The 71,903-nt window shown below is 42.5% G+C and overlaps 3 protein-coding genes and 1 pseudogene across 3 annotated transcripts in view; 3 read left to right on the forward strand and 1 right to left on the reverse strand.

Annotated features, from left to right (window-relative positions):
- The window catches only part of LOC139041090 (actin-like protein 9), a 1,251-nt gene extending 775 nt beyond the window's left edge, over positions 1–476 (reverse strand). The window contains exon 1 of the mRNA XM_070490239.1: positions 1–476. This exon is cut by the window's left edge and continues 775 nt beyond it. Within this exon, the coding sequence (XP_070346340.1) occupies positions 1–476 (476 nt within the window).
- Positions 477–17,551: 17,075 nt separating this feature from the next.
- Positions 17,552–19,546, forward strand: LOC106831110 (olfactory receptor 2Z1-like; annotated as a pseudogene).
- Positions 19,547–27,767: 8,221 nt separating this feature from the next.
- On the forward strand, positions 27,768–28,706 carry LOC139041101 (olfactory receptor 7D4-like). The gene has a single exon (XM_070490331.1). The coding sequence runs from the start codon at positions 27,768–27,770 to the stop codon at positions 28,704–28,706; it is 939 nt and encodes a 312-aa protein (XP_070346432.1).
- A 36,223-nt stretch (positions 28,707–64,929) lies between these two features.
- On the forward strand, positions 64,930–67,910 carry LOC123281812 (palmitoyltransferase ZDHHC19-like). Its single transcript, XM_070491475.1, has 5 exons — positions 64,930–65,048; positions 65,384–65,505; positions 66,054–66,193; positions 67,017–67,187; positions 67,569–67,910. Exons 1-5 carry the CDS (start codon positions 64,930–64,932, stop codon positions 67,908–67,910), a joined length of 894 nt encoding a protein of 297 aa, XP_070347576.1.
- The last annotated feature ends 3,993 nt before the right edge of the window (positions 67,911–71,903 follow it).

Consider the following 71,903-nt stretch of genomic DNA (forward strand, 5'->3'; position numbering starts at 1 on the left):
CGGTTGGTGCTGGGGCTGAAGGGCGGGTCGGAGAACAGCAGCGGGTGGTCCTGGGTGGCCACGCGGAGGTCGTGCTCAAGTACGTGGCGCCAGATGAGCTCAGCCGCGTTCCAGTCCACCAAGATGCCGTTCCGAACGGGCTGCACCAGCGTCAGCTCCGGGCGCATGCGGGCGGCCTCGCCGATGAACGTCTCCAGCACTTGCTGCCCGGTGGTGGTCAGCTTCTGGGGCTGGCAGCCCACGATGGTGGCCACGGTGTAGATGGGCCGAGTCTGCCCTGCGAAACCCATCTTACAGGTGCCTGTGCCCATGTCGATGACCACTGCTCCAGTCTTTGGTGGCAACTTGTCTCCCACCATGTTGGGGGGGTCCTGCTGCAGGTTCTTGCTCCCTGGGATTGAGCCAGGGTTCAGGCCAGGCCTGGGGGCCTCTGGAGAAGACTGGGGCTCCAAGGGGTTGGAGTGATTTGCATCCATGGCTGCAAGTGGCTGGGTGGGTGGCTTGGCAAGGCTGACTACTTTCCTCTGGGGTGCAGCGTTGTGGGGAGAAAAGGTGAGACTGGGCCAGTGGCCGGCACAGGCAGAGAGGGAGAGGGGGCCGGCCAGTGACCTATGACATCACTTTTCCCCGCTGCCCCCTTTAGAAGACATCACAATGCAGGGATAGAGGTGGGGCCCCTCCCTGTCCACAAAGCCCCCAGGATACTCATCTATTCTTGATTTTCCCCAAAGCGCCTAATTTTGAGAAGGAGGAGGATGGAGTGTTCCTGAGCAGAGACCTCTGCCCCAGCTGCCTGGTCCAGAGCCCAGTAAGACCCAGGAACCCTTGCCTTGAAGTTATTTACAGTGTGGTATGGGAGAGCTGGCCACAGGCCTCCTTAGAATGTTAAAATATTAATCCTTAGAATATTCATCAGAAGGTCATCAGTTAGTGCAGCTTTAGAAATGTACTAAATAACAGCATCTTATCCATCATTTTCAAACTTGGTTTTCGATTCTACTTTTTAATTCTAGAAAGGCTGAAATATACATGAGGAAGTGAAGTCACCCATAATCTCACCTCTTAAAATTTACATAAAGCAAAGAAGAAAGGACTCTGCCTCTGACCTTCTGATGACCCCGCTCAGAGGAGACCTGATTGACGCTGTGGTGCACAGCCTTTGTGCTTTCAAATGCTTTTGCCTAAAGAACAAGAATAAGCATTTTGGCTGGAAGGGTTTCTGCCTCATGTTTATGAAAAGAGGCATAGTGATGATGTCATCAGAATTTTCTTCTTTATCTTTTAGAGGGTTTGTTGAAATAACACTTTTTAAAAAAAATTAATGGGAAGTTTAATCATGGTCAAATAAACATAACATAAAATTTACCATCTTGGCCATTTTTAAGTGTACAGTCCAGTGGCCTTGGTACGTTCACATTGCTGTGCACCCAATCTCTGAAAAGTTTCGTCTTGCAAAACTGAAAGTCCAGACCTATTAAACAACGACTCCTCCCAGCCCTGGCAATCAGCACCCTACTTTCTGTCTCTATGAATTTGACTCCTCTGGGCGCCTCACGTAAGTGGAATCACACAGAATTTGTCTTTTAGTGACTGGCTTATTTCACTGAGCATGACGTCCTCCAGGTTCATCCATGTTGTAGTGTGCATCAGAATTTCCTTCCTTTTTAAGGCTGATTAATATTCTGCTATAAGTTTATACCACATTTTGTCTATCCATTCATCCATCAATGGAAACTAGTGTTGTTTCCACCTCCTGGCTATTGTGAATAATGCTGCTGCGAACATGGGTGTAAAAATCTCTCTTTGGGACCCTGCTCTCAGTTCTCTCGGCTACATAACCAAAGGTGGGATTGCTGGATCATATGGTAGTTCTATTTCTACTTTTGGGGGGACCATCATAGTGCTTTCCATAGTGGCAACATCATTTTACATTCCCACTAGCCGTGTAGAGGGTTTCACTTACTCCACATCTTCATCAACCCTAGTTATTTTCTGGTTTTTGAAAAAGTTATAGCTGCCCTATGAGTGTGAGGTTGCGATAGAGCTTTGAGCCTCAGCATGTTAAAAGGACACGTTTAGCTCAGATGGGCTATTCCATCAAGGACTGAAGAGACTGTGTTCAGGGCCTGGCATCTGGTGCCGATAGTGATACAGCTGTGTGTGGATGGGGAGGTTCTCCCATCACTCCACCTTATTGAACACATCTGCAGGGTGGACCCTTGACCCTATGAAGGAATAATTTGATGAATTTAGATTAAGATAATAATAAGTTCTCTTTTTCCCTTTAAAGAATCCTCATTCCAAGTGAAAGGGGTGCTAGATGACAGCTTGGAATGGGTCATTTTTATGACTTAGAAATGGGACTGTGTCCATTTTTTCCAATGGGGAAATAGAGGCTCAGAGAAATGAAGTGCCTTATCCAAAGTCACACAGCTGGAATGGGGCAGGAGCAGGATTTGAACCCAGATCTCTGAGTACTTCAGTTATTGACTGTGTTTGGGAAACTGTGAGGTCTAAGATCCATCCCAAACAGTGGAAGTGGAGGCTGGGACTCTCTGAGCCTCACTTCCCTCGTGGGTATAAAGGGGACATTGTGTCTCACACATGAGAGATGCTAGATTCTGGGATACCACAGAGAACAGTGCAGAGACCATCATGATTAGAGGCAGAAATGCAAGCATGTCGTTAAGACCACAGAACTGGAGCCAGCTGCTGTGGCTTAAACCCCAGGTCCTCCACTTAATAGCCAAGACAAACTACCAGTCCCTCTGTGACTCAGCTTCCCTGTTAGCAAATTGTAAGTAGTCATAGTACTGACTTCAAAGGGTAGCTATGAGGATGGATGAGTTATTTGTGAAGCTTTTAAGTCTGTATATGGCACATAGTAAGTGCTGTGTGGGGTTTGTTGCACAAATTACAGGTTGTGCCGTCTGTGGGGGTATGCGTGTGTGCAAATGATAACTGGAAACATCCAAGCAACAGCTTTGAAATGGAATTGGGGATTTAAATAGGCATTTCTATTGAAAGGGCAATTCTTATGCACACATCAACCAGACTTCAGAGATGTGCAGTGAACTCATCCAAAGCCCACGTGGGCCAGCATCTCTTTCCACCGGCATCTGAGGTAGCTGGGAGATGAGATGTACAGGCTCCCGCCAGCAGGGGGCACCCAGGACCACCAGCTTCTTTTCCTTTCCTTCAGCGAAATCCTTTGTTCTCTTGGTCAGGAGTCCTCAACCTTTGTTGCAAATTAGAATCACCAGGGGAACTTAAAAAAATCCCCCATGTCCTGGCTGCACCCCAGACCAACTGAATCAGCCTCCCTGCGGATGGAGACTAAGCATCGATGACTTTTAAAAGCTCGAAGGTGAACTTAACATGCAGCAAGTGGAGATGTACTGAACTGGGTCTTCAAAATTCTTAAATTCTTAATCCCCTCTGATCATCAGAAAGATGCAGAGTTAGTCTGGGGTTGTGAGGCACTTGTCTCCGACCAGCAGGTTCTCGTGCTTAAAGCGTATGAGAATCTGCAGGAGAACTTGTTAAAACACAGAGTCCTCGTCCCACCCAGATCTTCTGATTCAGCAGGTCCAGGTGGGGCCTGAGAATCTGCATTTCCAACAAGCTTTTAGGTGAGGCTGATACTGATGCGTCTCCACTTTGAGAAGCTTTCTGGCCTTGCAGATCTCTGGGAGATGAAAGGAAAACTCACAACAAAGCTGGAACTACAGGGTTGAATCATTTTATTTCTAAATTAGTATTTTTTAATTTCAAAAGAGTTCAGGCTTACAAAAATCACACACACACAAACACACACGCAGCATCAAAAGTTCAGTATAAATTACAACAGCCAAGATATGAAAGCAACCTAAGTGTCTGTCAATGGATGAATGGATAAAGAAGATGTGATATACACAGACACACACACACACACACACACACACACACACACACACACACACAGAATGGAATATTACTCAGCCATGAAAAAGGAGATCCTGCCATTTGCAAGAACATGGATGAAACTTGAGGGCATTATGCCAGGTGAAATAAGTCAGAGAAGGACAAGTACTGTATGATATCACTTATATGTTGAATCTAAAAAAGGCAAACTTGTAGACACAGGGAGTAGAATGGTGGTTTCTAGGGGCTGGGGGGGGGGGGAGAAATGGGAAGATGTTGGTCGAAGGGTCAACAAACTTCCAGTTAGAAGATCAGTAAGTTCTGAGGATCTCAGGCACAGTGTGGTGATTATAGTTAATACTGTATTGTGTAATTGAAAGTTGCTAAGAGAGTAAATCTTAAATGTTCTCACCACAAAAAAGAAACGCGTGACGTGAAGGTGGTGTTAGCTGACACCACGCTGTTAATCATTTTGCAACATAAAAGTGTATCGAATCAACATGTTGTACACCTTAAATTTACATAATATGTTATGTCAATTATATCTTAATAAAGCTGGAAAAATACAAAATAAAAAGACATGATTAATACAGCATTTCTATTTGTTCTCCAGTGTTTAAGGCAAGAATGCTCAAGTAATCATGGTCGATTTTCTCTTTTTTTCTTTTTTTTGTGAGCAAGATTGGCCCTGAGCTGACATCTATGCCAGTCTTCCTGTGTTTTTTTTATGTGGGACGCCACAACAGTGAGGTTTGAAGAGCGGTGCTAGGTCCGTACCCAGGATCTGAACCTGTGAAATCAGGACCGCTTAAATTGACTGCGTGAACTTAACCAATATGCCACCGGGCCGGCCCCTCAATTTTCTTAGTTTACTGCAGTAGTTGTGTTCTATAAAGTCACCATGAGCACCGAACTATTGCTTCTAGGGGAAACACTGGCTTAGGTTCCTGCAAGCCTCTAGTTACAACATTTTTGTGAACCGATCAATAAGTAACTTTGTGTTATGTATGTTTCTGTTTAAGAACACCTCATTTAATATATACTACTGATCCATTAACCGTGAACTCAGAGCCTCCAGTGCTACAACTCATGCCTGAAGGAAACATCTTACACACACATTTTCTCCCTAAGTCACATCACAGCCTCCTTGAACTTAAGAGCATTAGAAAGCACTTCAGCACTTTGCCTGGGGGACAAGTTAAACAGGGAAATAACAGACAGCACAAAAAATGTGTGGATGTTAGTGCAGGTGCCAATCTTTAAAAAAAAAAAAAACAAAAAGAATGGATGGAGCTGCTCATTTCAGCAGAGCTAGAATGAGGTGCCGTGCCCAAGAAAAACTGGGATGTCCCTGTGTAAAAACACCCCAAATGCAGCATCATGATCCTCTCTGGGAAGGGATCCACAGAGGGTTTCCCACATGTCCATCATGTATTTGTGGCTTATGTTGTATGGTGGATACACACAAGCACTTGAGATTCTGTGTGTGTGTGTGTGTGTGTGTGTGTGTACAATCAATCCTCACTTACAGAGTCCATATTTGAGAATTCACCTGCTTGAAAAAATTTATTTGCAATCTCAACATCAATACTGGTGGGACTTTCTAGGTCATTCGCAGGCATGCACAAAGCAACAAGAAAATCTTAGTTACCTGCATGCTCCTTCCCAGCTGATGTCAAACAAGGCAATACTCTGCCTTCTCGTTTCAGCTCTGATACCATAAACATCTCATCTTCATGGTCTATTTAGTGCGATGTGTGGTGTGCCCCCTCCTCTTGGGAACTGTGAGAAACAAACTGTCTTTTCCATGGCAATCATCTCCTGACCTGTTGGCCTCACCATCCCTGAATAATAACAAACCTACATTTTAAAAAAGACTCGTCTCATTCTCCTCACTCTGAACTCTCTGTGCTTTTCAATGGCCTAGCTCTTTTCAGTCATCTGTGAAAATGCCCCCTCCTCCATTCCTGCAGTCAATTAAGAACTGACCATATTGTTTTGTCATGCTCTTCCAGTGCATAAGACAGGCTGTATTGCACCCAGTAGGAAAATACATGGCACCCTCTTGCCATAATCCCTCCCCCACCACAGCACCACACCATCAAGAGTAAGAACCCAGCTTCTGGCTTCTCCCTGAGGAAGGAAGGAGAGCACTGGACCCCACATCTAATATTCTAGCATTTTGAGGGGCTGCCTGACTGAATTGTTTCTGTTTTGCCCGAGTCTGAGCACTGATGAGAAGGTGGCCCAGGTGGGGAGCGATTGAGAACAAAGATGATGGTTTGGACTAGTGCACACTCTGTGGTCCATAGACCTTTCTCCATCTAAGCACAGAGCAAATGAGTAAAAAACCACAACTCGTGCCTTCTGCTTGAGGAGGGTAAGGATTGGAGCATCTGTCCAACATTCCAGCCTTTCAGCGGGTTACCCTTGGTACTGGCTTCTGGATGAGAGATTCTTCTCTGTGAATCAACCAGTCCGAAAAGAAAAAAAACGTACCACTAAGGAATCCTCAAGGAAAGAGCCCATCTAGGGCACCCTAGATAGAAAAAAAGTAAACAGGCTGACACATGTGCACAGAGCTTCCAATCAACTTTTTACTCAATTAACCAAAAACTGTCTCATACAAGGGGCAGAGACCAAAACTGTCATTTTGAAGATAATAGCACATTGGAGGAAGCAGACTCTGAGGGAAGAAGACGTTAAAGAGAATCCCATAGTAATATTAGAGATGCGACTGAGTAGAACTCAGAGATATAACTACAAAGATGGTATCCATGAAAGAAAAGATAAGACCTCCCAGGACTGTGTCCCTCCTTGGTTAGCCCACCAGCGCCTTCTTCACCCAAGCAGTGATGAGCTAATTGTCAAGGGATGGAGGTTCTGAAGAGAAAATTAATTGCAGTGGGAGTCAGGTGCCCTACATATAACTTTTCTGGTGCAAGCTCCTTATCTCTATGCAATCTGTCCCAACTACTATGAGGACTAGTCTAGAATCTGATTGGAAGGAAGATTTCATGATGCGTGTCAAATCCAATTTGTAAGGTCTGGCTGCACGGTGTGCTTTTGAGAAGCTCTGTCCAGGCTCAGAGGTAGAAAGCCGTGAGATCAATTACCAATGTCTGCTTTGGGCTTGGGAGTAGAGAGTGGTGGCACAAAGAGTACAAAGAACTTGCTGATGATTACTACTATATATCATATCCTTATAATATGTCACTTATTCCTTCTTCTGTCTGGGTTACACCTTGTTGCTGCCTGTCTGACTCAGCTTTGGTTTGAGCAGAGCTCTTCTGGTAATTCAGTCTGCCTTGGCCTTGCCTGTGATGCCCTGAAGTGGGCATCCCTGTTGAGGGTAATCTGGCTTTCTGGTCTCTGCCCTTTCCCCTGGCTCTGGTCTTGGGCACACAATAAGCTCATGGACCCTAGAATCATCTGTCTCTAGACCATTGCATATCCTGAGCCTCAGAGGCCACTCAAGAATGGAATTTAGAGGAATAAATATCTCAACCCAGGGAAGCTGCCTCCCAGGGGTTCCACCACAATCACTGCCTCATTATTTAACTCAGAAGAAGTCTCCTGGACCGTGGAATTGTTTTTGTTTTTGAGCTTGGTGTCCATTTGCAGTAAAGGATTCCCTCATCTCCTCTTCCTCATTAGGTCCAAACAAAAAGACATGGATTTCGTCACGTTTAATTACCCATATCAGTGCTTCCCATCCTTCCTGTGGTTGAAAGATGAGTAAATTTTATACCACAATCCTCCAGGGACAATGCAAATATCAAAGGCTCTAGGCTCCCATTGCAACCAATTTTTTCTCCAGCAGAAGGGGAGATGCAGAAGGGTTTCTGATGCAACTGCTCTCCTTGGAGCCTCCATTCCCACATGATGACATCTATCTGTGCATAGAGAGAGGCGACACTGGTTAAGCCCAGGGTGCTGGAATCCAGGGAGGTTTTATCTGAGACTGCCTTGGAATAAGGGGGTTTGATGTGCTCGTGAGGTGTTGAGAAAGGTCCCTCATTCCAAACACAGACCCTGGCAAGTAGGGGCAAGAACTTGGAACCCATCCTTGTGGGGATCTTGGGGGTCCAGGCGTGATTTAGAGACTAGGTGTTAGTGTCAGGAAGAACACTAGGAACTGCTGACATTGTTTTCCATGAGCACATTGGGTTGAGTCCATAGAGGTATTTAGATAGAAGGATGGATTCTTGTCTACCTCCTTGATATTTGCCAACCTGAAGGCAGATGTCTTGTTAGACTGAATGCTTATTCTTTCCCTCTGTCTTCATCACTATGAACCCAAGAAGGCCAGGCCTCTAGACAGCAGGAAGTCATCTATGTTGATACTCAATCCATAGTGAAGGTCAGTCCATGCTGACCTTCCATAAAAGCAGTTGAAGCAGCCAGGCATGGTTACCTGACCTTGGTCATGGGGCTGGTACGAGAACAACTTGTGTGGCATGGGTTGGGGGCACCTCCAGCTCACCCTCCGAGGACTGGCCATCCACAATAGTGATCCCCCAGAAGAGTTCTCCTTTCTGACCTCCTGGGAAGAAGAGCTGAGCATTAACTCCAAGAAAGAAGCATCATAAACAATTGAGAGTGCTTAGGATTTTGAATCAGACAGATGGGGGTTCAAATCCTAGCCCTCTTAGTAGCTGTCTGACTTTATGTAAGTCACCTTCTCTCAGCCCATTTGTCAATAACATTAGCTCCAACTAAAATATTGTTTTCCTCACAGAATTTATTCATTCAACAGCTATTTATTGAAAGAGCTCTGCAGTGGATCCTTGAGCTGTGCTAACTGGTTGTGAGGATTAAATAAACAATATAAACGACAGTATCCTGCGAACTGGCATTTGATTATTAAGGAGAACAGGAGTCCAGCTCATGCCTTGCCATTGTGGAGAGATGTGAGAGTTTTATTGGAAACAAGAAGGTAAATAATGCTGATGTCTTTCCCCTGGCCATTCAGTGTCAGTGAAGGGATCCCCAGGGCCAAATTTTGGTATGATTGATGAAAATGGGGAGAGGAAGAGGTAAAACCACTTTGGAAACTTGCTGAAGGGGCTCCTCTTCGACCCAAATGAGAAATATTGATTTAGGAGTCACAGTGAGATGATCAGCCTAGACTCAAGTACGTCATGGCTAACTCTGCCCAGTTCTGCCTGTCTGACTGGGAGGGCAGGTGATGGGGAGGTTGGATGGGTAGAAACATCTTTTTCAAAAGAGGTCTTGTCGGGGGGAAGAGTTTGTCAAAACCTCAAGACACAAGACACAAGCCACCGAGGAACTGCTGGTTAGAGATTCCAAAAACACCAGGGTTTGCATTTTTAAAAGATGCATCAATATCAGTGGGACCACCTGGACACCTTGGAAGGAAAAGTGAATTTGAGGGCACACAAGACTGAGTGTGTGTGTCTATGCAACAAATATTGGAATATCTATTGCAATGTTTTGGGGGAGTGTGTAGGATAGGAAGAGAAAAACGGGGACTTTGGAATCAGATCCTTATTTTGTTCAAATCTTAGCTCTATTCCTTCCTTGCTGGGTGACGGTGGACAAGTCGCCATGCTTCTGTGACCCTCTATTTTCTCATCCAAAAAATGCATGTAAATAATAATGCCTACAGGCACTGTTTTTTTTAATGGGATTAAATATACACAAAATTTACCATTTTAACCATTTCTACTATTCATGGCATTAAGTATATTCACATTGTTGTGCAACCATTGTCACCATCCATCTCAAGGACTTAAGGATTAAAGCATCATGCATGTAAAACACTTTGCCAGATGACTACTACACAGTCAGCACTTAATTGATGTCAGCTCCTTTCAGGGTGAGGATATGTGAGTGGGCAGAGCAAGACCAAGTTCATCTGGACACTTAAATACACCTGGACAAGAGTCTGCAATAAAAGCTATTTTACCAGCTGGGATACTTGGTGATTGGGGGGATTGATTAGCTACTAGTTGGCAAAACATTGCAAGGATTGGTTTTTGTGGGGGGTTTTTTCTATATGGAGACACGGAAATAGTGAGCTATTCATAGGATTTATGCTGGGTCTGAGCTTAAAGCAATTTTGGAGTAAATGTCTGGAAGCAGAATTGCGGACCAAAGTCTATGCAGGTTACAGTTCTCCCGTCTCTAAGCCAGAGGTTCTCGATCAGGAGTGATTCTGCCTCCTGGGGACGTTTGGCCATGCGTGGAGCTATTTTCGTTTTTTTTGAGTAGGGGTGGGGGAAGTGCTGCTGGCGTCTAGTAGGTGGAGGCCAGGGATGCTGTTAAACTTCATTCAATGCACAGGAAAGCTGCCCACAACGAAGAATTATCTGTCCCCAAATAATGCCAAGGTGGGAGAACCCTGTTGTAAGTCAATGGATTTGGGGATGAATGGATTTTTAAAGACTCTGCTAAGGGATCTCAGAAGACAGCGAAGGTGCAGGTAGGTTTTTACCCAAGAAGGACAAGGGCATCGCAGAGCGGCACTAACGAGGATGAGCTGGACAGGGTCACGCTTGACCATGGAAGGGGTCATAATGTTGAATAATTAGAACAACAGGAGTCAACATTGGTGAGAATGTCCTATGTGCCTGGCAATGTGCTAAGCACAGATCAACTAAACAGCAATCTTCAATGGTTTTTCCCTCTAGAGAATTAGCAATATCTACAATTTTTTGAGCACTTGCCAAGTGGCAGGCACTAAGCTCTTTTTTGTTTGTTTGTTTTTTGTGAATTTTTTTTTGAGTTATTGATAGGTTATAATCTTGTGAAATTTCAATTGTACATTAATGTATGTCAGTCATGTTGTAGGTGCACCACTTCATCCTTTGTGCCCACCCCCCCACCCCACCTTTCCCCTGGTATCCACTAAACTGTTTTTGGTCCATAGTTTTAAATTCCTCATATGAGTGGAGCCATACACAGATTATCTTTCTCTTGCTGGCTTATTTCACTTAACATAATTCTCTCAAGGTCCATCCATGTTACTGCAAATGGAATGATTTTGTTCTGTTTTGCAGCTGAGTAGTATTCCATTGTATATATGTACCACATCTTCTTTATCCATTCGTCTGTTGATGGGCACTTAGGTTGCTTCCACGTCTTGGCTATTGTAAACAGTGCTGCAATAAACATTGGGGTGCACAGGACTTTTGGGATTGCTGTCTTCAGGCTCTTTGGATAAATACCCAGTAGTGGGATGGCTGGATCGTATGGTAGTTCTATTTTTAATTTTTTGAGGAATCTCCATACTGTTTTCCATAGTGGCTGCACCAGTTTGCATTCCCACCAGCAGTGTATGAGGGTTCCTTTTTCTCCGCCACCTCTCCAACATTTGTTGCTATTAGTTTTAGATATTTTTGTCATTCTAACGGGTGTAAGGTGATATCTTAGTGTAGTTTTGATTTGCATTTCCCTGATGATCAGCGATGATGAGCATCTTTTCATGTGCCTATTGGCCATCAGTATATCTTCTTTGGAGAAATGTCTGTTCATGTCTCCAGCCCATTTTTTGATTGGGTTGTTTGATGTTTTGTGGTTGAGTTGTGAGAGTTCTTTATATATTAAGGATATTAAGCCTTTGTCAGATATATGACTTGCAAATATTTTTTCCCAGTTAGTGGGTTGTTTATTTGTTTCAATCCTGTTTTCATTTGCCTTGAAGAAGCTCTTTAATCTGATGAAGTCCCATTTGTTTATTCTTTCTATTGTTTCCCTTCTCTGAGAAGGCATGGTGGCCGAAAAGATCCTTTTAATACTGATGTCAAAGGGTGTACTGCCTACGTTTTCTTCCAAAAGCCTTATGGTTTCAGGTCTCACCTTTAGGTCTTTAATCCATTTTGAGTTTATTTTGTTGAATGGTGAAAAAGAATGGTCAATTTTCATTCTTTTACATGTGGCTTTCCAGTTTTCCCAGCACCATTTGTTGAAAAGACTTTCTTTTCTCCATTGTATGCCCTCAGCTCCTTTGTCAAAGATAAGCTGTCCATACATGTGTAGTTTTATTTCTGGGCTTTCAATTTTGTTCCATTGATCTGTGCACCTTTTTTTGTAGCAGTACCATGCTGTTTTGATTACTATAGCTTTGTAGTATGTTTTGAAGTCAGGGATTGCGATCCCTCCCGTTTTGTTCTTTTTTCTCAGGATTGCTTTAGCAATTCGGGGTCTTTTGTTGCCCCATATGAATTTTAGGATTCTTTGTTCTAATTCTGTAAAGAATGTCATTGGGATTCTGATTGGGATGGCGTTGAATCTGTAGATTGCTTTAGGTAGAATGGACCTTTTAACTATGTTTATTCTTCCAATCCATGTACATGGAATGTCTTTCCATCTCCTTATGTCGTCATCCAATTCTCTCAGAAAGGCCTTGTAATTTTCATTATATAGGTCCTTCACTTCCTTAGTTAAATTTACCCCAAGGTATTTTATTCTTTTTGTTGCGATTGTGAATGGTATTGTATTCTTGAGTTCTTTGTCTGTTGGTTCATTACTGGAGTATAGAAATGCTACTGATTTATGCAAATTGATTTTATACCCTGCAACTTTGCTGTAGTTGTTGATTACTTCTAACAGTTTTCCAATGGATTCTTTGGGGTTTTCTATATATAAGATCATGTCGTCTGCAAGCAGCGAGAGTTTCACTTCTTACCTCCCTATTTGGATTCCTTTTATTCCTTTTTCTTGCCTGATTGCTCTGGCCAGGACCTCCAGTAGTATGTTAAATAAGAGTGGTGATAGAGGGCATCCTTGTCTTGTTCCTGTTTTCAGGGGGATGGGGTTCAGTTTTTGCCCATTGAGTATGATGTTGGCTATGTGTTTGTCGTATATGGCCTTTATTATGTTGAGGTAGTTTCCTTCTATGCCCATTTTGTTCAGAGTTTTTATCATAAATGGTTGTTGGATCTTGTCAAATGCCTTCTCTGCATCTATTGAGATGATCATGTGGTTTTTCTTCCTCAGTTTGTTGATGTGGTGTATCACGTTGATTGATTTGCGGATGTTGAACCATCCCTGTGTCCCTGGTATAAATCCCACCTGATCATGATGTATGATTCTTTTGATGAATTGCTGAATTCTGGTTGCCAAAATTTTGTTTAGAATTTTTGCATCTATGTTCATCAGTGATATTGACCTGTAGTTCTCTTTTTTTGTGGTGTCCTTGTCAGGTTTTGGTATCAGCGTGATGTTGGCCTCATAGAATGTGTTAGGAAGTGTTCCATCTTCCCTAATTTTTTGGAATAGCTTGAAAAGGATAGGTATTAAATCCTCTCTGAAAGTTTGGTAGAATTCCCCAGGAAAGCCATCTGGTCCTGGGGTTTTATTCTTTGGGATGATTTTGATTGCTGTTTCAATCTCTTTGCTTGTGATTGGTCTGTTCAAATTGTCTGCCTCTTCTTGAGTGAGCTTTGGGAGATTGTAGGAGTCCAGGAATTTATCCATTTCCTCTAGGTTATCCATTCTGTTGGCATATAGTTTTTGGTAGTATTCTCTTATAATCTGTTGTATTTCTGCAGAGTCTGTTGTTATTTCTCCTCGCTCATTTCTGATTTTGTTTATTTGAGCTTTCTCCCTTTTTTTCTTTGTAAGTCTGGCTAGTGGTTTGTCCATTTTATTTATCTTCTCAAAAAACCAGCTCTTTGTCTCATTGATCCTTTCTACTGCCTTTTTCATTTCAATAGTATTTATTTCTGCTCTGATTTTTATTATTTCTCTCCTTCTGCTGACTTTGGGCTTCATTTGTTCTTTTTTCTTTAGTTCAGTTAGGTGTGCTTTAAGGTGGCTTATTTGGGATTTTTCTTGTTTGTTAAGATGTGCCTGTATTGCGATGAATTTTCCTCTTAATACAGCTTTTGCTGTATCCCATATCAGTTGGTATGGCATGCTATCATTTCATTTGTTTCCAGGTATTTTTTGATTTCTTCTTTAATTTCTTCAATGATCCATTGCTTGTTCAGTAGTGTGTTGTTTAGTCTCCACATCTTTGTGCCTTTCTCAGCTTTTTTCTTGTAATTAATTTCTAGCCTTATAGCACTATGATCTGCGAAGATGCTTGTTATTATTTCAATTTTTTTAAATTTGTAGAGGCTTGCCTTGTTTCCCAACATATGGTCTATCCTAGAGAATGTTTCATGTGCGCTTGAGAAGAATGTGTATTCAGCTCCTTCTGGGTGGAGTGATCTACATATGTCTATTAAGCCCAATTGTTTTAGTTTTTCATTCAGCTCCACTATTTCCTTGTTGATTTTCTGTCTGGATGATCTGTCCATTGATGGGAGTGGGGTGTTGAGGTCCCCTAGTATTATTGTGTTGTTTTTAACATCTTCCTTTAGGTCTGTTAATAGTTGCTTTATGAATCTTGGTGCTCCTGTGTTGGGTGCATAGATATGTATAAGCGTTATTTCTTCTTGATGAAGTGTCCCTTTGATCATTATATATTGTCCCTCTGTGTCTCTCTTTACCTGTCTTATTTTGAAATCCACTTGGTCTGATATGAGAATTGCAACACCTGCCTTTTTTTCCTTGCTATTTGCTTGAAGTATTGTCCTCCTCCCCTTCACCCTGAGTCTGTGTTTGTCCTTGGGGCTGAGGTGTGTTTCCTGGAGGCAACAAATTGTTGGATCTTGTTCTTTAATCAATTTTGCCACTCTGTGTCTTTTTATTGGAGAGTTCAATCCGTTCACATTGAGAGTGATTATTGATGCATGTGGACTTAATGCTGTCAATCTGTCGCTCATTATCTTGTTTTCCTGTGTTTCTTTTCCTGTGTGCTTTAGACTACCCATCTAATACTGCAATTTCTTATGCTGAGTTTCTTAGACTTTTCCTTATCTATGATTTGTGACTCTCTTCTGTACTTTATTTTAGTGTCTACCTTGAAGTTTGTATTTAGAATCTCGTGTATAATATAGTCTATTCTCTGATGGTCTCTTACTTACTCGACCAATACTGATTTAGACCCTTTGCTCTTCCTCTCCTAAATAATTATTTTCATTTTTTATTCCAACTCGTCTTATTAATTTGTAGTTAGAGTGCTAAGATCGTCCTTGTTTTGGTAGTTTCCTTATTTTTACCCTAATGCTATAGTTGAATATTTGCTATCCTCTTCTGGTTCTATCCATCGGTCTCCCTAGTCTGTGCATTGTGTCCCCTTTCTCCCTGTTTTCGTTTTTCAAGTATGAGAGCCTTCTTGAGGATTTCTTGTAATGGAGGGCTTTTAGTTACAAATTCTCTTAACTTTTGTTTGTCTGGAAAAGATTTAATTTCTCCCTCATATCTGAAGGAAATTCTTGCTGGATAGAGTATTCTTGGCTGAAGGTTTTTATCCTTTAAAGCTTTGAATATATCACTCCATTCTCTCCTAGCTTGTAGGGTTTCTGTAGAGAAATCCGCTGACAGTCTGATAGGGGCTCCTTTATAGGTTATTCTCTTTTTTTTTTCTTACTTCCCTAATTATTCTTTCCTTATCATTCCTATTTGCCAACTTTACTATTATGTGCCTTGCAGTGGGTCTTTTTACATTGACAAATCTAGGAGATCTAAAACCCTCCTCTACACACATTTCTCCGTTGATCCCTAGATTTGGGAAGTTCTCTTCAATAATTTCATTAAGCACACTTTCTGCTCCATTTTCCTTTTCCATATTCTCAGGAATTCCTATGATCCTTATGTTCTTACTCCTCATTGAATCCATAATCTCTCAGAGATTTTCCTCATTTTTTTAAATTCTTAGTTCTCTTTCTTCCTCTGTCTGGTGCCATTCACCCTGTCTGTCCTCGTTTATGCTCATTTGCTCCTCTAGGTTGTCTACACGGGCATTCTGGGAATCCGTATTGTGTTTTATCTGGTCCATTGTGTTTTTCATCTCAAGTAATTCTGTTTGATTCTTCTTTATGATTTCAATCTCTTTTGTGAAGTAACTCCAGAACTCGGCTTGTTTATCTTTCTCTCTACCTCGTTGAGGTTTTTGATTATAGCTGCTCTGAATTCATTATCACTTAGTTTACCTAATTCCAAGTCCTCAGGACTTAATTCTGTGTTTTTATTGTTTTCCTTCTGGTCTGGGGCTTTTATAAATTGCTGGATGGTGGAGGAGCATTTTTTTTCTCATGGTGGTAGAATTCAGTTGCAGTTACAGCCTGTCGCCACTAGATGGGGGTCGAGAGCGGCATGTTAGCTCTCCGCCTTGGGGCAAGATGGCTGCGCCCACTGGCTTTGTTAGGGGGGAGGGGCTGTTACTCACACACACCGGTCTGGGTTTAGATCAGTTCTGTTCTCTGGTCTCCCAAGGCCCTTGATTTATAGGGTCCCCGCGGACGGAAGCTTTCCCCCCATGAGTGTGTCTCCACTGAATCATCCGCAGGAGTCCTGGATGATCCCCAGGTCACGCGGCCCCTCCCCTGCTCCTTCCCGACCCGCGCCGCAGCGATCGCAGACTCTAGGGGAGGGAGCGATGTTCTCTCCTACCGTTCCAGCGCCTCCGAGGGTGTAAGCAAGGTTATGATCTCCGCCTTCTTGGTATTGTAGGTCTCTAACGAGCTGGCATTATGTTTATTCTCTGAAATTCAGTTCTTCCAATCTTTTGTTGTATTTTGGAGGGGAGAGAATCCCGGGTCAGCTCACCCCGCCATTTTGCTCCGCCCACCCAAAAACAAGTCAACATTGGTGAGAATGTCCTATGTGCCTGGCAATGTGCTAAGCACAGATCATCTAAACAGCAATCTTCAATGGTTTTTCCTCTAGAGAATTAGTAATATCTACAATTTATTGAGCACTTGCCAAGTGGCAGGCACTAAGCTCTTAACATTTATCCTTTGATTTCATCTTCACAACAATGCCTGTGACCCAGATTACTGCCATCCATTTTCTGGGTGAAGACATTGATATTGAGTAGCTACCCAAGGTCATGCTGCCACAAAGTAGTTAAGCTGGGATGCAAGCTCCTGTGTACACTCTCATAACCACCAACCCATATAGCTCATATGCTTACTTCTTCCTAGAACAATTTTCCCTCCTCTAGCTGCCTACCTGATCTTCAAAATTCCACTCCAATGCCTCCTCCTCTGTGAAGCCTTCCCTGACTCCAACTCAGGCAGAGTTTCATCCCCTGGGTACCCAAAACATCATGCATGTGTCTCTCTTATGTTTCTGATCAGAATATCCTGAAATGATGTGAACAATGTTGGTTTTCCCTTTCCAACTCTAAATTCTGTAATCACAGACCTCAGTTATCTTACTCCCTTATGTCATTGACTGACTTTGGAAAATGTCACCAATGGGTTGGATTGCACTGTTAGAAAGTTTTTGTCAGGGTGAACCACACAGCCAGCCTCACTAACATCCACCTCCAAGTAGGAGGAAGAAGTTTGTTCTTCCACATCCCTCTCAGTACTGAGGGCACCTGTCAAGTGTCCCAAGCATTCCTGACCCTGTCCTGTGGTGTCGCCAGCAATTTCCTACATGATGTCCTACTCACTTCCTTCATGGTACTTCCCTATGTCACATAGATCTTGTCTGTTTATGTCCTTGTTTGTCATTGGTATCGTGATGGAGACTGTGGGGTCCAGGGAAGCAAGGACCTTGCCTGGGTGATTCACCCTGGAATGTCTTATGCCCAGCCCAGCATGTGACTAATTTTGTTGAATGGATGGGTGAATGGTTGGTTGGGCGCTTGGATGTGATAGGAAAGTCAGGATGGCGAATAGTTAAAGACAGCTTTAAAGACCATCTGAATGAAGATGGCAGCCTTAGGACAAAGAGTTCCAGTGAGACCCTCAAAAGAATCCACGTGCCCTTATATGGCCAGTATTGCTGCTTCCCTAACTACCCACAGTTGGGAATGGACATCCTTTCTGTCCTGCATTGTTCATTGTTGGAGTTGTGGGTGGTACGTGGTATTCCAGGGCAATCTGTGTTTGCCAGGGGGCTTGGAGGTTGCCAAGGGAATTGAGCATTCCGGATTTAAGTGTGCAGCTCCTTCTGGTCTGTGGTCATCTTTCTTGTCCACCTCATTCACTCAGGCAATATTTATCAGAGACTCTAGAGCTAGCGTCTTACCCTAGTCCTTGAAATTAAGTCAGACTACCCACAGGTCACTACTCTCCCATCCAATGCCACAAAGTCACCAATAATAGCTGAGCTCATTGACAACTGTCCCCCCACCTAATCCCAGTCCATTTGACCCCCAACCTGCTGTCACCCAAGTGCTTCTATGGCTCACACTCCTTAGATTCACAGTTAGAATTCAGATTGGCCCCAGTGCTGGCTCAGCATAGATTTCTTTTTGCTCCAGATACTCATCTTTGCATTTGGACTCAGCCACTCCTCTCTGTTCTCTTGCTTAGTTTTCTTGTTTCAGCTCCATCATTACCTATCTCACCTCCCAATCTTTTTGGAATCTCACCTCTGCTTTAGCCCTGGGACCATCAGGAAGAGGGGTATTGAAACATTCTACTGGGTCTATGTTACTTTCTTTGACTTGGACTTTGAAATTTAGACTGCAAGAGTCAGTGTGTAGCTCTTGCATGAGGTGTGGACCAGTATCTTATTAAGAGATGCAAGTTTCTGCTCTCCCATCCCATGCCCATGACAGGCATCACTAATCGATTGTGGCTCTTCTCCTATTGGTTCTGGCTATGACCTCATAACTCTTCTCAAGACAGCACTCTAGGCAGCCAGTACCTATCGACGGCCATTGCCTGGTGGGATTTGCCAGCCCCACTCAGGATTCTTGATGTAGGTCTCCTGTTCTTCCTGCAGCAAAGGTACATCATGTAAAACAGAGGGGATGGAAATCAATCAGTGGCCTCTGACTTCATTCTGGTGGGCCTCTGTAGTCATTCAGGGTCACCTCAGCTTCGGTTCTCCCTGGTGGCTGCCATGTTTATCATGGGCCTTCTAGCCAACACCGTTCTGCTATTCCTGATCCACATGGACTCCTGGCTCCACACACCCATGTACTTTCTGCTCAGTCAGCCCTCTCTGTTAGATGTTGGCTTCCCTCTGGTCACCATTGCCAAGATGGCGTCAGACTTCCTGCGGGGAGAAGGTTCCACCTCCCTCAGGGATTGTGCAGCTCAAATATTCTTCCTGACGTTGATGAGTGTGGCTGAGGGCATCTTGTTGGCCCTAATGTCCTATAACCATTATGTTGCTCTGTTCTATGCCCTGCAGTATCCTCCTCTGCTCATGAGGTGCCAGGTGTGCCTGCTCATGGTGGGCTCCTCCTGGCTGGCGGGTATGCTCAATGCCTCCATCCAGACCTCCATTACTCTGCACTTCCCCTACTGATGCCTCCTGCATCGTGGACCACTTCTGTGAGGTGCCAGCACTGCTGAAGCGCTCCTGCACAGACACCTCTGCCTGTGAGTTGGCGCTGTCCACCTCGGGGGTGCTGATCCTTGTGCTTCCCCTTTCCCTCATTGCCACCTCCTATGGTGACATGTTGGGGGCTGTTCTACGTGTACACTCAGAGAAGGCCCCCAAAGAGGCCTTCACCACCTTCTCCTCATGCATCACCATAGTGGACCTCTTTTATGGAGCAGCCATGTTCACGTACATGGTACCAGGTGGACTGTGGGTGGAGCAAATTTGCAAAGGACAGGGGACATCAGAAGTTCATGTTTTGAAATGTCAAAATTGAAATGTTTTAAATGGACATTTGTCCATGTCATATGATTCCACTCATATGAAGTACCAAGAGTAGTCAAATTCATAGAGAGAGTAGAATAATGGGTGGCAGGAGTTGGGGTAGGAGAATGGGAAGTTAGTGTTTGATGGGGATAGACTTTCAGTTTTGGAAAATGAAAAATTTGTTGAAACAGATGGTGGCAATGATTGCCCATCAATGTGAATGTGCTTAAGGCCAAGTGTACAGAACTGTATACTTAAAAATGGTTGAAATGGTACAGTTTATGTTATATAAATTTAACCACCATAAAAAAGATGAAGTAGCACCAAAAAAATGGAAAAAGATTGTGAGATCTTTCATATGATATTTTCACTATCACTATAAAATAATTAGGTGTGGCTAGGATTGGTTAGATAAAAATTTTAACATTAGTCCTCAACAGTCTTCACGAAGATTTCTAACCCACGACAATATTGACATTTTGGTCTATATAATTATTTGTTGTGAGGGGCTGGCTGTCTTGTGAATAGCAAGATTTTTAACAGATCCCTGTGATCTACCCACTAGATGGCAGCACTGAGTTGTGATAACCAGAAAAGTCTCCAGACATTGTCAGCTGTCCTGTAGGGGACAAAATCAGCCTGACTGAGAACCACTGGAGTAGAACAACTCCGTGGGTGCCAGAGTTGATGGTGGTAGTGTTCACAGTATGGGAATAACAGGAAGGGCAATATGTTAGGAAGAATAAAACATCAGTGGAATCTTGGAAAGGTTGAGGGGAGGGGTGAACAGAACATCCCATTGGTCCTATTACCTCAGAGGTCAAATGTGTTGGTCTGGTGATCATCAGTCTCCACAGGTGGCAGCATAAATCAAATAATTGTACAGAAAGAGGGAGAAGTTCCTGTTGAGAGAGTCAGGAGCTAGAAACACAAGCTAACGCTTGGCTGAATCCTACCCAGGATCCTTCAGTTCTCAGTTACAGGGACCCACTGGGTATATGCTCTCACTGGACACAATGCATCCATCCCGACATTAGCCACCATTGTAATTAAATAATTATTTATATAATTATTTGATCAATGACTGCTTCCTACAAAGCTCCATCTGAGCTTTGAATCCCATCGATTCCTAATTTCTGGGGGAAATTATGCTATCCTTTATCCTTTCTTTATCCTGTATTTTCCAATGTCTGTGTGCAATGTTATACTTTCCAATGTCATGGGAATGTCCCACATTCTCATGTCTTTCAAATAAAATGAAACTCACATATAGAGCCATACTCCCCTTTGGTTATTGCTCCAAACTTTTGGAGAATTGGTCTACTTGTTACTTCCATTTCCACTCTGCTCACTCTTCCTTCAACCAATTCATCTGGAGTCTTTCTACATCCATCACATTTGCACTACCTGAGGTCTGCAGTAACCTCATGTGATACTTCTTATAAATTCTCAGGAATATTTACATTCTTCAAAATCCTTGATTTTTCAGTAGCAACATCATTAACGGTTGTGTTCTTCTTCTGGAAATAGGGACCTTTCTCATGTATTTCATTTTCGTGATAATGGGATTCTGTGGGTCATGTCTATTGGGCTCCTTGTAACATTAACACATCCCTCAGGGAGAAACTCCTAACTTTGAAATTAAATCCCGTGAAAAGGAGGCCAGAATTGGAGTAGTGTCTTAAGGAACACTGGGAGACTTCTTTGAAGGAAGATGAAGGATCTTTTTTAATCTCCAGAAGAATGGTCTTGTTGACTGCAAAGTTTTGAATGTACCAGATAACAAGGAATAATTGGAATAAAGGAATTCATCTCTCTCCACAGCTATCTTCAGGGAAAGGGAAGTGGCATAAAGTTTTCTTCCTATCACTCTCTTTCCACACCAAGGGAGCTAAATTGTTTAAAGAGTGAATGAAAATAGAACAATTTATTTAATGAGGAAGTCTGAGAATTCATCCCCCAAGGCTCTGGAAACTTTAAACAAGTTTCCACTGTCCCCGAGGCAAACCATCTTGGGTCTCCTAGAGATATGGGTTGTAAATTCCCTGCCTGGAACGTCTCCCTGTACTTTATGGGGAAAAGACAGCATACCAGAAAGAACCAGGGCAACCAGGGTTTCCATGGTGACATCTGAAAGAGCTAGTGTAACCTAGTAAAGCCTGGGGGTGGTGTGCAGGAGGGAAGATGTAAACAGTGGAGGAAATCTCTTATTAGATCAGAGTACAAGGGACACAAACAAATGTGCCTCAAAATGTCTCCAGATTGGAAGCATTAACATCACTTAGCAGCTTGACAGGCATGCACATTCTTGTTCTTTATCCCAGATCTACCAAACTCCAGGGACAGGCCCAGCCATTTGTGTTTCGTAATTCATCCATTGGATCTCATGTATGGCTAAAATCTGAAAACAACTGCCCTAGAAGATTTGTTGAAGGGATGATGAAGGACCCACGTGCGCCCGCGTGTTCAGAGATCTGAGGGCTCTCCACCTCCAAAATCTTATCTACGTATAATCATAGATTTGTCTTTTACTTTACAATGCTTATGTCCCTGTCTTTTTTCATCTTATGCATTCATTTAAATTATTAGAATAATATTAAATACTTATGGTTTGTAGCAGCAATCTTTTCATGTTCATTAATTGTCATTTCTGAATGCGTCCACGTTCCAAAGAACATTATTTCCCATTGAAAAGTATACATTACTTATCATTTGAAAGATACATCCTTATTTTCCATTTTTGAGAACCTGCCTCCACACACACACGTACCCCACCATTTGCAGCAATGGCTGTTAAAATTATCAAATACATTTTGACTTCTTTTAAAAATCCAGCTTTTGTACTGATATATTTATGTAATACATGAATGTAAATAGATTTCCTAATGTGGAAGCATATGTAAATTCCTGAGATGAGCAGTATTGACCCATGGTGTATTGTTATTTAACATACTGATCAAGACAGCCTTAAAAACAAGCAAACAAACTAGCAAAAAATAAACTTACAGGTACAGAGAACAGATTGGTGGTCACAAAGGGGGAAGAGAATGGGTGAAGGTGGGCAAAAGATACAAATTCCTATTATAAAATAAGTCACGAAATGTACAGAATAGTGACTAGAGTTAACAATACTGTATTGTTTATTTGAAATTTGCGAAGAGAGTAGATTTTAAAAGTTCGCATCACTGGGGCCAGCCCTGTGGCCGAGTGGTTGAGTTCATGGGCTCTGCTGCGGCAGCCCAGGATTTCGCTGGTTCGGATCCTGGGCGCGGACATGGCACCGCTCGTCAGGCCATGTTGAGGCAGCGTCCCATGTGCCACAACTGGAAGCACCCACAACTAGAATATACAGCTATGCATTGGGGGGATTTGGAGAGAAAAAGCAGAAGAAAAAAGGAAGACTGGCAACGGATGTTAGCTCAGGTGCCAATCTTTAAAAAATAAAAATAAAAAAGTTCTCATCACAAGAAAAAAACTTGTAACCTCATGTGGTGATGGATGTTAAATAGACTGATTGTGGTGTAATTTCCCAACATGTACAAATATTGCACCATTATGTCGTACAACAGAAAATAACATAATGTTATATATCAATTATGTTTCAATTTAAAAAAGTTGACGCAAATGTCCCTAGGGATGGACTCTAGTGAATGCTGTGCTGTATCGCCCAGGTCCTACCTCAGGATTACGGGTTTATTCTTCCAGGTGTGAGGGATACAGCCTTCTGACAGTCCTCAGCCCTCAGCCCTCAGCCCACTTTGAGAATTGCCCTCAGCTAAAGGAAGCTGCTTCACTAAAGCTCAACACCACTCAGATCTCTTGCTGTGTGAGCATAAACGAACCAACAGTCATCTGCATCCTCCACTGTGTTTGCACTGAGGTTGCTCCTGGGCTCCTTCCAGCCACTGACTGAGCACAGCATGGAACCAGCGTATGCCCATTGCCATAGTCACACAATCACATTGACGACCACGGTCAATTACACTACCAGGATGGTGACTCCTCTTCTTGTTAAGAAGGACCTGAAGTGCCAGGCAGCAGCACAGCTTGAAGTTTAATGGGACTTTTGCCATGTTTCCGAAAGTGTTACCCTTTAGAAGTCAAATTTCTAAACATGCAGAGGCCAGATTTGTGGAGGCCTGAAGCAAAAACTCCCCAAGGGGCTCATGGAGTGATGGCAGACGGGGCTACTTCTACTTCCAACCCTTGGTTTATGGCTTAATGGATTCTCTAAATTGGAGATACAGCACATTATTATTGTCTTTGACTTAGAGTATACGCTGCATACTGTGGATTAAGTACACAGCATTTCCTGTATATTCAAATGCCTGCACAAAATATGATCATTCTCTTTGAAATTAAATGTCTTCCCATATTTTCCATTATAAAAATTTCTGGACTCTCTCCAGAGAGAGAGTTACTCTCTTTAGACTACGTTTTAACCATGTAGTCCCCTTCTGTAATAAACTTCATATGTGATTTTTATTTTCACCTAAGTTGTCTCAATACTCACTCTTCAACCCACTTTACCTGGATTATTTCTGCCCCTGCCCTTCTAATTAGAGATAATAAATGGAGCCCTCTCTAATATCGATGAAGACCTCCATGTCACCAGCAAATGTCAGGGGATATTTTCCATCCTTATTTGGTTAGTCCTTCCAACAAAACCAAAACTATTTGCCACACTACTTTTCTTTAGAAAGATCTTGTGGCCTCCATGGCATTGTGGACACCAAGTGATTCACAAAATCTCCAAAGATTCTTCAAGGGAACTTCACAGAAAGTTGGTTCCAGGGTTTGATTCTTGTAGAAATTGTACTTTCCTTAGGGGACTCTTTGTAGATTTAAGTGAAATCAAAGCAAGAAGAGTTTCTCCTTGAATTAAAAAAATTAATTTCCCACTTTTACCACTTGCAGACACCATGTTGGCTGAAAATTGCCCACTCTCTTATCTTTGTACCCCTAGAGAGCTGAATTATTAGGAATGACGTAAGTCAATAGAAGAATTTCTGTAATGAGGAGCTCTGAGAATTCAACCCTGGAGACACCGGAAACTTTAAACATGTTTCTGTTGCCCCTTGCCAATAATTCTCTGATCCCAGCCAAATGCAACCCAACTGGGCTTCCCAGGGGCAGACCTCAGAGAACCAAAAGCTTCAGTGGTACCCATCATAGAGGGTCAGTGTATCCAGTGAGAGCTGGAGGAGTAAGAAAAAAAGAGGAGAGAAAGTGAGCACTGGGGTTTACATCGAGAATAACGAGACTGCGACAGTCTCATATTTATTTAGTCTGTAATGGCGAAGTCTCTGTACTTTGAAGGCACTTTAGTTTCTATCGAATGCAGTCTTTTCCAGTGCATTTTCTGTTTCCTTCTCTCTCTTTTTGGAATCTAGGGGCTTTCTGTGATAAAAGGTATTTTCTGGAGAGTCTCCACCTCTTGTCTATTCTTTCCCATAATTGTAGGCTCCTGTTGGATTTCCTGTGCCCAAAAATCTATTCACTAACTACTCACTGGAGATCTATTATGCACGAGGTTGTCTATTTTATTCTTAATGTGACTAGGTTTTTCTATTTCCTAACAATTTTTGCATCATGTTTGCCTTACTGATAGCACTTAAGAGTCCTGTGTTGATTGTTGTTGTTTAATTTTAGTGTTCACAATATCGTCTACAATAATTATTTCTGATGTTTTGTACTCAGCCCGATTTCCTTTTCTCATCTTACAGATCTCCTTTAAATGTTCTGGAGAATATCTAGTGACTGAAATTGGAGTAGACTGCCTTGATCTGTTCACAAATTTAATACAAAGATGTTAGTGTTTAATGTAAAATACCATGTTTGCTGTAGCTTTAAAACTATCATTCTTTCTTGGGTTTAGAAATTGTCCTTGGTTTCCTTATTTAGCAAAAGCTCTGTCCTGGCTGCTAATGAGAGTAATGACCGTTACATTTTCTCAAATGCATTTTCTCCTGTCATTATGGTTATGGTTTCTCTTCATTGACCTATTTCTTTGATGAATTATGTTAGCAAACCCCCTAGTATTAAACCACATTCCCACCTCTAGGAGTTGTTACTTATTCATGACATATTCTTCTCTAAAAATAGGTATGAGTAAATTGTATTTAACTTTTCATTGAATTTTATGTCTATATTCAGGCTTATGTGAGCCCAAAGAGGTCTTTTTTGAGTGAGAATTCTTTATTACCCATTTAACATTTGCATGTTTTGAGCACCTACTATGTGCCAGGCACCATGTAAATACCTGGAAAGACAATGGTAAGGAAAGGAAATCACCTTCTCTGATCACAAACATAAAATTACCAACATGAGAGGCACACCGAGGAATTGCACAGGATGCTGAACATGTGAGCCTCATCCACTCTGTCCTCCTGACCCTCACTCTCTGTTCTCCTTCTCACTGGACTCTCAAGCTCCTTCATTCTCAAGCTCTCTGACTCACAGGGCAACCATGAATTCTGTTCTCTCACCCCAAAATACTTGTGCTTTCCTTCTTTCCCCTGGTTAACAATTACCCATCCTTCCTTTCACAGTTCAAATATTCATATTTCAGAAAATGCTTTTCCATTTACCTCCCCAAACTAAATGAGTCCTGGATGATTTTTCTCTCTTGATTTAATTAGGATTCTCTAGGCATTAATAACATGGACCTTTTTCTATCATGGAGAATGTAGACATTTATAATCACATCTTAAATTTTTCTTTGAAATTTTAGGATGATTTGATTTATACAAGCTTTGAATTTTTTTTCTGCTTTTTCTCCCCAAATCCGCTCCCCATGTAGTTGAATATTATAGTTGTGAGTCCTTCCAGTTGTGGCACGTGGGATGCCACCTCAACATGGCCTGATGAGTGGTGCCCTGTCTGGGCCCAGGATCCGAACCAGCGAAACCCTGGGCCGCCATAGCGGAGCACGCGAACTTAACCACTCGGTCAGGGGGCCAGCCCCCAAGCTTTGAATATTTTTAATCAAATCTGTCAGTCTTCTATTTTTGCAATTAACTCTACTGGTTTTTAACACAACATATCTCCACTTCTGAGGATGTATATATGAGCACAGACACTTTGTATTTTATTATGATGGTTTTGTGATTTTGTTCCCTCTTCTTATCTTTGTAGTCCACACACTTCTCTCTCCTCTTGGAAGAATCTAACTGGCAGGCAGTTTATGAAACAGAAATCCATAGGGATCTTCATTAATTAGAAGTGCTGCATGTCAGTGAAAAGAGGTAACAGATCTGTTGTGTGTATAACGATCAGAATTCTATCTTTAATGAATGCCACAATTTAAGAGGAATTTTGATAATGATACCACAGAGGACTGAGTTATTGTGATGTTAAGAACAGAAGCTCACATTTATCAAGTGTCCAGTGTATGTCACAGAGATCACAAGAAAAATTACATACGTCATCTCATTTAATTCACTCATCAGTCTTACAATGTAGGGAATGTTTGCTACTCCCATTGTAGAAGTGAGGTATCTTCAGCTAGGAAATGTTAAATAACTTTGTCAAGGTCACATCAACAGTAGGTTGGTACAGCAAAATTCGATTCTAGGAAGTCTTATTTCAGATCCCATTTTCTAAATCACATTTCTATCCTGTACTTTAGGAGAGTTACATATCAAATAGAGTTATTGTAAAAGGAACGTATTAATAATGATAATATTTATCATTTATTGAGATCATACTGTGCATAAAGGCATTTCTAAACCTCCAAAAGAAGGTAATAACAGTAACCACGTTTTTAGAAATAAAATAATAAGGCACTTGAGTGTTAATGAGGACATGGATAGGAAGCTTCAAGTCAGAATTAAAGTTTTCTGAGTTGGGAATCCACATCTTAATAAGTATCAGAGCTATTTCAATGAAGAAAGCATGGAGGTTATCAAAGAAAATCTATTAAAGGTCTTGAACTATTTAAGGGTCATATCATAGAAGAAATCGGTTTTATGTTGATAGCCTCAAATGGTATTAGAACCAGTGAGTAGGAGATAAAAAGAAATTACTGGTAAATTTTAAAAAGGCTAAATAATTACATTTAAAAAGGAAATGGGCTACCACTTTGAGTGAATCACTGTCCTTGGAAAGACTTAACAGAGGGTGAAGTTTGTCCACCTAAAGGTTGAATCACGAGGTGCTGATTAAGTGAGCTGCCAGTCGGCTGTCACTGAACATTACTTTTTCCTCCTTCTCCAGCAGACACCAGCTACATGGAAGCAGGAAACCACACAGAAATATCAGAGTTCCTCCTCCTGGGCCTCTCAGAGGATCCTGAACTGCAACCCCTTCTGTTTGCGTTGTTGCTGTCCATGTACCTGGTCACCTTGCTCGGGAACCTTCTTATCATCTTGACCATCATTTCTGACTCTCACCTCCACACCCCCATGTATTACTTCCTCTCCAACCTCTCCTTTGTCGACATCTGCTTCACTTCCACCACTGTCCCGAAGATGCTGGTGAACATTCAGGCACAGAGAAAAGACATCTCCTACATAGGCTGCCTCACACAGGTGTATTTTTTTATGATTTTTGCTTTACTGGATGGATTCCTCCTGACTGTAATGGCGTATGACAGATTTGTGGCCATCTGCCACCCCTTGCACTACATGGTCATCATGAACCCACGCCTCTGTGGCCTCCTGGTTCTGATGTGCTGGTTCATCATTTTCTGGGTCTCCCTGTTTCATATTCTACTGTTAAGGCGGCTGACCTTCTGTATAGGTACTAAAATTCCACACTTCTTCTGTGAACTGGCTCAGGTTCTCAAATTAGCCTGCTCTGACACCCTCATTAATAACATCAGCATGTATGTGGCTACTGCCCTACTGGGCGTGTTTCCCCTCATTGGAATCCTCTTCTCTTACTCTCAAATTGTCTCCTCTATAATGAGAATTTCCTCTGCAGGAGGAAAATATAGAGCATTTTCCACCTGTGGTTCTCACCTCTCTGCAGTCTGCTTGTACTACAGGACAGGCCTGGGCATCTACTTCAGCTCTGCTCTGACTCATTCTTCCCACAGAAGCTCGATCGCCTCAGTGATGTACACCGTGGTCACCCCCATGCTGAACCCCTTCATCTACAGCCTGAGGAACAAGGATGTGAAGGGGGCCCTGGGAAGGCTCCTCAGTCGAGCAGCCCCTTGTCTGTGATGGGTCCCTGGCCTCAGAACTAAGTGGACATTGTGGGCTCCAAAAGCAAATATTATGAATTTAATCTCGTGGTTCGTTTTCTCCCCAAAAGAATATGCTTCATTTTTTCTATTCCCAAGGCATCTGTGGCTTTGCTTTTATTCATTTTTGTATTAGTTTGTCCCTAACAACCTCCTCAGTCAATCTTTTTTGACTTTTCTTCCCTATTTGTGGCCCATGAAGCTCTATCTTTGGTCAGCTTTCTTACAACCATTCCTGAGATTTCCAACATTAGATCTGAAGCACTTATATTAAGTAATTGCATCATTTCCCCCCAAATTATCTTCTCAAATGTTGATATCTTCACTTTAATTTGGCTGTGTGTTCATTTTGCCCTGGAAGAAATGGAAGGAAAATCATACAATAGTCATGACTAAAGTGCTTGCCATGTCAAGACACTTCTTGTTGCTTTACATATGTACTCTTATGTTATCCTGACAACATTTCTTTGAGATGTTTTTTCTCATTTACCTCACTTTTCAGAGAAAGAGATTGAAATAGGGATGGACTCTCTAATCTGGAAATCTGACACTGAACCTACACTCCTAACTTTGCTATCATACTTTCCATGAAAACAGTGATGTGATTTTCAACTTCAAGAGTAGGAATCTAGATTTGAAAGCTAATTTCTCTAGGTGATTCATAGTAATATATTGTGTAGGATAACCCTGAGAAATTGCTTCACTCTTTGCCTTCCTTCCTCCTTCTTTCCCTTCTTCCTATCATTTCCTGTGTTATAAGACCTTTATTTCCTATTATTGCAGTTTTAGAATACATCTAAAGATCCAAAAACTCATAATACTGAGTATAATAAAGTTACTCTGTCATATGGTTTGTTTTGGGACGAGGATATTCTCTGGAGGTGCCATCAGGAATGGTAGTTACACACTTGTGGGATGCATTCAGGGCTTAGTTGACTTTTTGAGAAGAGCATTGATAGAATCAAGTCTGCAGTGAAGGGTGGGGTATTAGAAGCTGTCAGCATTTCTCCCATGTTCCCTGGGATCCTTTCACCATCTCATTGCACGATTGCATGACTGTCAATTGTCCACAACAGGTGGAATCTACTTTTCCCAATGCATAAAGGCAGAAGCGACAGGGAATTATGCCCCACCAGAAACAGTTTTTGATGGAGAGGTGTGGCATGTGCCAACTCCTTCACCCTTTAGCTGGGATAATTTTGAAGTTTGGATTTTGTGCCAATTTCCCTACGGGATGAAAACTCTGCTCACTTGTTTTGGAAGCTGACCTAAGGCAAGCTTTACTGGATATATTTTCTTCCCTACATCACTTCCCCTCTCTCTAACCCATGTTGCATGTTTTCTACTCGTTCCACTGAAGTGCTTGCACGTGAATCCTTGGCTCAGTGTCTGCTTCTGAGGGGGAAAAACACCATTGATACAGACAGTGAAGGATATCAAAACAATATCTTGAATAGAATTGTTGACTTTTGGGGCCAAAAAAAAAAATAAAAAAGAAACCAAGAATTGTGTATCTAGTAAGATCTTAATATTCCTGAGAAATCATAATTTGATAGTGAGGAAAAACATATTTGGTGTGGCTTCAATTTACTTTGATTTCATTACGTTTAATCCAGGGTGTATTTTTTGTCTGCTGTATACAAGTTGAAGAGGGGATGAAAGAGGTAAACATGATCACAACACAGAGTGGTGAACATAACAACACTGGGGTGCAATAGAGTCTGTTGAAAACAAAGGTAAAAGTGTTCAATCGCCTTGTGTTATTCCAAAGAAAACTTTAAACAATTGATTTTACAGATTTATTGATATATAACTTATGTACCATGAAATTCACCCATTGAAAAGGCAAATTGAATAATTTTAATAAATTTGTGGTTATGCAATCTACACCATAATTCAGCTTTAGAACATTTGTATCATCCCCAAAAGTCCCCTTGTGCCCATTTGCAGTTAATTCCCACTCCCACCTCCATCCTAGGCAACCACGTCTCTCCTTTCGCTCTCTAAAAATTTGGCTTTTCTAGATATTTTATATAAATAGAATCATACAATATGTGATTTTTGTATCTGGCTTCTTTCATTTAGCGCAATTATTTTAAGAATAATCCCTGTGAGTCACGTGTCAGTGTTTTGTTCCTTAAAATTGCAGAATAGTATTCAAGTGTACGGATGTACCACAGTTTGTTTATCCATTTATCACTTGACAGCTATTTGGATATTTCCAGTTTGGGTTCTTATGAACATTTTCATCATGTCTCCGTGTTGACAAGTGTTTTTATTTCTCTTGGGTAGATAAGGTGGAGTGTAATTACTGGGCAATATTGTAAATTTATGTTTATTGTTTAAGAAAAATGCCAAAATGTTTTTCAAAGTGACTTCGTCATTTTACATTTTCATCAGCACTGGAGGAAGCTCCCAGCTTTTCCACATCTTTGACAACACTTGGGATTCAGGGAAAACATCTAATGGAAGAATTTACTGGAGCATTGAGTAACAAATAATCAATAGAAATTTAACTGGAAAATGGGTTTGGGTTGGAAGGAGAGAGGATAAGACAGTGGGATCTAGAGGGAGAAGGAAGCACATACACATAAGCATGGAGAAATTCAAGAGTAAGGCATTTAAGGAAGATATACTGAACTTAGGACTGAATTATTAGAAATAAGCCTAGATCTGTAGATAGAGGACAGACTATTGAGATTCTAATTTGACATATTAAGGATTTTAAAGGAAATTGAGCACCAGGGCCGTGCTGTAATCATACATATAATGTGAGGAATTTAGTATTGCTCTGAGTGGGAGAAACTGGAAGCAGAAGGAACTGTTAGGAGACTGTGGAAGTTGTCCAGGGGAGGGATAATGGGGAGAAATCTAAGCCAGTGGTGACAAGAGAAGCAGATTTTGGAAGAGAGTTGTATTAGTTTTCCTATTCTGCTCTAACAAATTACTCTATGTTGAATGGCTTAAAACAACAAAAATTTATCATCTTACAGTTTTGGAAATCAGAAGTCTACAATGTATCAGCAGGGTACTCTCCTTCTGGAGGCTCGAGAGGAACATCTGTTTATTAGCCTTTTCCAAAATCTAGAGGCCCCCCTCCATTCCTTCGCTCATGGTTTCTTCCTCTATCTTCAAAGTCAACAATATAGCATCTTCAAATCTGTCTCTAGTACTCCTGGCTTCCTATAATAAGGGCCCCTCTGATTACACTGAGCACACCCAGATAATTCAGGATAAATTTCCCATCTCAGGATGTTTAACTTAATTACATCTTCAAAGTATCTTTCATTATCTAAGGTAACACATTCACAAATTCTGGAGATTGGTACATGGACGTCTTTGGGAAGCTATTGTTCAGCTTTCCATAGGAGATGCGTATGAGTTAGAATTTGCCAAGTGATCAGTAAGGCCTTGAGCTGAGAAGCTGGAGCCTTTGTCATGGCACTGCTTGCTGATTTTCATGGGGTGTGATCTTCTCATGGCCCTGGCTCATGTAGATATAGGGCTGCACTATTCAGGTTTGGTTTGCTGGCAAGTGATAGCAAAGAATTTCCCGATTCATCTGATCATAGCTGAACCGAGGCTGAGGTGGACGCCGGCACAGCTGGACACGGGGGTTCAAATACTGCAAGGATTTCCTTTCAGATTGTCAGCTTTATGTTCTCAGCCTGACTACTTGCAAATGGAAAGAGATGCAGAAACCAGCAGCTCTCACAACTCACACCTCATGTTAGTGTGAAGCACTTGTTTAGTAGCTTCACTACTAGAAGGAAACTGGATTTGTTTTAGCTTCTCATGTGAAAAAAAGATCTCAGAAAAGGATGGTGTTTGACACAATTGTGTGCTCTTTCCACCTTGAACCAATCAACTGTGGTCAGGGGACACTATACTGGAACCCCCTTCAGAGCCACATTTGTTTACTCAATTTATCAAACCTATTTTTATTGAGTATTTACTATGTGCCAGTCATTATTTTAGGTTCAATGCCACAGGGCAAAGAGCATCAGGAGTGTGGAGAGGAAAGGTTGTCATTATATAAAGGCTGGTCTTAATAAACCTCATTGCATTTGTGAAGACAGTGAATGACTCAGATGAGCGCACATCCTGGGAAAGAGTGCCCCAGGCAGAGGGCAAGGCTAATACAAACACCTTGAGGTGGGAGGTGGCCTGGGGGGAATATGGTTGCAGCATAGAGAGCGAGGGGGTACATAGCAGAAGAGGAGGATGTGTATCAGGAGCTGATCATGTGAGGCTTTCTCTGCCATTGAAGGGCTTTGAGTGATGTGGGGAGTCATTGCCAGGTTTTGGGCAGACACATGACATGATCTTACTTGGGATTTTAAAAGACCATTCTGGCTGCTGGGTTGAGAAAGAGTTGCAGGGTTTGGCAAACCTTGTTGGAGTTGACTGCAGCAAGCTGGGTGAGATACAGGAGGCTAGGACATGGGGTGGGTGGTGGTAGTAGCGTAAGGGTTGAGAAGTGATCAGTTGGGCAAAGAGGATTTGTTGTCAGGCAGGATATGGGTGTGAGAAAAGAAAGGAAACAAGAATGACTCCAGGTTTGGGTCCTGAAAAACTGAATGAGTGGAATTGCTTCAGTCGACATAGGGAGGGCTATGGGTGGAGCAAATTTGAAAGAAAAGGGACACCAGAAGTTCAGAATGTCAAAAATGAAATATCCCAAAGGATAAATATTGTATGGGTCATCTTATATGAGATGACTAAAGTAGTCAAATTCATAGAGACAGAAACTAGAATAGAGATTACCAGGGGCTGGGGGGAGAGGGGATCAGGGAGCTAGTGTTCAAGGGGCAGAGTTTCATCTGGGGATGATGAAATGATCTGGAGATGGATGGTGGTGATGGTTGGACAACAATGTGAATGTAAGTAAGGCCACAAAACTGTACACTTAAAAATAGTTAAAACGGTAAATTTTACGTTGTGTATATTTTAGCACAAGTTAAAAAGATGGAGATTTTGTTTGACATCCCAGTGGAGACTTGAGTTTGAGAGAGAGGTCTGTACTGGAGGTAAAAATTGGAGGGTCATCGACATAGAGGTAGTATTTGAGGCCAGCAAGCTGGTTGAGATCATCAAAGGAACAAGTGTAAATATGGAGAGGGACCAAAGATAGAGTCTGGGATGCTCTGGGAGGAGTAAACTGCAAAGGAGGCTGAGTATAAGAGACCAGCCTGGTAGCAGGAAACTAAGAGAGCTGGTGTACTGAAAGCCTAGTGGAGAAAGTTTGTCAGTGAAAGGCTGGGGCAAAGACAGAAGCAATTCCTCTCAAGAGGAAAAGGTGTGACCCGTGTGAGGGGTGTGTCTTTGACAGGGCCAGAGTTGTGTCCTACAAAGACAGACCATCTGGTCAGAGGAACCTTAGATTTTGTCTAACAAGTGGTGTTTTCAATGCCGTGGAAGTAGAACGGTATTCCATGTATTGTCAGAAAGCCTCCATGAAGATTTTATAAAGCAGTATTTTAGCTTATTTTTCTATTCTCCTCCAGTAATGACCTCTCCCTAATCAGGTAGGAAACATACATAGAAGAGAGCCCTGGTGATCTCTGTCTTTTTTCTTATCTCCTCCAATACCCCATGATGCCATCCAAAAGAGCCAGTGTACCCTAGTAAAAGCTGGATGTGGAGTGAGGGAGGGGAAATGTAAACAGTGGAGGGAAAACTTTTATTAAATCAGAGTACTAAGGACATGATAAAGTGTTTCTCATAGTGTCTCTAGACCAATAGCTCCAGCATCCCCTGGGAGCTTGTTAGATGCATAAATTCTTGCCCTTCATCTCAGATCTACTAAATCAGAAACTCCAGGGACAGCCCCAGCCATTTATGTTTAATAAGCCATCCAAGTGGATCTTATGCATGGCTAAAATTCAAAAACAACTGTTCTATGGGATTTACTGAAATGCGTGATGAAGGACCCATACAGAGCTGCATCTTTGGCAATCTCAGGGCTCTCCAACTCCAAAATCTTATCTACTAACAACGATACATTTGTCTTTGACTTTACAATGCTTATGTTCCCTTTCTTTTTTCCTCTTATGCATTTGTTTGAATTGATAATTCAATTGAATTTTTAATATTGAATAATATTAAATACATATGGTTCACAGAAACAATCCTTGTATATTCATTAATTGTCACTTAATGCTTCCATGTTCAAGTGAATGTTAGCTCTCATTGAAAAATCCATATTATTTGTCATTTGAAACATACACCGTTTTTTTTTTTTTGCGGAAAATTAGCCCTGAGCTAACTACTGCCAATCCTCCACTTTTTGCTAAGGAAGACTGGCCCTGAGCTAGCATCCATGCCTGTCTTCCTCTACTTTATACGTGGGACACCTACCACAGCATGGCTTTTGCCAAGCAGTGCCATGTCCACACCAGCCGCACCCGGGATCCGAACCGGCGAACCCCAGGCTGCCGAGAAGCAGAAGATGCGAACTTAGCCACTGCGCCACTGGACCAGCCCCTGAAAGATACACCTTTATTTTCCTAGTTTAAGAGGCTGCATCCCCCCACACACATGTATACACCACCAGTTGCAGCAATGGCTACTAAAAATTATCAAAGACATTTTGATTCCTATTGGACTTACCACCTTTGGTATTGATATATTTATGAAGTAAACTAATATAAATATATTTCCTAAACCTGAAGCATATTTAGAATCTCAGGATAAAAGCTATTGACCCATGGAGTATTGTTCCTTAACATACTGATCAGTATGTTGAATTTCAGTGGGATTTTGTCATATCTCTGGAAGTGTTACCCCTTCAGGAGTCAACATTTCTAAACCTGCAGAGGCCAGAGGTGTGGAGACCTGAAGCACGAATTCCCCAAGGGGCTCACTGGGAGTGAGGCTGGGTCAGGTTGCTTCTACTTCCAACCCTTGATTTCTGGACCCATGTATTTTCTAAATGGAGATATAGCACATTATGATTCCCATTGATTTAAAGATTTTATTTTATTTTATTTTGCTCCTTTTTCTCCCCAAAGCCCCCCGGTACATAGTTGTATATTCTTCGTTGTGGGGCCTTCTAGCTGTGGCACGTGGGACGCCGCCTCAGCGTGGCTCAATGAGCAGCGCCATGACCGCACCCAGGGCTCGAACCAACGTAACACTGGGCCGCCTGCAGCGAAGCGCGCAAACTCAACCACTCGGCCACAGGGCCAGCCCCTGATTGCCATTGATTTAGAGTGTATACTGCATACTGTGAATTAAGTAGTGAGTAATTCCTGTGTATTCAATTGCCTGCACAGAATATGATCATTCTCCTTGAAATTAAATGTCTTTCTCCATCTTCCATTAATTTTTTTTAACTCTCCCATACTCAATACTCTCTGTAGGCTATGTTTTACTTCTGTTCTCCTTTTCCCTGACAAACTTTATACATTATTTCTACCTGCCACCTACATTTCCTGAGGACTCACTCTTCAGCCCTCTCTATCTGGATTGCTTCTTCCCCTGCCCGTCTATTTAGATGTAATAAACGGAGCCCTCCCTATATCAACAAAGGCCTCTATGTCACCAACAAATGTCAAGGGATATTTTCCAGTCCTCATTGAGTTAGCCCTTTCAACAGAACCAAAACTGTTAACCACTCTGTTTTTCTTCAGACAGGACCTCCTTCTCTCCGTGACATTGCGGACACCAAGGAATCCATAAATTCCCCCAAGATTCTTCAAGGGAAGAACATCACAGAAAATTGCTTCCTGGCTTTGATCCTTGTAGGAATTAAAATTTCTTTAGGAGACACCTTATGATATTTCAGTCAAATCAAAGAAAGAAGAATCACTCCTTGAAGGAAATAAACTCATTTCCCCCCTTTGCTGCTTTCACAGATGCAACGTTGGCTGAAATCTTTCTGTGCTCTTATCTTTATGCTCCAAGGGAGCTGAATTATTTGGAGTGAGGACAGTCAATAACAATTTAATGAGAAGCTCTGAGAATTCAACCCTCAGAGACTGGAAACTTTAAACATATTTCTTTTGACCCTTACCTGTAATTCTCTGATCCCAGCCAAATGCAAAACCAATTGGGCTTCCCAGTGACACACCTCAGAGAACAGAAAGCTTCAGTGAGATCCATCAAAGAGGGTCAAAGTGTCCCAGTGAGGGCTGATTGAGTAAGAAGGAAAAAGGAGAGAAAGTGAGTACTGGGTTTTACCTCTAGAGTAGTGAGACTGGGACAGTCCCATATTTATTTAGTTTGCCATGGTGAAGTCTCTGTATTCTGAAGGTACTTTAGTTTCTGTTGAACCCAGTCTTTTCCAGGTCTTGTTCTCTTTCCTTCTCTGTCTTTCTAGAATCTAGAGCCTCTCTCCAGTAAGAGTTATTTTCTGGAGCGTCTCCACCTCCTGACCCTCACTCTCTATTCTCCATCTCACTGGCCTCTCAAATCCCTTACATTCCTAAGCTCACGGACCCTCAAGGCAACCATGGATTATGTCTTCTCAGCCCAAAATTCTTACCCTTTCCTTATTTCCTCTGATAACCATTTCCCATGCTTCCTCTCAGAGCTGTAATATTTGTATTTCAGAGAAAGCTTTTCCATCCACTTCCCCAGACTAAATTTATCATTAATGATTTTTATCTCTTTAATTTATTAGCATTCTCCATATTTCAATGTGGTCAGGGTGAGGAGGACAGAGGGGTGAGGGCCACAAGTCCAGCATCCTATACTTTTCCTTCATGTACCACTCACACTGGCAATTTTATGTTTATTCGTGAGTCAGAGGACATGAGTGTTTTTGCTCACCATTGTCTTTCTAGGGACTTATGGTACCTGGCACAGAGTAGGTGCCCAACATACACATGTTACAGAAATAATAAAAATGGAGATTCCATGCATCAACTATGAAGCAAAAAAGAAATCTTCAAGCTCACATATGCCTGAACATAGACACAAAATTGAATAATAAAGTTAAACCAAATGCATTTATATCTATTTTAAGAGAATAATACATCGTGAATAAGTAATACTTATTCTAGGAATGGGAAGCTGGCTTAATACTATGATGGTTGTTATAACTCATCACAAAAATAGGTCTATGAATCGGCATGTAAGGGTAGGATTAACTCTCAACTGTTGCTGGAGGTTTATTTCCAGTATCAACTGGAATCAAGACCAAGATACTAACTCTTGTTCCAGATAGAAATGAAATATAGCTACCTAATGATTTCTAATGTGCTGTTTAAGTACATAAACCTCCCAAGAAGTCCCTATACTGGCTTGTTTCCATTATTCACTGAAAATTTATAGATCAAGAGTCTGCAACTGGATTACATAGCCTGGCTTTGGCTCTGTGACAGTGCGGTATAATTGTCCTTTCAGTAAAGTCATACCGTTGCTTCTCTGACACTGAGATATCTGCACTTGCCTTGGTGGTTTGTAATTTGAACATCACACATGTCCTGGTCTTTAAAAGAAGTACTTGAACATGTCTGGATGTCTTGGATCCCTGTGATGTTTTCCTGTACTTTTTTTCTCCCGTAGTACTGCATCCTCTGTCATTTTAAAGCCCACTATAAGCATACTTTTTCCTCACTTTTGAATTTTAATGTGATTTAATAAAGAAAAAAAAGTCTCACATCTACTAGGAAAGTTGCCATTTCAACCTGAATTGTTCTTTGGGAAACATATCTGCCCTCTATCAAGGCATTACCCATTGCTCTTCATTTTATGGTGGAATTCCATCCTGTGTCCTTCTTACCATTTAATGCTGGGATCTTACACAGTACTTGGCCTATATCATTTTGAAAAGATTTGACTAATTAATTGGGGACATCTAGATACATCTAGACCCTATCAAAATCTTTCAGGTCTGCTAATCTGACATCCTGGCTCTTTGTCTCTTTTATTTTCTCCTAAGGACTACTAAAGTGCAGTGTAGGGGCCATTGAGACGTTCCAGGATTTGTTATTCAATGTCCTAGGATGGTGTTTCCAGACTGTCTAATCATTTGGAATCCTTTTATTTCTAAAAATTATTTTACTGAGGTTGTAATGGTTTATAACATTGTGAAATTTCAAGTGTACATTATTATTTGTCAGTTTCTGTATAGACTGCATCGTACTCACCACCCATAGTCTAATGTTGTATGCATCACCACGCATGTGTGCCCCTTTCCCCCTTTCACCATCCCCCCAACCCCCTTCCCCTCTGGTAACCACTAATCATTTCTTTTTGTCCATGTGTTTGTTTATCTTCCACATATGAGTTAAATCAGGCAGTGTTTGTCTTTCTTTGTCTGGCTTATTTCACTTAGCATAATACCCTCAAGGTCCATCCATGTTGTTGCAAATAGGACAATTTTGTCTCTTCTTATGGCTGAGTAGTATTCCATTCTGTATATATCACATCTTCCTTATCCAGTCATCAATTGATGGGCACTTGAGTTGCTTCCACATCTTGGCTATTGTGGATCATGCTGCAATGAACATAGGGGTGCATAAATCTCTTTGAATTGTTGATTTCAAGTTCTTTGGATAAATACCCAGTAGTGCGATAGCTGGATCGTGTACTATTTCTATTTTGAATTTTTTGAGAAATGTCCGTACTCTTCCATAGTGACTGCACCAATTTGCATTCAAATCAACAGTGTGTAAGGGTTCCTTTTGCTCCACATTCTCTCCAATATTTCTTATTTTTTGCCTTGTTAATTATAACCATTTTACCAGTCGTAAGGTGGTAACTTATCGTAGTTTAGATTTGCATTTCCCTAACGATTAGTGATGTTGAACATATTTTCATGTGCCTGTTCACCATCTGTATACTTCTTTCAAAAAAAAATCTGGTCATATCCTCTGCCCATTTTTTGATCGAGTTTTTTTGTTGCTGAGCTGTATTAGTTCTTTATATATTTTGGAAATTAACCCCTTTTAAGATACATCATTCTCCAGTATTTTCTCCCATTTTTTGGGTTGTCTTTTCATTTTGCTTATGGTTTCCTTTGACTTGCTGAACATTTATGAAATACGATTACCAGGAATTTGAGAAAAATCACATTGCCTGTTGCTATGGCAAGTTCTTTCATATCTTCTCCTTTATGAACTCTGATCACTTTGAGATCTTCAGGACCTGATCATGAATATTAAATGACCCAAACATACTATTTGTTGTTGAATGAAAGATCTGACAAGCATCAATAGATCTCAACCTTGGCTCCACATTAGACTCTCCTCGGATGCTGTTAAAATGCTTAATGCAACACCACAGTCCAATTAAACCTTAATCTATGCTAGTGAGTCTCAGGTATGAGGATTTTTAAAGCTCATCAGTTACATCTTTTATGAAACCAAGGTTGAGGTCAATGACATGCATTCTCCCACATAATTTGTATCAATGGATTTGACCAATACCATAGTTTTATGGACAGCAGACATGACCTGTGCAAAAGGTTGAGAATTATACGCAGATTAAGAGGAGACTTGTGCATTTCTACAGGATGCCTGAGTCATAGGTGACAAATACAGAAGATTCCATAGGTATTATAAGATTCACATGTCCAATGGTTTTGACACATCTAGGACCCCAGAACAGTCCCTTAACCCCATTAAAGATGTGTTAAATTAAGCAATACTCAATATGATAAATTAAGAGAGATGAAAAACATGAGCTAAAAAATTATGTAGCCAACAAGGCATGTTTGCCAATTCCAAATGTTCAATTTTTCAATCATTTCTAATCCACAGACCAACAAAATGGCCAGGTATTGAGATTAGGCTGTTTTGTTGAGTATCCTCTACAAGGCCTCTTGGGTGTCGCTGTTCCTCAGGCTATGGATGACGGGATTCAACCTGGGGGTGATCACTGTGTACACCACCGAGGCCACTGCATCCTTTCAAGGAGAATGTGAGACAGTCAAACTGAGGTACATCCCAAGGGCTGTTCCATAAAATAAGCAAACAACTGACAATGGGAGCCAAAGATAGAGACGTCTTTGTACTTTCCATATGTTGATGGGACTCTCAAAATTGAGGAAACAATTTGCACATAAAGTTGCAATTTCCACATTTGTGCAGAACGTAAGTTACATCATCATCAAACCATGCAGCTGGGAGTCCAAAAAGCCAGTAACACTAGACACCCAATCCAGTACTCTACAGAGGTGGGGGTTCATGATAACTGAGTGGTGCAGGGAATACTAAAGACCTACAATTAAGTTATCACTATTAGGAGTACACTGTCCAAACATTCAAGAAGCTCAGAAAAGCCAACTGAAGCATGCAGCATGCAGGGGAGATGTCTCTGCTGTGAGCTTCAATGTCCACAGTCATCTTTGGAAAGGGTAGAGGTGAGACCAATGCCAGCCAAGGACAAGTTAAAGAGGAAGAAGCACAAGGGGGATGGAAGGGGAAGTCAGAGCTGATAGCTAGGATAACTTGCTGATTGCCCACCCTGGTGACCAGACAGATATATGGACAGGAACAGGCTGAAGGTTAGAGGCTGCTGTTGGGGATCATCTGAAACCCCAAAAGGAGAAATTACAAGACACTTGTTAGATTCTGTGTTTCCATGTGGCAGAGACACATTTTGGAAAATAAATGAGAATTGGTATAAAGGAAACAAGGCTACAGCCACCCATTATACATCCACTTTAGAAACACTGCACTAAAGAAATTAGAGGGGCAAGAATCTTTAGAGATTAAAAAAAACTCCATAGACACACTAAGGTATCCATCCCCTCCTTTGAAGGAAACATGAGGAATAAGAAATGTCTTTCTTCCTTAAAGAAAAAATCGTTCTAATTAAAGGACACTGATAAGAAGTCAGATCTACCTTACTGAATCCAAATGAAGCACAATTAATTCACTTGATTCGGGCTATTTATAAGCACCCTATAAGAGCTAGATAATAAAGTGTCTGATTCCACTTTATTTTCTGGTGTTTGCTGACAGATTTTACCTGAATAAACAGATTTGACAGATGCAAGTTTTTTTCTTTTCAAAGATTTTATTTTTTTTCCTTTTTCTCCCCAAAGCTCCCCAGTACATGGTTGCATATTCCCCATTGTGGGTCCTTCCAGTCGTGGCATGCGGGACGCCACCTCAACGTGGCTCCATGAGCAAGTGCCATGTCCGCGCTCAGAACTCGAACCAACGAAACACCGGCCGCCTGCAGTGCAGCGCTTGAACTCAGCCACTCGGCCACAGGGCCAGCCCCGACAGATGCAAGTTTTTAATGGAAAATACACATGAATCGTGGAAAGGGATGTAAAATTTAATTATAGAAAAGGCAGTTGTGGGCCATGAGCTGTGGGGCAGGCGCTAGGGCAGAGCCCCCATCCTCCACTCCACGCTGGACAGCCCAGCATTGCCTCTGCTGCAGGAGGCCCCAGACGAGGCTACCTCAGCCTCTCGCCCCTCTGCCCCCAGAGATGCCAGGAGCCCCGGCACCTGAACCTCACCTCTTGAGCCCGCGTAGAGACTCTCCACGCCTTGTCCCTGCCCACTGCCCCGGCGGGAGTGCTAGAATCCTCTAAAGTTCATTAAATACCCTTTGCCTGCCTCCTACACCTGTCCTGCTGTCCTGCTGTCCCGCCTGTCCCAAGGCCGAGGGAGTGTGGGAATGAGGGGACCTCTGAGGGTTGAGACAAAGACCCTGGGAAGGAGGCACCAAGGTCCGATACTTGCTGGCTCTGCGACCTTGGGCAAGACACTTAACATTTCTGTCATCCTTAAAATGGGGCAACCATAACAACCACAGCGAGGACTGGAGCTGAGGGAAGGAAAAACCCAGCAGCACCTGGATGTCCACCCTGCAAGTCCTGGCCTCCGCCCGGCAGTACCCCTGTCTGCCTGCAGGGGGCGAGCGCTCCTGGGAATTCTTCCAGTCTGGCCTGGTCCAGCTGCACAGCACAGGAGCCTCCTGGGTGGGTTGGGGCTGGCCCTCAGGCTAGGAGTTGGCCCTCCCGCGGCGTCATCCTGGGAAGATGGAGGGGTGCGGGCGTTCCCTATCACAGTCCACCATGCATCTTTCCTCCAAGCAGGTCTCACCCTGGTCACTCCCTCCTGTTGGAGAGTCCCATGCTGGTTCGGGTCCTGTCCCTGGGGTGGGCCCTAGGACCTGTGAGTCTGCAAGCCTTTTGGTGGGGGGAACGAGGAGAAGGGAGCCCCATCAAACTGTGGCTCCTCTAGTGGCCAACGTGTGACCTTGGGAATGGGAAATAACGGCACCTTCCTGAAGGGTCATCAGAGGATGAAATGAGGTGGTTCATACAAACAACAGGTTCACAGTTGGGACACAATGAATGCAGCTGGCATATTATGATGATTTTCTCCATCACACAGGGAGCAGAGCACCAGCGTTCCTCCAACGGCCACCATCTCAGAATTCCTGAGCCCACAGACCACTGACTCAGAATCTCAGGGTGAGGGAGGGCCGGAATCTGAATCTGAATTTTTGTCAAGTGCCGGGTGTGATCTAGCCAGCCTGAAGTGTCAGACCTGCCTCCTTAGGAGGGGAGGACGGGCACCGAACACACTGCTTCCTGGCACCCTGTACCCAGGGCAAATAGGGATATGGTGAGGGTAAGAAGGAAGGGTGTCACCACAGGGCCAGATGAGCACCCCAGGGCCCGTGGAGGTGTGTGTGCCTGTGTGTGCACACCCGTGCTTGTGTGTTGGGGCAGGAGCTCATCCCTGGGGAGTGTCAGCCCAGCCTGGGGAGGTGGCTGACCTCCGTGCAGGACATGGCTCCAGTTCTCTACACGCTGTGTCCCCCTGCAGACTGCCCTTCCCTCCTCCTCCCACTCTGACCGTGGTGGCCTCGGGTGCTCTGTATCCGGCCCAGCCTCACCCAAGGCTCTGGCTCTGGGCAGCCTTGCTCAACCCCAGGGACTCCAGATGTTTCAGGTCCCCTTTGTCTTGGTCCCAGGGTCTCCTCAGTCCCAAGGTCCCTTGGGGTGCAAGCTTTTTCTCAGCTCTCATCCTGCTTACCTCAGGGTTAGCCTTGGGTTCTGGGGAGGCATGCAGGGAATTCATTGACATCCTAAAAGGCGGTCCAGTTTGGTCCTTGCTCTAAATGCCTCCTGTGGCCACATTTAAATTTCTTGGGCATGCATTTACGAGTAAAGCTGAAGCAGCCTTGTCTGTCTGGAAAGGCCACAGCCCATGGGTGCCTGGCGAGGGGAGGATGGCAGGAGGCCTTTCGAGCCCCTGACCATAGGTGTGTGTGTGGTGCACGAATCTGTTTGGGTCTCCTCTCTGTGTTCTGAGGCACAGCTCAGCCCAGGTTGCCCAGCACTGAGGAGAGGCCCACAGGCCCACTTCCAAACGGTGTCCTGGGGGTGTCTGTGCCTCAGCCTCATGGGAAGAGGATCCAGGAACCTGGGCCGAGGCCCAGAGGGGGATGTTCATGAAATGGGCTGGGTGTAGGAGTGGTGCCTGCTGGAGCCCCAGCTCTGCAGGAGGCTGAGAAGCCCATGGTCCCCCAGGGTCTGGGACACCTAGTCCTGCCCTGCCCTGCTGCCCGTCCCTCCATTGCCCTGTTTGGTTCAGAGCTGGGTGGCTGGTCATCAGGATGGCACCTACCACATCCCTCCTTCCAGCTCCACTCGGGTTGCCCCAGTCTCAGGCTGGGCCTTCCAAGTCCTCAGCCTGGTGTGAGTCATGTCCCCCAACAGCCTGGGTCTCAGTTTCCCCACTGGGCAAGGACGTAACTTTCCTCAGACTCTCAAAGGTGGCCACGAACCCTCTTGCTCTGGGATGTTGATTCTAGCTCTTTCTGGTCCCTCCCAAGAGGTATTTCTAGGATTTCTTTAGGAAAATCCCTTGGGATCAGGCTGTTCTGCTCCTCGCTGGCTAAGAAGGCCCTAGCCCACCCCTTCCTCTGACTCCCCCACAGCCTCTCCCCTAGGTGCTGGGCTCCCCTCAGAGATTGTGTCCTGCCAGGCTGGAGGTCTCAACTGAGCTGCCCCCACCTTCCCTTTCTGCCTCCTCCCCATTCATGCTGAACGTGTCCTTGATTCTCACACACCCCCCTCGAGGTCCTGGCCCACCCATGGGGGAGGGGAGTTATCAGGTAAGCTAGGGGGCACCTACCGTTTTTCTGGGATGAAATTTTAGTATTTTTCTGCTTATGAAGGATAGTTCTTGTTCCATAGTTGTGGACTGGTCATAGCTAATTAAATTTATTTTTCAAGGTGACATTTCAGTCATGGTGATGATAACAAATTCGATTTATGCAATTAGGAAAGAGGACTTGTTCTTACGGAAACTGAAAATAATCACATTGCCTTGATAAGTAAAGGGACTCAATAAGGGCGCTCTGTATATCTAACCAGCCTCCTGAGTGTCTATTTTTATTTACTTATTTTTCTTTCAATTATTTAATTGAGCTCATTATGGTTTACAACATCGTGTAATTCGGAGTGTACACTATTATTTAGCAATTTCTGTATAGATTTTATCATGTTCACCACCAGTAGTCTAAATTTTCTCCGTCACCATACATATGTGCTCTTTTCCCTGTTTCGTCCACTTCCGGCCCCCTTCCACTCTGGTCACCACTAATCTGTTCTCTTTATCTTTGTGTTTGTTATCTTACACCTATCAGTGAAATCATGCCATATTTGTTTTTCTCTGTGTGGCTTAGTTGGCTTAACAACATACCCTCAAGTTCCATCCACGTTGTTGCCAGTGAGATGACTTTCTCTTTTATGTGGCTGAGTAGTATTTCATTGTGTATATATACCACTTTGTCTTTATCCATTCATCCTTAGACGGGCACAGTGGAAACTGGCTTCCCCGTCTTGGCTACTGTGAATAATGCTGTAATAAACACAGGGGTGCATAAATCTCTTTGGATTGTTGATTTCATGTTATTTGGATAAATACTCAGTAGTGGGACAGCTTGCATCATATGGTATTTCTATTTTTAATTTTTTGAGAAATCTCCATTCTATTTTCCATAGTGGCTGCGCCAGTTTGCACTCCCACAGCAGTGTATGAGGATTCCCTTTTCTCAACACCCCCTCCAAAACTTATTGTTCGTGTTGGTAATTATAGCTGTTCTGACCGGGGTAAGTTGATATCTCATTGTAGTTTTGATTTGCAGTTTCCTAATAATTAGTGATGTTGAACATCTTTTCATGTCTGTTATCCATCTGTACGTCATCTTTTAAAAACTGTTCATACCCTCTGCCCATTTTTTGATCGGGTTGTTTGTTTTTTTTGTTGTTGAGTTGTATGAGTTCTTTATATGTTTTGTAGATTAACCCCTTGTCGGACATAAGTTTTTCAATTACTCCCAGTTGGTGGGTTTTTCTTTTTGTTTTCTTCATGGTTTCCTTTGCCTTTCCCAAGCTTCTTAGTCTGACATAGCCCCATTTGTTAATTTTTTCTTTTGTTTCCCTTGCTTGAGTAGACACATTATTTGAAAAGAGGCTGCGAAGACCAATGTCAAAGTGTACTGCCTATATTTTCTTCTAAGAGTTTTACAGTTTTTGGTCTTACGTTCAAGTCTTTAATCCATTTTGAGTTAATTTCTTTTCAGTTTATTCCTAGCTTTTTATTCTTTTTTGTTTCAACTGTAAATGGGATTGTATTCTTCATTTCTCTTTCTGCTACTTCGTTGTTAGTGTATAGAAACACATCTGATTTTTGTATGTTGACATTACCATATTCATTTATTATTTCTAAAAGTTTTTTGGTAGGTTCTTTGGGTTTTCTATATATAAAATCATGTCATCAGGAAATAGTGACAGTTTGTCTTTTTCCTTTCCAATTTGGATCCCTTTTCTTTTTCTTGCCTGATTGCTCTGGCTATGATTTCCAATACTATATTAAATAAGAGTGGTGAAAGTGGGCATCCTTGTCTGGTTTCTGTTCTTAGAGGGATAGCTTTCAATTTTCTCCATTGAGAATGATATTAGCTGTAGGTTTGGCATATATGGCCCTTATTATGTGGAGGTACTTTACTTCCATACCCATTTTATCCAGAGTTTTTATCATAAACGGATGCTGTATCTTGTCAAATGCTGTCTCCGCATCTATTGAGATAATCACGTGAGTTTTATTCTTCATTTTGTTAACGGGGGTGTATCACATTGATTGATTTGTGGTTGTTGAACCATCCCTGCATCCCTGGAATAAATCCCACTCACTCATGGTGTATGATCTTTTTAATGTATTGTTGTATTTGATTTGCTAGTATTTTGTCGAGGATATTTGAATCAATGTTCATCAGTGATATTAGCCTGTGTTGTCCTTGTCTGGTTTTGGTATCAACGTAATGGTGTCGTAGAATGAGTTAAGAAGCTTCTCCTCCTCTTCAATTTTTTGGAAGAGTTTGAGAAGGAGAGGTGGTAAGTCTTCTTTGAATATTTGGTAGAATTCACCAGGGAAGCCCTCTGGCCCCGGACTTTTATTTTTGGGGTCTTTTTTGATTACTACTTCAATCTCCTTATTGGGGATTGGTCTATACAAATTATCTATTTCTTCTTGATTCAGTTTTGGAAGGTTGTATGATTCTAAGAATTTATCCATTTCTTCTAGGTTATCGAATTTACTGGCATGTAGCTTTTTGTAGTATTCTCTAATAACCTTTTCTATTTCTGAGGTGTCTGCTGTAATGTCTCCTATTTCACTTCTGATTATGTTTGTTTGAGCTTTCTCTCCTTTTTTCTTGGTGAGAAACCAAGAAACCAAGTTTTTCTTGGTTTGCCAACTCTGTTTATCTTTTTAAAAAACCAGCTTTTAGTTTCATTAATTTTTTTCCTATTGTTTTTTAAGTCTCTGTTTCATTTATTTCTGCTGTGATTTTTCTTATTTCTTTGCTTTTGCTGATTTTGGGCTTTGTTTGAGTTGTTCCAGTTCCTTTCGGTGTACTGTTAGATTGCTTATTTCAGATTTTTCTTTTCTGTGGAGGTAGGCCTGCATTGATATAAACTTCCCTCTTAGAACTGCTTTTGCTGTACCTCATAAATTTTGGCATGTTGAATTTTCACTTTCATTTGCCTCCAGGTATTTTTTGATTTCCCCTTCAATTTCTTCAGTGACCCATTCATTGTTCAGTAGCATTTTCTTTAATCTCCACATATTTGTGGCTTTTCCGATTTTCTTCCTGTGGTTGATTTCTGGTTTCATAGCTTTGTGATCAGAAAAGATGCTTAGTATTATTTCAACTTCTTAAATTTATTGAGGCTTGCTTTGTGGCCTAATATGTATCAATCCTAGAGAATATTCCATGTGCATTCGAAAAGAATGTGTATTCTGTTGTTTTTGGGTGGAGTGTTCTGTATATACTAAGTCCATCTGGTCTCATGTGTCATTTGAGGCCAATGTTTCCTTATTGATCTTCTGTTTGGATGTTCTATCCATTGGTGTAAGTGGAATGTCAAAGTCCCCTACTGTTATTGTGTTACTGTCTATTTCTCCTTTTATGTCTGTTAATAATTGCTTTGTACATTTAGGTGCTCCTATGTTAGGTGCATATATATTTACAAGTGTTATATTCTCTTGTTGGATTGTACCCTTTATCATTATGTAGTTACCTTCTTTGTCCCTTGTTACAGTTTTTGTTTTAAAGTCTATTTTCTCTGATATAAGTATTTCAACCCCAGACTTCTTTTCATTGGCATTTGTATGGAGTATCATTTTCCATCCCTTCACTTTCAGTTTGTGTCTTTAGATCTAAAGTGTATCTCTCGTATGCAGCATATATATGGATCTTGTTTTTTTACCCAGTTGGCCACTGTGTGCCTTTTTATTGGAGCATTTAGTCCATGACATTGAAAGTAGCTATTGATAAGTATGTACTTATTACCCATTTGTTACTTTTTATCTGAGTGTTTTAGTAGTCCTTCTGTTCCTTTCTTCTTTTCTTGCTCTCTTCCCTTCTTGTTGGCTTTCTTTAGTATTATGTTTGGATTACTTTCTCTTAGTTTTTGGTGTATTTATTACAGGGTTCTGGTTTCTGATTACCATGAGGTTCATATATAATAACCTACGTATATAGAAATCTATATTAAGTTAATGGTTTCTTTAGTTTGATATCTTTCTAAAAGCTCTACTCTTTTATTCCCCTCTTCCCATATTTTATGTTTTTAATATCCTAGCTAACCTCTTTTTTTGTGTGTGTTAATCCATTATCCTCTTACCATGGAAATAGGTAATTTTAGTACTTTTCTCTTTTGACTTTCATAGTAGCTTGATAGGTGGTTGATCTCCTAAGTTTACTGTATTTTTGCCTTAACCAGTGATTGCATTGCTTTTCCTTTTGATAATTTTATTATTCCAATTTGTCGTCTTCTCTTTCCCACTTAAATATGTCCCTTTAGCTTTTCTTGTAATACTAGTTTGTTGGTGATAAACTCTAATTTTTCTTGTCTGGGAAACTCTTTATCTCTCCATCCATTCTGAATGACAACATTGCCAGGCAGAGTATTCTTGGCTGTAGGTTTTTTCCTTTCAGCACTTTGAGTAGATCATGCCACTCTCTTCTAGCCTGTAGGGTTTGTGCTGAGAAGTCAGCTGATAACCTTATGGGGTTTCTTTTGTATGTCACTTGTTGCCTTTCTCGTGTGGCTTTCCGGATTCTCTCTGTCTTTAGTTCTTGACATTTTAATATATAGTGTTTCTTGGTGTGGTCCTCTCTGGGTTTATCTTGTTTGGTGCTCTCTGTGCTTCCTGTACCTGGATGTCTGTTTCCTTCCTTAGGTTAGGAAAGTTTTCAGCTATTACTTCTTCAAGTAGATTCTCTGTCCCTTTGTCTTTCTCTTCTCCTTCTGGGACACCTGTAATATGGATGTTAGTGTGCTTGATGTTGTCCCAGAGGTCCCTTAGACTGTCCTTATTCTTTTAAATTCTTTTTCTTTTATCTGTTCAGTGAGTATGATCTCCTCTAGTCTTTCATCCAGCTCACTAACCTATTCTTCTGTCTCATCTACTGTGCTATTGATTCCCTCTAGTGAATTTTTCATTTCCAGTACTGTATTCATCATTTCTGATTGGTTCTTTTTTATATTTTCCTGTTCTTTGTTGAAGTTTTCATTGAGTTCATTCATTCTGCTCCCAAGATCAGTGAGCATCCTTATGACTTTTTGCTCAAACTCTTTGTCAGATAGATTGTTTATTTCCGTTTCATCTAGTTCTTTTTCTGGGATTTTGTCCAATTCCCTGACCTGGAATGTATTCCTTTGCCTCCTCATTTGACGTCTTTCTCTGTCCTTATATCTATGTATTAATTTGGCCACTCACATCTCCTAATCATGGAGAGGTGGCCCTATGTAAGATATTCCTTATGAGGCCCAGCAGTGTGCTTCCCTGTTGTTACCAGTTCCAAATGTTCCAGGAGTGTCCACTGTGAGGGCTACATGCATCCTTCTGTTGTGGCAAGGTTACTATGACGGCAGGTGCACATGGAGGCTGGGCTGTCCCCCTGGCCTTCTGGTTGTAATATTCAGCTGTGTGTGGCTGCTATGGACACTTCAGTCACTTTGTTGGGTGTGGGGAACCCCAGCATAGTTGGCTGCAAGGCCTCATAGCACATTCCTATTGCAGTTTTTATGTTAAGTGAGAGGGCCCCAGCGTGGCTGATTGCTAGGCTCAGGGGCTTACAATTGCTGTAGGCCTCCAGCCTGCAAGGCTGTTGTCAGCTCTCTCAGAGTTGCAGCTGAGTGGGACCTGCCCCAGGCACAGGAGCACCCAATTGTTTCAGGTTTTAGAAGGTGGGGTCCATCCCCTATGTGGCTGTTTGAGAAGCACAAGTCTTCTGCAGCTGACAAGCCCAACACCCACAGGGCCACACACTGTCAACACAGTCCTACCCCATGGGCATGCCCTGACCCACTGAAGCAGACCCAGTTGCCCCACTGCAGAGGCCCCACACACTCCACCAAGTGAGGCCTGCTCCATGCTCAGGCTCTGCCCTGCAGAGTGGACCCACTCTCCAGCTGCAGAGGTTCCAGACACCCTCCCTATGTGGGCCCCCCTGTTTCCTGAAGGCTTGCTGTTGGGGGAAGCCAGTCTTTAGGGTGGACTGCCTGCCCTGACTGAGGTAGATTAAATCAGTGCTCTAGTGGGTGGGGCAAACCCTTGGTTAACAGGCCAGGGAAGAACTCCAAAGGCATCTACCTGTGTCTGTGTCAGCATGCTTGTACTAAGTCACAGTGATGGCTGCTGCCAATTTCTCAGTCCCTTGGGAGGTCTCACCTCTCACCGCAATGCACTCAGAGCCTATCAAGTGAGTCAGTTTTCACCAAAGGACTGTGCACCTTACTTTATGGAGATTTTAGGTTGCTTTCCATAACAGATGAATTTGTGTGTGGGCCTTTTAAGAGCAGGCTTTTTTTCCCCTCATGTCCCATAGCTTTTCTGGGGGTATTCCCCATTCTAGTTAATAGCCAGGAAAGCTGGATCTTACGACACTTATCCAGATTGTGCTGAATCCATAACCTGCTTATTGTGGTATAGCTCCTACAGTCACATCCCCCACTCCTTCAGGGAAGGCTCCATACTTTAAGATTGCTCCCAGTTGGCAGTGAAGTGCTGAAGGTGGCATTTTTCTCTCCAGAAAGGAATTTCTGTCTCTTCCAACTCAGTAAGCACCATCCCTTGTTGTGTGGGTTCTTTTAATGCAGTTTTTAGTTCTCTGTCAGGGGTAATTGTTCCAAGAGTAGATATAAATTAGTTTTGTCTGTGAGAGGAGGTGAATTCAGAGTCTGCCTATACCACCATCTTGACGTCATCTGCACTGATCCTTTTAAGGCTTTGTTGTATTTAGTTTGCCAATATTTTGTGGAGGATTTTTGCATGGTGTATGTTCATCAGTGTTGTTGGCCTGTAATTTTCCTTCTTTGTGTTGTCCTTGTCGGGCTTTGGGATCAGGGTGATGTTGGCGTCATGAAATGTGCTAGGAAGTGTTCCATCTTCTTCAACTTTTTGCAACAGTTTGAGAAGGATAGATATTAAATCTTCTTTGAATGTTTGGTAGAAGTCTCCAGAGAAGCCATCTGGTCCTGGAATTTTATTTTTGGGGAGACTTTTAATTACTGTTTCAATCTCTTTCCTTGTGATTGGTCTGTTGAGATTCTCTATTTCTTCTTGATTCAGTTTTGGGAGATTGTATGAGTCTAAGAATTTATCCACTTCTTCTAGGTTATTCAATTTGTGGGCATATAGTATTTTCGTATAATCTTTTGTATTACTGTGGTATCCGTTGTAATGTCTCTTCTTTCCTTTCTGATTTTATTTATTTCAGCCTTCTCTCTTTTTTCCTTAGTGAGTTTGGCTAAGGGTTTGTCAATTTTGTTCGTCTTCCCAAAGAGCCAGATCTTAGCTTCATTGAGTCTTTCTACTGCTCTTTTGCTTTTAATATCATTTATTTCTGCTCTAATTTTTATTGTTTCCCTCCTTCTGCTGACCTTGGACTTCGTTTGTTTTTCTTTTTCTAATTCTGTAAGTACAGTTTTAGGGTTGCTTATTTGAGATTTTTCTTATTTGTTAAGGTGGGCCTGTATTGCTATAATTTCCCTCTTAAGACCACTTTTGCTGCATCCCACAAAAGTTGCTACATTGTAGGACCAGATAAAACAGAATACGGATTCCCTGAATGCCCGTGTAGACAACATAGAGGAGAAAATTAGCATAATCAAAGATAGACAGGCTGAATGGCACCAGACAGAGGAAGAAAGAGAACTAAGAATTTAAAAAAATGAGGAAAATCTCCGACAGATAATGGATTCAATGAGGAGTAAGAACATAAGGATCATAGGAATTCCTGAGAATACGGAAAAGGAAAATGGAGCAGAAAGTGTGCTTAACGAAATTATTGAAGAGAACTTCCCAAATCTAGGGATCGATGGAGAAATGTGTGTAGAGGAGGGTTTTAGATCTCCTAGATTTGTCAATGTAAAAAGAGCTACCCCACGGCACATAGTAGTAAAGTTGGCAAAAAGGAAAGCTAAGGAAAGAATACTCAGGGAAGTAAGAAAAAAACAGAGAATAACCTATAAAGGAGCCCCTATCAGACTGTCAGCGGATTTCTCTACAGGAACCCTACAAGCTAGGAGAGAATGGAGTGGCATATTCAAAGCTTTAAAAGATAAAAATCTTCAGCCAAGAATACTCTATCCAGCAAGAATTTCCTTCAGCTATGAGGGAGAAATTAAATCTTTTCCAGACAAACAAAAGTTAAGGGAATTTGTAACTAAAATCCCTCCATTACAAGAAATCCTCAAGAAGGCTTTCATACCTGAAAAAAGAAAAAAGGGAGAAAGGGGACACAATCCACAGACTAGGGAGACTGATGGATAGAACCAGAACAGGACAGCAAATATTCAATTATAGCATTAGGGTAAAGGTAAGGAAACACCAAAACAAGGATGATCTTAGCACTCTAACTACCAATTAATAAGACGAGTTGGAATAGGAAATGAAAATAATAATTTAGGAGGGGAAGAGCAAAGGTTCCAAATCAGTATTGGTCAAGTAAGTAAGAGACCACCAGAGAATAGACTATATTATACACGAGATTCTAAATACAAACTTCAAGGTAGACACTAAAATAAAGTACAGAACAGAGTCACAAATCATAAATAAGGAAAAATCTAAGAAACCCAGCATAAGAAATTGCAGTATTAGGGGCTGGCCCCGTGGCCGAGTGGTTAAGTTCGCGCGCTCCGCTGCAGGCGGCCCAGTGTTTCGTTGGTTCGAATCCTGGGCGCGGACATGACACTGCTCATCAAGCCACGCTGAGGCGGCGTCCCACATGCCACAACTAGAAGGACCCACAACGAAGAATATACAACTATGTACCGGGGGGCTTTGGGGAGAAAAAGGAAAAAATAAAAAAAAAAAAATCTTTAAAAAAAAAAAAAAGAAATTGCAGTATTAAATGGGTAGTCTAAAGCAAACAGGAAAAGAAACGCAGGAAAGCAAGATAATGAGCGACAGATTAACAGCACTATGTCCACATGCATCAATAATCACTCTCAATGTGAACGGATTGAACTCTCCAATAAAAAGACACAGAGTGGCAAAATGGATTAAAGAACACAATCCACCAATTTGTTGCCTCCAGGAAACACACCTCAGCCCCAAGGACAAACACAGACTCAGGGTGAAGGGGTGGAGGATAATACTTCAAGCAAATAGCAAGGAAAAAAGGCAGGCGTTGCAATTCTCATATCAGACCAAGTGGATTTCAAAATAAGACAGGTAAAGAGAGACACAGAGGGACAATATATAATGATCAAAGGGACACTTCATCAAGAAGAAATAATGCTTATAAATATCTATGCACCCAACACAGGAGCACCAAGATTCATAAAGCAACTATTAACAGACCTAAAGGAAGATGTTAAAAACAACACAATAATAGTAGGGGACCTCAACACCCCACGCACATCAATGGACAGATCATCCAGACAGAAAATCAACAAGGAAATAGTGGAGCTAAATGAAAAACTAAAACAATTGGACTTAATAGACATATATAGATCACTCCACCATGAAAGAGCTGAATACACATTCTTCTCAAGCGCACATGGAACATTCTGTAGGATAAACCATATGTTGGGAAACAAGGTAAGCCTCTACTAATTTAAAAAAATTGAAATAATAACAAGCATCTTCGCAGATCATAGTGCTATAAGGCTAGAAGTTAATTACAAGAAAAAAGCTGAGAAAGGCACAAAGATGTGGAGACTAAACAACACACTACTGAACAAGCAATGGATCATTGAAGAAATTAAAGAAGAAATCAAAAAATACCTGGAAACAAATGAAAATGATAGCATGCCATACCAACTGATATGGGATACAGCAAAAGCTGTATTAAGAGGAAAATTCATCACAATACAGGCACATCTTAACAAACAAGAAAAATCCCAAATAAGCCACCTTAAAGCACACCTAACTGAACTAAAGAAAAAAGAACAAATGAAGCCCAAAGTCAGCAGAAGGAGAAAATAATAAAAATCAGAGCAGAAATAAACACTATTGAAACAAAAAAGGCAGTAGAAAGGATCAATGAGACAAAGAGCTGGTTTTTTGAGAAGATAAATAAAATTGACGAACCACTAGCCAGACTTACAAAGAAAAAAAGGGAGAAAGCTCAAATAAACAAAATCAGAAATGAGCGAGGAGAAATAACAACAGACTCTGCAGAAATACAACAGATTATAAGAGAATACTACCAAAAACTATATGCCAACAGAATGGATAACCTAGAGGAAATGGATAAATTCCTGGACTCCTACAATCTCCCAAAGCTCACTCAAGAAGAGGCAGACAATTTGAACAGACCAGTCACAAGCAAAGAGATTGAAACAGCAATCAAAAACATCCCAAAGAATAAAACCCCAGGACCAGATGGCTTTCCTGGGGAATTCTACCAAACTTTCAGAGAGGATTTAATACCTATCCTTTTCAAGCTATTCCAAAAAATTAGGGAAGATGGAACACTTCCTAACACATTCTATGAGGCCAACATCACGCTGATACCAAAACCTGACAAGGACACCACAAAAAAAGAGAACTACAGGTCAATATCACTGATGAACATAGATGCAAAAATTATAAACAAAATATTGGCAACCAGAATTCAGCAATTCATCAAAAGAATCATACATCATGATCAGGTGGGATTCATACCAGGGACACAGGGATGGTTCAACATCCGCAAATCAATCAACGTGCTACACCACATCAACAAACTGAGGAATAAAAACCACATGATCATCTCAATAGATGCAGAGAAGGCATTTGACAAGATCCAACAGCCATTTATGATAAAAACTCTGAACAAAATGGGCATAGAAGGAAGCTACCTCAACATAATAAAGGCCATATACAACAAACCCATAGCCAACATCATACTCAATGGGCAAAAACTGAACGCCATCCCCCTGGAAACAGGAACGAGACAAGGATGCCCTCTATCACCACTCTTATTTAACATAGCACTGGAGGTCCTGGCCAGAGCAATCAGGCAAGAAAAAGGAATAAAAGGAATCCAAATAAGGAGGGAAGAAGTGAAACTCTCGCTGTTTGCAGACAACATGATCTTATATATAGAAAACCCCAAAGAACCCATTGGAAAACTGTTAGAAGTAATCAACAACTACAGCAAAGTTTCAGGGTATAAAATCAATTTGCATAAATCAGTAGCATTTCTATACTCCAGTAATGAACCAACAGAAAAAGAACTCAAGAATACAATACCATTCACAATCGCAACAAAAAGAATAAAATACCTTGGGGTAAATTTAACTAAGGAAGTGAAGGACCTATATAATGAAAATTACAAGGCCTTTCTGAGAGAATTGGATGACGACATAAGGAGATGGAAAGACATTTCATGTACATGGATTGGAAGAATAAACATAGTTAAAATGTCCGTTCTACCTAAAGCAATCTACAGATTCAACGCCATCCCAATCAGAATCCCAATGACATTCTTTACAGAATTAGAACAAAGAATCCTAAAATTCGTATGGGGCAACAAAAGACCCCGAATTTCTAAAGCAATCCTGAGAAAAAAGAACAAAACGGAAGGCATCACAATCCCTGACTTCAAAACATACTACAAAGCTACAGTAATCAAAACAGCATGGTACTGGTACAAAAACAGGTGCACAGATCAATGGAACAGAATTGAAAGCCCAGAAATAAAACCACACATGTATGGACAGCTTATCTTTGACAAAGGAGCTGAGGGCATACAATGGAGAAAAGAAAGTCTTTTCAACAAATGGTGCTGGGAAAACTGGAAAGCCACATGTAAAAGAATGAAAATTGACCGTTCTTTTTCACCATTCACCAAAATAAACTCAAAATGGATTAAAGACCTAAAGGTGAGACCTGAAACCATAAGGCTTTTGGAAGAAAACGTAGGCAGTACACCCTTTGACATCAGTATTAAAGGGATCTTTTTGGACACCATGCCTTCTCAGAGAAGGGAAACAATAGAAAGAATAAACAAATGGGACTTCATCAGATTAAAGAGCTTCTTCAAAGCAAATGAAAACAGGATTGAAACAAAAAAACAACCCACTAACTGGGAAAAAATATTTGCAAGTCATATATCTGACAAAGGCTTAATATCCATAATATATAAAGAACTCTTGCAACTCAACAACAAAACATCAAACAACCCAATCAAAAAATGGGCTGGAGACATGAACAGACATTTCTCCAAAGAAGATATATGGATGGCCAACAGGCACATGAAAAGATGCTCATCATCGCTGATCATCAGGGAAATGCAAATCAAAACTACACTAAGATATCACCTTACACCCGTTAGAATGACATAAATATCTAAAACTAATAGCAACAAATGTTGGAGAGGTTGCGGAGAACAAGGAATCCTTATACACTGCTGGTGGGAATGCCAACTGGTGCAGCCACTATGGAAAACAGTATGGAGATTCCTCAAAAAATTAAAAATAGAACTACCATACGATCCAGCCATCCCACTACTGGGTATTTATCCAAAGAGCTTGAAGTCAGCAATCCCAAAAGTCCTATGCACCCCAATGTTTATTGCAGCACTGTTTACAATAGCCAAGATGTGGAAGCAACCTTAGTGTCCAGCAACAGATGAATGTATAAAGAAGATGTGGTACATATATACAATGGAATACTACTCAGCTGCAAAACAGAACAAAATCATTCCATTTGCAATAACATGGATGGACCTTGAGAGAATTATGTTAAGTGAAATAAACCAGCGATAGAAGGACAATCTGTGTATGACTCCACTCATATGAGGAATTTAAAATTATGGACTAAGAACAGTTTAGTGGATACCAGGGGAAAGGCGGGGTGGGGGGTGGGCTCAAAGGGTGAAGTGGTGCACCTACAGCATGACTGACAAACATTAATGTACAACTGAAATTTCACAAGATTGTAACCTATCAATAACTCAATAAAAAAAAAGTTGGTACATTGTATTTTCATTTGCAATTGTCTCATATTGTTTGATTTCCCTTTAATTTCTTCAATGATCCATTGTTGGTCAGTAGCGTGTTGTTTAATCTCCTCATATTCATTACTTTCCTAGCTTTTGTTCTTGTATTTGATTTCTAGTTTCATAGAATTATGGTCAGAAAATATGCTTGATATGATTTCAATCTTCTTAAGTTTATTGAGGTTTGCCTTGTTTCCCAACATACGGTACAGCTTGGAGAATGTTCCATGTGCCATTGTATGTCCATTGGATGGACTGTTCTCTATGACTATTAAGTCCACCTGGTCTAGTTTTTCATTTAATTCCACTAATTGCTTGTTGACTTTCTCTCTGGATGATCCATCCATTGATGTAAGCGGGGTGTCAAGGTTCCCTACTATTATTGTGTTGCTGTTAATATCTCCTTTTAGGTTTGTTAATGGTTGCTTTATGTACTTTGGTGCTCCTGTTTTGGGCGCATATATATTTATAAGTGTTTATCCTCTTGGTGGAGTGTCCCTTTTATCTGTATATACTGCCCCTCTTTATGTCTCATTGTCTTTTTTATCTTGAGCGTATTTTGCCTCATATAAGGATGGTAACATCTGCATTCTTCTGTTTGCCATTAGCTTGGAGTATCGTCTTCCATTCCTTCACCCTGATCCAGTGTTTGTCTTTAGAGCTGAGATGTGTTTCCTGGAGGCAGCATATTGTCGGGTTTTGTTTTTTAATTCATCCTGCCACTCTGTGTCTTTGGATTGGGGAATTCAACCCATTCACATTTAGAGTGACTATTGATATATGAGGGCTTAATGCAGCCATTTTATCAATTGTGTCCCAGTTGTCCTGTACTTCCCTTGTTTCTCATTTGTTGTATTTCAGATTGCTAATGCAGTTTGGTGATTCTCTGTGATGGTTTTCTCTTTTCTCTTCATCATTCGTGGCTCTGCTCTGATTTTTTATTTTGTGTTTACCTTGATGTTTGTATAAAAAGTCTTATAGATGAGATAGTCTATTTTCTGATGGTCCCTTATTTCCTCACTCTGAGGAGGTTCCATCCTTTTCCTCTTCCCTAAGTTATGGTTGTCACAACTTATTCTGAGTTGTGTTGTCAGTTTGTGGTTAAAATGAAGTGATCATAGGTATTTTCGATGTTTGTCTTTCCGTGATCTTTAAGGTTGTAATTAACTCTTTGCTAACCTGTTCTGATAGAGACCTGCAATTTTCTGATTTTGTCTGCCTATTTATCTCCTCACTCAAGGCTTTGTAAACACGTTCTCTCCTTTTTTTTTTTTTTTTTTGGCATGTATGAGGGCCTTCTTGATCATTAATTATCAGGATATGGGTGGTATTGTGATGATGAATTCCCTCACCTTTTGTTTATCTGGGGAAGTTTTTATTTCTCCACCATATCTGAAGAATATTTTCACTGGATAGAGTATTCTTGGTTGAAAGATCTTGTCTGTAAGAATTTTGAATATATCATTCTACTCTCTCCTAGCCCATAGGTTTCTGCTGAAATCCTGATAGGTGTTCCTTTGTAAGTTATTTTTTCTGCCTTTCTGCCCTTAATATTTTTTGTCACTGAGTTCTGCCAATTTTACTACTATATGCCTTAGGGAAGGTCTTTTTACATTGATGGAATTAGGAATTCCTTTAGCTTCTTTTACTTGTAATTCCAGCACCTTCTCCAAATTTGGAAAGTTGTCAGCTGTTATTTCTTTGAACAAGCTCTCTGCTCATTTCTCCACCTTGTCTTCCTCTGGAATACCTGTAATCCTTATGTTGCATTTCTAATTGAGTAGGATATTTCTCTGAGAATTTCTTCATTTATTTTTAGTCTTAGTTCTCTCTCCTCCTCCACCTGAAGCATTTCTATATTTCCATCCTCTAAATTGTGAATTCTGTCTCCCTAATATCAGCTCTGTTATTTTAGGGCTCCAGGTTTTTCATTATCTTACTCATCATATTTTTCACCTCCCACATTTCTGATTGGTTTTTCTGTAAAGTTTCAATCTCTTTTGTGAAGAATTCCCTCTGTTCATTAATTTTATTCCTGATTTCGTTGAACTGTCTTTCTGAGTTTTCTTGTAACTCATTTAGTTTTTTCTGATAGCTATTTAGAATTCTCTGCCATTTAGATGGTAAATTTCTGTGACTTCAGGGTTGGTGTCTGGAGAATTGTCATTTTCCTCCTGCTCTGAATTATTGCTGTAGTTTCTCATGATGTTTGATGAACTAATCTTTTGCCAGCGCATTTCTGGTCATATCAGGTCATAGATTCCACCTGCCACAGCTGGGAGGAAGCAGAAGCTGTGTTTCTGATCCCACCCCTTTTGCTGGAAGTTTTAGGGATCCTATGGATGCTTGTTCTGGCCAGGAAAGCTTTTACCTAGGTGCATAGATCTGCCACCACTTCTTCTTTGGTCATGCCAACTGCTGTGCTTGGTGGGAGGGGCTTTCTTGAGTTGTCTGAGCCTGTTCAACTCCTTGGGACCACCGTGGCACAGAGGGCTCACCCACCAGTGGGGAAAGTGTTCATGCAGGGGCTGAGTATCTATTTTTAAACATATGCTATAGCTCCCATTGAGTTATCATAGACATTAATAAGTGGAGCTATCTGCAGAATGTAGTTTAAATGTTTCATAGAATGTTCATAGGACAGCTGGAATTTTCCTAGGCTTAACTTTGTGTCAAAGCACTCCTCTGTGTTCCAATTATTAGGGAATCATTTTAAAGCTTTCCTGAGAATTAATTAGCTTGTAAAATATATTCACAGTTTTCTATATTCAACACTCAGAGTGCTAGTATGTAAGACCTCTTATATATGCCTGGATTCTGATAGGGTGAGCCCAAGTGAAGAAGTATTTTTGCTCTTTAAAACTGGATTGCTCTTTCCATATATTTTGGATCAATATATCAAACAAGGAAAGATTTAAATGAAAAACCAATAATCAGATAATTTTGACCTTTGTCATAGTCATGGTTGTAGCCTGCATAAGTCAGACTTTGGAGATGGAACAGAAAGCATAAAAAGGGACCCTGCTGTATGCTCAACAGAAAAAAAAAACATTAAAATTGATCAACACTATTCTGAAACAAATAGCCACAAATTTTGAAACAACTAGCCATCATGAGATTTCTTTCATCAGTGTTAATCAGTCACCTGTCATGAATTCTCATTCTGTCAACCCTGGCTCAACAGTCTATGTTCCTAAAGTCATCTGTTTCCAGACCCTGTAGTCCTGGAGTCTCGAGTTCCAGGTCCCCCTGTCTGCTCTGGGGGTCACATCATCTTCTTTGAGGAATGTTGTAAACATAGGTCTGTACCCTATATCCTTTTCTCAGGCTTTCCGTGTCTGATGTTTCTTCTGGAAGACCCAGTCTCTGGTCTGTAGCTTCTAGCAGTGACCTTTAGTCAAAAATGAAGGGAGCAGAGAAACCGTGTGTTGAGGCCAGGCAGGTCAACTTATTAGAGTAGCTAACATTGTCAGAATGGAGGAGAGTGGAATCTCTATTAGGGTGAGGTACATAAGTGCATGGGTCCACACAATTATTCCAGGAAGACTTCACTGATAATTAACCTGAGGGGAAAATGGATTAATGAACAGTGGAAATACAGACTAATCTGTATGTAAAATGTGTGCCACAATTGCTTCCAATTGGTATGTGTTTTAAACCAAGGAATAAAATATTCTTAGAAGCCCACTCATGGACAGCCTTTGTGTTGGCAGTGCACTTGAATTCGAGTATGATTTTCCCCACTCTGCTAGAGAATCCAAATTACTGAAAACTTATTCATATTTGTTACCAAACCCAAACACAGGTTTGTTTAGCTGCCATTCAGTAGGACCAATAAAGAAAAAAACTGAAACACCAGGCTTGTGGTAAGGAAAGAGCTTTACTATTGAAAGGCAGACAGAGGAGGAGATGGGAGTTAGAACTCAGATCCACCTCCTCGAAGGGAAAATGCTAGGGCGTTTAGAAAGGGGAAGGAGAGCATGTGCTGGGGTTTGAAGAGGGGAGGGGTAGCATGTGGCCATGCTGGGTGGCACCTTTCCACTAGCCTGTGTTTGACCTTGAAGACTGACTTTCTCTTTCTTTGACTGTTTGAACTTTTCTGGTTAGTTTTCATCTTCAGACTGCATTTGGCCTTGTGAGGCTGAGTCTTGATGTCTGGACCTTGACTTTCTGGGAAAGACAGCTCACTCCTATACTAAGGAGGGATACAAAGACCTGGTTGGTTTGAAGCAACAATTGATTATGCTGAATGTGCACACCTGCAGTTAGCAAAGCTTCTCTCAAAGTTTTTTGCTCTAGGAAAGATATTTTAACTTCTTCATGCTTGGTTGCATATTGATAACTGTTACCCATGCAAAAATGAGATTAAATCTTATTTATCAGTTTACCCTACAACATGGGCCCGATACATAGGGCAGTTCTTACAATATCATTGAGCACATGTAGAAAATATGAAGCATGTTCATTCTCTTTGTTCTTTTTTTGCTGAGGAAATTGTACCTTAGGTAACATCTGTTGCCAATCTTCCTCTTCTTGCTTGAGGAAGATTGTCCCTGAGCTAACATCTGTGCCAATCTTCCTCTATTTTGTGTGTGGGATGCTGCCACAGTGTGGCACGACCAGCAGTCTGTAGGTCCGCATCTGGGATCCAAACCTGTGAACCCCAGGAGGCTGAAACAGAGTGCACATATTTAAGTGTTATGCCACTGGGCTGGCCCCTATCTCTATGTTTTTAACATCCTTTGATGCTTGAGAGTGCTATGTCAAGGGTTTTGGGGGTGGGGATGGGTGGTAAACCTTTTGTGTTACCTAGCTTAGAAAAAGACACAAGGCCAATTTTATTCTTCTGAATTTGGGGCCCAGTATCAGAAAACAGCAACATCAAAGAGCTGTTGCTCTATGTGAGTACAGGTGTCTGAGGATAAGAAAGGGTCAGAGTGTTGGCCATGTTATTAATCAGACTAACAGTCCTGTAGACAGCATAGCAGAAGGTAACATAACAACCACTCAGCATTTTCAGCTTTTTCTAGAAGTGAGGAATCTCCTATCATTCTATTAATTCTGTTTTGTCATTCTATTAATTTGCTTACAATTGAAATTACTCATGTACGTTAAGTGAGATAATAACTCTCTACCATCGGGTAGAATAGACAAAGGGCACGTAATAACTTTTTAGTGCACCAGGTTGAAAACAGACTGTGATTCAAAGATCATTTCTCTTCTAAGCTGTCAGTTCTTCCTCTCTACTATACATACACTTTAAAAAATTAATTTTAAATATTTCAATATGTAGATATTTTAAATGTGCATACATATAACAATTATATGACATTGTAACAAATGAAAATATCTAAAGCTTTCAAATTTAGTATTTAAAATATAATCTCATCAAGTATAAGACAATATTCTTACAACATGTGTTTAAATTAAGAATTGAATGTCATGAAGAAAAAATATGTTTCTATAGACAAGAAAATAAAAGTAATAATTCTGTGTTAAAAAGGACTTTTGCTCTCTGTTTCTTTTTTTTTTTTTAACTTCACGGTCAGGCAGGCTGCCTTTGGCCCAAGGGTACCGTTTCTTTTTTCCTTTTTTTTTTTTAAGGTATACTTTTTGGTAAGGAAGATTGGCCCTGAGCTAACATCTGTTGCCAATCTTCCTGTTTTTCTTCTCTCTCCCCAAAGCCCCATGACATATTTCTATATCCTAGTTGTAAGTCATTTTAGAAACTCCAGGTGGAATGCTGCCACAGCATGGCTTGATGAGTTGTGCATAGGTCCACGCCAGGGATCCAAACCTGCCAACCCTGGGCCACTGAAGCTGAGCACGTGAACTTAATCATTGGTCATGGGGTGGCCCCCTTTTGTCTTAAGTATACTTTTTGGTGGGGAAGATTGGCCCTGAGCTAACATAAGCTGCCAATCTTCCTGTTTGTTTTTTTTTTTTTTTTTTTATCCCCAAAGCCACAATACATAGCCGTATATCCTAGTTGCAGGTCATTCTAGTTCTTCTGTGTGGGATGCTGCCACAGCATGGCTTGATGAGTAATGCGTAGGTCTTCGCCAAGGATCCCAACCGATGAACCCTGGGCCACTGAAGTGGAGCATGAACTTAACCATTTGGCCACAGGGCCGGCCCCCTCTAGTTTTAATCAAATTAATTTCCTCAGAACGTTGCAGGTCAGTTACTCCCATTCCACATCAGTCCAAGTTTTTAAAGTAAAGTAGGAATCTTGGAATTACATATTTTACCCACGTTCAAGAATAATACAATCACTGTTGAAATTAAAGTGATCTTCACAATGGCCACTACACTCCAACACACAGGCGCTCTGAAAATGTGTGCAGTGGCTGCCTCTCAGCAAAGACTCCCCGGTTGGTTTCTCATAGTAGCTCTGAGACTAATTGGTGGCACCTGTGTCACAGGCCTGTTAGCGCTGTCAGTCATAGTCTGGGGAATCTTCTAAACAAAGAGGGGCTCGGACGTTCAGTGGCTAAAACGAATGACAACTGCCAGCTGCATCTAACAGAGAAGCCAGTTATTTTCTCACATAATAAGCGTCTCAGAGGGAGGCAGTTCAAGACTGGGGCAGTGACTCAACATGTCATCTAACGTTGTCTCTGTAGCATGTTAACTTGTTGCCTAATGGGTCCAGGGGACACCCCTGGCCAGCACGTCTACGTTCAAGACAGGAAGAAGGAACAGAGCTGTGCCAATGGTGTCCTTTTCCCCTTTTATCAGGAAGACAAAAGCTTTCCTAGAAACAATCAACAGACATCCACTTACATCTCATTGACCAGAATTGTGTCATGAAAAGCCCAGAAACGAGGGAAGCTGGAAAATTATTTTGCTGCTCGCTCCCCCAAAGTGGAATTCTGTGATAGCAAAAAGGAAAAACTGGAGACAGAGTGAGCAATGCGCACTGTGTGCTTCGATTAGCACTTTGCCTAAAAGGACGACTGGAATCACATCCTTCTCCCCACGTGCTTCTCTACTCTCATGAGGTCTGGAAGCCAACATGGCGGGACAGGACCTCTCAGTCCCCAGCACAAGAGGGGCTGGCAGGGGTGGCTGGTGGAAGGGCTGGTCACAGGCTTCAGAGCCCTGAGCCCACATTCTCCTCAGCCTCTGTGATATCACAGTGAGACTTCTGCCTTCCACCCTGGGCTGTGGCTTCAGCACTTCCTGCAGCTTCAGCGGTTGCTGTGGACACAGGGCTCCTGGAGCCAGGATCGGGGAGGGTGTCTATAGGCAGAGGGGGCCAAGCCATGCCACTCTCAGAGGATGGCAGGCCTCAGGGCCCACTTCCTTGGATGCTCCCAAGCCTATTTGCTGCCTTCCGTGGAGTGCTGCTGCTCGTTGTCAGTGGCCTCTGCTTCGCATTCCCGTGAGTCTCCCACACAAGCCGGCAGGTTTCTGACAGACAGATGGAAGGGAACAAAGATCATGGTATGGAGCAGGGGAAGTGCAGAAGAGGGGTCAGGGAATGGAGGATATTCTAGGTAGAGGGACTCGAAGGTGCAAAGGCACTGAGGCACAGAGTGCTTGGCGCCTTTGGCAGCTGGTGGTGGCGGGTAGTATTGGGTGGAGCCTCTGAGGATCTGTCACTAGCCTGGATATTTAGAGCAGACTTTAAGGTCTGTGAGTCCTGACCAGGTGGACTGAGTCCTAGGGGGAGCTCTGGGACCCCAAGATCAGGGCTGAGTCCTGCTCTGGTCTCAGTTGCAGATGGCTGGCCCAGAACGGGGAGTGGGTCTATCCCATTTTCACAGGCCCCCTCTTCGTCCTCACCTTCTGCAGTCTCCTTTCCCTCCACTTGTCAGACCCTGGCATCTTGCATCAAGGTGAGCTCTCAGCTCCCTGGGAGAAGGAGGTAGCAGCCTACAGGCTCCTGGCTGCAAGGATGATTCCTAACGTGCTCCCCCATCTCCCATCCTTGGGCCTCATGACCCTTTCCCCCCACAACCTCATTTGCTTGGGCCCTGCTTCTGGCGCTTCATTTCCCAAGCCACCAGGATGTGGAAAAACAGCATTCTGGAGGTTTCCATTTGCCTTGGTGGGGGAAGCTCGGGGCAGACCAGGGAGAGAAGCCAGCTCTTGGCAACCACTCAGTTCTCTTCTTCCTTCCCACTGCATGCACTCCTTAAAGCATCAATCCCAGTTTCAAAGGCCTGTGTCCTCACAGAGCTCCTCTGGCTGGAAACTACCTTCCTGTGGACTGCCAGCCTCTCTGAGTGTGGTCAGTCCACTGAGTGGGGACCAGGGATTCCCCTGCCCACCTCCTCCCCACCCTTCCTGGAGCCCTGTGATGCGGCGGGGCTGCCCCCCACCCCCACCAGCAGCAGAGTGATGGGAGGGCTGCTGTTGCTGCCCAGTCCTCTTCCCATGCCAGGCTCCAACGAACTGGGCCCCATGATGGCGCCTGTGGTGTGGGTGAACCACAGGGCCTTCCTCCTGCAGTGGTGCCCAAAGTGCTGCTTCCTCCGCCCACTCCGGACCTACCACATCACCTGGTGCAACATTTGTGTGGAGGTGAGCGCCCCTCTCATCTGACCACCTGTCCCCGCCCACCCCCCCAGCACCTGGTTGGGACCAGGAGGCCCACTTCCACGGGGGGGTGGGGGGGTGGGCAGTGGCAGGCTTGAAACCACTGCTAAAGGCCAAGGGTGGCAGTAACTCCCAGCCACTCTTGGTCACTCATTCAGGTCACTGCCTCTGTGCCTGCATCTGTCCTGGGAGGCTGGCCCCTGCCTGCCCAGGTGCTGAAAGGCACAGGTGCATCCATGTCTATGCTTGGCCTAGTCAGGCCAGGGAGGGAAAAGACACCCTTGTCCCACCCCAGGGCTCGCTGACATTAGATGCTCAAGGGCCCTCTGGCTGACTGTAGGCCTGGCCTAGGGAGATTTGCCTGTCCTCTCTTGGGTTCAGGCCAGACAATCTCCTGGGTTCTGAGAGTTTGTTTCCCTTGTGTGCAGAGCCTGCCAAGGTTTGCAAATGTGCTGTCTTATCTGCTTCTTACAACCCTGGGAGGCTGGGGGGTTGGGGGTGTCATTATTACTCTCATTCAGTGGAAGAGAAAACAGAAGTCCTGCTGAGGTGCCACAGAAGGCCAGGCATATCTTGTCTCTAGAGCCCTCTTGACAGGTGACCTTGAGCCACAGAGCCCTAAAGTGCTCTAACCACAGAAATGCCAGCGATAGGGACTTTTTAGCTTAGTTTCTCTGGGGGAAGGGAGACAGTGCTGGAGACCAGGGGCTGATGGCCTAGGGGTCTAGGGTAAGGCTCAGGTTTAGGGGCGATGGAGGCTAAGCCAGAGGTCGGGTCCTCGACGGCGCCCACTCTCCCTCTCACCCAGGAATTTGACCACCACTGCAAGTGGGTCAGTCATTGCATCGGTCACAGCAATTTCCGCGTCTTCATGCTGCTGGTCCAGTCGCTATGCCTGTACTCGGACGCCATGCTGGTCACCTGCCTGATCTTCCTGGTGCGCACGATTCACCTGCCATTCACCACGGACAAGATCATCGTGTATCAATCAGGCTGTGGAGCCCCCTTGGGGAGCGGTGGGCAGGGTGGGGACAACCAATGGCCTGGGTCACGGGGGCGAGGAGAGTGGTGGGCGGGGTTCAAGAGAGAAGCCACCGGGAGACCCAGTCTGGGAGGAGTTGATGGTGGTAGGGTCGGGGGGATGGACGGGGCTAGGAGGCTCGGGGGGAGAGTTTAGGATCTAGCAGGGTCTTGGATGGAGGCAGCCCGGGGGCCTGGACAGCAGGATGTGCTGAGGTTTACCTGGGGCTGGAGCGCAGGGAGCGGGTAGACCCTCCGCTCCGCTCGTGGGCGCGGCCGTTGGGGCGGAGTCTGGGTGAGGGGCGGGGCCCCGGAGGACGGTTGGCGGCGCTGTTCTTAGCTCGTGGGCGGCATCCTAGCGGCCATACCCGCCGCCGGCTTCCTGCTGCTTCACTTCGTGCTGCTGCTAATCAAGGTCAGGTCGGTGAGCGCGGCCCAGCGTTCCCACGAGGGCAAGGTAAGCGGGCCCGGGGGGCGCCAGGACACGGGGCTGTGGGCGGTCACCTTGCCCCTCCCGGACCTCCGTCTGCACTTTCCGCTGTTTCTGCGGCACACTGGTTGTCATGCTTCACTTCCATCGAAGGTGCTTCGTTGCCCTTCAGACCCAGATTCAGCTCAGGTCGCAGGTCTACTGTGTGCCAAGCCGCAGGTGCATGATTTTGGACGCTGGGCGGTGAGGTGAGTGAGGCTCCATCCTGCGCTTGTGTTGATAGGGAACCTGAAGTCAGAATAACCCCCGCCAGACGCCCATGAACACTGAGAGAGGGCCTGCCCTAGGCTGTGCAGCACGGACTCAGGAGGAACAGAGAGGTCAGAGAGAACCGCCAGTGGAGAGGGTTTTGGGTGGGCAGAGGGCAGAGGGGAGGGCATTGCAGGTGAGCGGCACAGCTTGCAAAAAGGCGGGGAAGACCCAAAGTCTGCAGGCTGTTGAGAGGACGGTGAGGAGACAGTTGTAATTGGAACAGAAAGTGGATGGGAAATCAAATGGCCAGCTTGGCATTGGCCAGATTGAAAAGGCCCAGAAAGTCAGGTGGAGAATTTAGTTTTCGTGCCTGGAAACCTGGGAACCGTGGCAGGATTTTTTTTTTTTTTTTTTACATGCAGTAAAATTTACCTTCTTTTTTTTTTTTTGCTTTGTACTATTCCATCATATGGATATACCACAGCTTGTTTATCCATTTGTCAGTTGAAGGACATTTGGGTTCTTTCCAGTTTTTGGTGATTGTAAAAAAGCAGCCATAAACATTTGTGTGCAGGCCCATGAACATAAAGTTTTCCCTTCTTTTTGGGTAGATAACATTAAGAGAGGCATTGCTGGGTTATATGGTAACTGAATGTTTAACTTTGTAAGCAACTGCCAAATTGTCTTCCAAAATGCCTGTACCATTTTGCATTCCCACAAGCAATATATGAGAATTCTGGTTGCTTCTGCATCCTAACTGTCATTTGGCACTGTCAGGTTTTTTTTGTTTTTTGTTTTCCCATCTTAGCTAGTCTAACAAATGTTTGGTGTATCTCATTGTGGTTTTAATTTGCATCTTCCTAATGACTAATGATGGTGAGCATCTTTTCATCTTCTTATTTACCATCTGTATATCTGTGATTTTATGTCTGTTCCAATCTTTTGACCATTCCAGAAAATTGTGTTGTTTTCTTCTTATTGAGTTTTAAGAGTTCTGTGTATATTCTGGATTCAGATATGTGTTTTGCAAATATTTTCCCCAGACTTTTGCTTATTATCCCGTTTCCTTTACGGTGTTTGTCAAAGATCAGAAGTTTTAAATTTGGTGAAGTGCCATATCAGTTTTTCTTTTATGGATTGTGTTTCTGGTGTTGTAATTAAGCAATCTTTGCCTAACCCAAGGCCACAAATATTTTTTCATATGTTTTCTTCTAGAAGTTCTATAGTTTTAGATTTCCTGTTCAGGCCTCTGATTCATTGTGGGTTAAATTTTGTATCTGATGCAAGGTATGGGTCAAGATTTATGTTTTTTTTGCGTATGAGTTGTGCTAACACCATTTGTTTAAAAAAAATCCTTTTTCCATTGGGTTGCCTTTGAATATTTGTCAAAAATCAATTGACTATACAGGTATGGGAGTATTTCTGAACTCTGTTCTTTTGCCAGTGTCACACTGTCTTCCTCAGTAGCTTTCTATTAAGTCTTGAAATCACGCAATATGAGATCTCCATCTTTTTTGGGTTTTTTTCAAAGTTCTTCTGGGTATCCTAATTCCTTTGATTTTCCATATATATTTTATTATCAGCTTGTGAATTTCTACAAAAATGTTTGCTGAGATTTTCATTTGGATTTCATTGAACCTATAGACCAATTTGGAAATTTGACATTTTAAGAATATTGAGTTTTGAATCCATGAACGTGGGATACCTCTCCGATTCTTTATGTTGTTCCTGATTTCTTTCATTAGTGTTTTGTAGTTTTCAGTATATGGATCTTGCATACACTGTGTTAGATTTTTTCTAAGTACTTCATGGTATTTTGTGCTATTATAAATTTTTTAAAATTTCCTTTCCATTTGTTTATTATTATAAGAAAATACAATGGAATTTTATATATTGGACTTGGATCTTGCAGTTTTGCTAGACTCACTTTTTTGTTGATCCTATGTGGAAAATCATGTATCTGAGAGTAAGGGCAGTTTCATTTCTTCCTTTCCAACATGCATGGCTTTACTCTTTTTTCTTTTCTTACTGCAGTGTCTTGGACCTCTGGTAGAATGTTGAGTTGAAATGGTAAAAGTGAACATCTTGGCCGTGGGTTTCCTTCAGCAGGATGATGACTTGACTCAGAGCTGTTTTAGGAAGACTGTAGTGGGCCACATTGATGAGGGCAGGGCTGGAGGCAATGAGACAGCTGAAAGGACAGAGGAGCCCTCTGTCCCCACACCTCCCATCCTTCTAGTCACCACTCAGGCACTCCACCCCACCCATATTTCGTTCCCAGCTCCCCTGGGACTCCTCTGCTCAGCCCTTACTCGTCAGCCCCCTGTGGTCTGCCTGTCTTCTCTCTCCAGCCTCAGTCCATCATTTCAGCCTCTCTTGGGCAGCACTGTCCCTTCCCATATCCTGTACTTCTTCAGCCCCAGGTCAGGCCATAGGCCTGCCCTCCCTCCACGGCTCAGAATGAGGCTCTCCCAATCCAGGATCTCCAGCCTTAAGAAACCTAAGTGTGATCTTCTCTTTTCAGCAGGCCCTCTTTCCCATATCCTGCAGAACCCATTTCAGGTGTTCTTCACACACCTCGATTTCATTTCCTTCCTACCTCCATGCCTGACAACAATGTCTGCTGGGGCCACTTAGTAGTTGATATAGCAAGGGCACTGGACCTTAAACTTAAATCACAGCTCCACAGCATAAACTTAAATCACAGCTCCACAACATAGCAACAGGGAGATCTTTGGTATGTTACCTAGCCACCTGGTGCCTCAGTTTCCCCATCTGTAAAAGGGGGTAGCATGGGTTAATTTGTGTAAGACACATAGAACAGTGGCTCATACTAGTAAGTGTCCTCTCTGTTGTTACTATGATTACCATTTCTTCCCTTCATCATTTACACATGTTCATGTCTCTCTCATCTTCAAAACAAAACAAACATCCATTAACATCATGGTCCTCCACTCCACCTGTCCTACTCTCCCCTCAGCAGAGCCCTGGTTCCTGAAAGAGTTGGCTATGCACGCTAGCATCATTCTTCACCTTCCCCAGCCCACTTCAGCCTCTGTCCTCATACTGTCACACTGATGCTGCGTTCCCTGCGTGGCCAAAACCAGTGGGCAGTCCTCAGACAGATGTTTCTGGGCTCCACACAGCCCCATCTGAAACTGAAGGCACCTGCAGTGGCCGTCCCCAGCCTCTCGGGCCTGGCTCCCTCTGCTTTCCTGGCTGCTGCAGCTCTGCCTGCCTGGTGGAGTCTTGGCCTGGGCTGCCTGCTCTTCCCTCTGATCCCCTCTCTCGGCTGCTCTCCACTCCCCAGCTGCCCTCACCACCCTGCAGGTTACAGTTGGCTCCATTGTTTGTGGCATATCCTCGGTCCCCAGCACAGTGCTTGGAACATTGTTGAGGCCCCCAAATATTTATGAGCTAACGAGTGAAAATGCAGACAAAGGAATGCATAAGGCTTTGCGATAGAAAGAGAGAGAGAGAGAGAGAGAGAGGGAGAGAGAGAGAGAGAGAGAGAGAGAGAGAAGCCTGGTGCCCTAAGCCCTGGAGAAGAAGGTGAGAGAGCAGAGGCCGCAGGGAGGTGGGTAGAAGGGGCGACAAGACGCCCACTTGGGTCTTGGTCCGGTGGAGCGTGACGGCATTTGAGACTCACAGTTGGAGCAGGAGACCCAGGTCTGGATCAGTGAGAGAGGACAGTGTGGGAAGCTTAGAGCTGTTGGTTCCAGTCATGGCTGAGAGGGTCCCATGTGGAGAGAAGATGGGGCTCGATTTATTGGTCAGTTCTTGTGAATTCATCCGACAGTTATCACTCCTTTAAGCATTGAACAAGCAACATTTTCCCGTACTTCATAAACATCTCATAAATCAAAATTTATTTCTCAAAATTTGAAATTTTGATTGTAAATTTAACCAAACTCCTTTTACCATTTAGCTTTCCTTAAATGCTTTAAACTCCTTAAGTATTGCAGACAGCAAACTCTCACAATGGTTAGTGTT

This window comes from Equus asinus, chromosome 20 (assembly GCF_041296235.1).
Source record: "Equus asinus isolate D_3611 breed Donkey chromosome 20, EquAss-T2T_v2, whole genome shotgun sequence".
NCBI lineage: Eukaryota > Metazoa > Chordata > Mammalia > Perissodactyla > Equidae > Equus > Equus asinus.

What these genes read in the sequence shown, in the direction of transcription:
- LOC139041101 (XM_070490331.1), top strand. Translation starts at nt 27,768, where the DNA reads ATGGAAGCAGGAAACCACACAGAAATATCAGAGTTCCTCCTCCTGGGC.
- LOC123281812 (XM_070491475.1), top strand. Translation starts at nt 64,930, where the DNA reads ATGCCACTCTCAGAGGATGGCAGGCCTCAGGGCCCACTTCCTTGGATG. An exon ending in GGCCTCTGCTTCGCATTCCC is followed by an intron (nt 65,049 to 65,383) that starts GTGAGTCTCCCA and finishes CTCTGGTCTCAG; the next exon opens with TTGCAGATGGCTGGCCCAGA. An exon ending in CCCTGGCATCTTGCATCAAG is followed by an intron (nt 65,506 to 66,053) that starts GTGAGCTCTCAG and finishes TTCCCATGCCAG; the next exon opens with GCTCCAACGAACTGGGCCCC.